Raw genomic sequence first — 72,089 nt, forward strand, 5'->3', positions numbered from 1 at the left:
CACAGCTTCCACCCTTTCCGACAGATACTTGATCTCCTTAAGGCACGTCTCAAACCCTTCCCTCATGGCATCAGCTATGTCCTTGAACATGGTTTTAATATCCTCTTTGGTCAACCCACCAACAGTCGTAGTCACCTCTTCACTAGCCTCTGCAGCTGCCTCTTCACTAGCTTCTGCAGCTGCCTCTTCACTAGCTACTGCAGCTGCCTCTTCACTAGCTTTCTTCTGAGGTCTTGGACTGTCTTCCTTCACTACCTTTTTCTTCGCTGGACTCACAACCATCGGCTTTGTATTGACCCAAGTACCGGTGACTTCCCAGCAATCCATGGTCCACTTCCACAGTTTCTTCACAAACATGAGTTTAATTATGTTCTCCGCGAGCGTGTCCTCAACATCAAACTCCCATTTTGGAAACATTTCACCAGTGTCCAACAAATTTGATCACCCTAGTCTGCAGTAAATAGAAGATATGAACTTAGATATTTGACGGATTAAGAAAGATGGAAAGAAAAGACTTCACAGACGACTTATAATTAAGTCATCTGGGAAGTCTTCCAGCTGGATGACTTAGTAGACGACTTATAATTAAGTCGTCTGGAAAGTCTTCCAGCTGGAAGACTTAGTAGAAGACTTATAATTAAGTAGTCTGGATAGTCTTCCCAGACGACTTAATTATAAGACTTCTACTAAGTCATCCAGCTGGAAGACTTTCCAGACGACTTAATTATAAGGCTTCTACGAAGTCTTCCAGCTGGAAGACTTATCAGACGACTTAATTATAAGTTTTCTGCGAAGTCGTCCAGATTGAAGTAAATACCTGACTGAGGATATCCTCTTTAAACTGTATGCGTCCTTTGCGACCCTTGTAAGCCAGTATCGGTGGAGACGGATTGTTTGGGAGAGGATTACCAAAAGTAGCACCCAATTCCGGAAGAGCTGTGTACACCCAGACCTGGAGAGCTTACGCAAACCCATTAATAGTGTAACAACCCGAAATATCTATGCCCTTCACAGAGTCCATCAGCACCTTAAACGCAACTCTCCCCCATGGATAATTCTCAAACCATTCTAGCTCCATCACTAGCCTTGCCAGACTAACCCGTGTAGGGGTTGAATACTTTCTCCCTTCAATGTATCCAGTGAAGATGGCAAGGTATGCGAGCCGCTTTCGATCATCCCGAGACCACCCTTCGCATCTCTCAAGTGCTGCTATTATCTCCTGAGTAGATGGCCCAGCTTCGACATGAATTCCCAGCATCTCCCAAAAAGAAGTCAACTCCTTTGTAACAACAGAGTGAGGTCTCTCAAGGTCCTCGATGTACTCGCAGTTTAGACCAGTGAGGTTTTCAAACTCTAACAGTGAAAAACTCACAGGTTCTGGACCAACGAGACTCCACAGCTCATACTTCTTCTTTATGTTCAGCTGGAAACCGAACATGTAGTGAACCAGCCTTGAAGCCCAATCAAATCCCAGCTCTTGGAACTTGATGAAATCTCCCAAATTCGACTCCTTCAGCTCTTCATATTCGTCATCATGAAGAGCTTTCTTTAAAGCAGCATGCAACGTCCAACAAGTATGATACGAAATGCTATGCACTGCGGGGGGCCATTCCCCTAATGTATATATCCTACGGGAGAGTTCTGGCATCTCCATTTTTTTTCCTGCAAAACAATCAAAGAAAACCATCTCAAACAATCAAAGACTTATAATTAAGTCGTCTGGCAAGTTTTCCAGCTGAAAGACTTATAATTAAGTCGTCTGGAAAGTCTTCCAGCTGGAAGACTTTCCAGACGACTTAAATATAAGTCTTCCAAGACTTCCAGTTTTATGTTCATCTTTTCCTCAATCAATGACTCGACAGTAAGAGATATAACTTACCGGCGGCGGAGTTCAACGAGATGCCTCTGAGATAATGCGCGCTAGGGTTTCCTCTCGGATCTTAAATAGTGGAAGCGGCTGTGAAAACGGTGGTGAGAACGGCGGTGATAACGGCGGAGAGATAACCGGCGGTGAGAACGATGAGAACGAAGAGAACGATGGATTAGAGAGAATCGACGGAAATCGCCTTCAAAATTGCCTTGGAAAGAAACGGCTTTAGGGTTTTCTGATTTTCGATAAACAGTGAAAAAAACACCTTATATATGGCCGGTAAATAATCCGGTTAGGTTTAAAAGTACATTGTAAAATTAAAGGTTTGGTCCGGTTTGGACGACTTACTAGTAAGTCGTCTGTTGAATACTGTACATCAGACGACTTACTAGTAAGTCGTCCCAGACCCTAAATTTAACCCCTAAACTAAATTGACTAAATTAACTAACTAACCACGTTATAAACCCGTAGTTATACTTAAATAGTGTTTACTATACGCAGAAATAAACACACTTAGGTAAATTTTAAAGTTTTCAAAAAAATATTTATGCATTCCAAAATATAACCCTAAGAACACATACAATACTACAACATATGTTGGCAAAACCTAAACCAAAGAATATCATGACTCACTACTTTCACTCATCTATGTTGAAAACAATTAACTTTTGTTACATCTTAATTTATATCTCTTAAAACATATGTTAATTACATGATTTCAATTTTTCACTTATCAAAATATTTTTTACAAAATGTTTAAATTATTTCTAAGTAGAACTAGTCCAGACGACTTACGGGGTTAGAAACGTAAAAAGTTTTCGGTTTTTTTGTTTGTTCACAAGGGGTTGGTTGTAATTTCAATAGCCTTTTAGGTTACTTTTGCATTTGATTCAAGTTTGGGTTTACTTTTGTGTTTGAAATCAAGTTGTAAGTCATATTTGGCAATTTTCCCAAATTAAAAAATAAAATTGCTGTTAATTATGAGCGACCAATATAAAATAAGACCATATTTCACTTTGAACATAACCCCAAACTTTCACTCCAAAGTCGCTAATTTTTAATATTCCCTCTCAAACTTAAACACAAAAAAATCGAAGGTTAATTTGGAAATGTAAAGAAACACTTCATTAAAAACTTTAGTATATAAAAACCACTTGGAGGAAAACTATACTGAGAAAAAAAAAGAATATAAACTCCACGGCCAAGATGATTATGACTGAGATCAAGTCAGCCTAAATTCCCTTAAATATGATTGTACACCTTTGCATTTACTGCCTAGGTGAATATGTCTGCTAGTTAATAAGAACTCTTAGTGTAAATTGGAAATATGATCCCACGTTCCATCTTCTCCAACTTCAATGTGCTTGTTCGTTCATGAAATACACAATTACCTGAATAGTTGTTTGGTTGTCACGATGCATAATTATTGGTTGAGAAGTCTGGATACCAAAATCCAGAAGAAGAGCCTTAAGCCATATGAGTCCATCAGTTTTGTTTTCCATGACCATGTATTCTGATTCAGCACTTGACCTTGAGACCACCTTTTGCTTTTTCCTCTTCCAAGTGACGATAAACGTGCAATAAACATAGGTAGATTTCCTGTCAATCCTATCTCCAGTCCAAGCATCATCATAATAAGCAACAATTTAGTGTGTCCATTCTTGCATCCAAATTCCTTTGCCTGGAGTTTCGTTTAGGTACATTAGGATTATTTCCACCATATTCAAGTGATGGATTGTTCGAGATTGGATGTGTCGACCGACCTGGTTCACACCAAAACACAAATCATGAAAAATAATTGTGAGATGGATGAGGTTATCCACAATTCTTTGGTATTGTCCAATGTTATCATATGGTTTTCATTCGGATTCTCCCTTTCCATTATCCTTGTAGATTTCTTCAAGAAGAGTCTTGGCTTGTTTGGATCTAATCTTTCTTGTTTCACTAAGGAGATCAAGTGTGTATTTCTTTTGTGATAAAAATAATTCATCCGGAGAACCACATAATCTGTACCGATGAAGTACTTTAGTTCACCTAAATCTTTAATATCAAAGCCAGTCTTAAAAAAAAGATTTTATATTTTGCATATCTTTCTTATCATTACTAGAAATAATAATATTATTAACATATATGAAAACAACAACAATATCTGATTCCCCCTTAATTGTGAAAAGTGAATGATCATCTTCCTTGTAAATGCACGACCCATAAGTGTCTTACTCAGCTTGTGATACCAAGCATGTGGAGATGCTTCAGATTATAGATAGCTTTCCTCAACTTGAGGATTTTTCCCTTCTCAATATCAATACCATAGGGTAGAAGCATATACACCTCGTCTTCTATCTCTCCTTGAAGGAACATATTTTTGACATCCATCTATCGTAAATTCCATGAAAGGTTAGTAGAAACAGAAAGTACACCATATACTGTATGGAGTTTTGCAACAGAAGAAAAGGTGTATTTATAGTCTTCTCCTGTTCTCCATATGTCTGAGTGTATCCATTAGCAACGAGACGAGTTTTGTGTCTTTCTATATCACTATCGATGTGGTATTTACTATTAAAGGCTTCACTTACAGAGACACCATATAAGAGAAGCTAGAAAAAATCACACGATAAATTTTAGGGATGGCTTTATGATTATGTAAGTGTGGGAAAATATTTTTTAATTTTTTTTTTTTACATTTATCTTTAACTATAACATGCTTGTTTTTCCATATGTAAAAGAAGGTGTAGCTAGATGTGAAATATTCGAAGATTGGTTACATAAGTTTGTGCGTAGACCAAATATGTGGTGAAATCATATCCGATATATCGTACTCGAGGATATAAATTCACAATTTAAAGGAAACACCGTTCAAGGACAACTTATGTGTCTGGTGTGTTGTCCTCATCTGGTGATGATGTGTAATACATGAACCTAGCTGAAATTTTGAAAATCCAGGACCCGAGAATGATTTGATTGAGGTGCACTGTATTATATTGTGAATGGCACAACAATACTATTGATCGTGGAGTGAGAACCAAAACATTTGATGCATTTTTGAAAGATAATGAAGTTTTACGACCCATTCATTCTTGTTTTGTAAGCTGATCAGGTATGAAAATTTATTCAGTAACAGTTCATCAATATTATTACTACACATATCAACATATTCACTAATATGAAAATAATTTCTCTGGTTTGTTACATTCGTTATCATCGTGTTAGGCAAAGAGACGATCTTTGGATCACTTTCAACTCAATTAATCCTAGAGGACGAGTACATTGAATTTCTTATCACGATCAACTGGACCCAAACTCTAGCATCACCATAAATCCGATTTAGGATTTAACAAATGTTCAAACTCATTCTCGATTTAACTGACTTCAGGCATGATGATGTTGTGCACTCAGAATCAGAGGCCAAAGTTGGAGAGTTTAACGAAGATTCAAATTCATGTTTTTCTGATTATTCATCAAAATCTCAGTATATTGACGTAATCCAAAAACTGCAATCCCAGCCTACCATGTTATGCATTTTAATGTTTTTAATAAATTAACGGATCTATATAAGCTTACGGATTTGTAAAAATTAATTAATCAAAGTTCAAAATGCTTTTCCAAAAAAAAAAGAATTTCAAAGAGTAAAATCCTCGGTAATTGGTCGGTAATTCTCGACGAAATCCTAAATAATTTAAAATTTTGGGATCTTTCTCTTAGATTCATCAATAATTTATGAAAAAAATCTAAGGAACTGAAATTGGTATTTACCTACAAATTCCCAACGAGATGTGGGGGTTCAATTTGACATTAATGTGTTCACACTTCGTTCGCCACGTGGCAGACTCACATCAACTCGAGAATGAGTACGCTGACATGTCACATATAGAGAGCTTCTCAGACCAACTTTACAAATTTATTGTAATGTTCTTTCCTAAATAAACCTCTACAAAACCGCTTTCCTGATATAATACTTTACGGGTTTTTTTGTCAATATAAAACTCACATACATGGTTCCACGGTTTATAAAAAGGTTCTATATAGAAATACAAATTGCAAGAAACTAATTGACATTTTTTCTCCTTCATAAACCTCTCAAACTTGATTACACAATATACTCCCGTGTTCTTTATCAATACTAAACTCACATACAATTTCGATTTGCTAATATATTACATGACACATTTTATAAAAACAGAACTCAAATAATCTCACTCTTTAAAAATGATTAGTTTAGAGTGTTCCATATCAAAACAACATAACTCATAAACAACTTTGAGTCAATCAGTAACAGACCATTGCATACTTCTTTTTACTCAATAATAGTTGAAATTGGAATATATTGTTTTTAATGCTTCCTTTCACCATCGACCAAATTGTAATGAAATGATTTGTCTTAATATTTTTTCCTTTTCTTCAACTATTATCTAGACTAGGGGCATTGCCCCCGCGCAAGCGCGGAGTTGTGGACAGAGTTCTTATTTCATCTCAATATTTGCTAAAGTTATTGTAGTTGTGAATTTTGCGTTTTGGGTTGATCATTGTTTTTCAAGGTTCTATTGTTATAGGGTTAGAGTTGTGATGATGAACTGTGTATACATTGTTCTCCACTTATGAGGGACAAAATTGTGTTTAATGTGATTGATATAGTTCGTGGTGTTGCTTGTTGTGTCACTCAAACTTATTGTTTGTTTGTCTTTTTAATTTGTTTCTTGTACTGTTGAGAGTACATAAATTATATTAAGGTTGTTGAGAATACATTTTGTTTCTGGATATTTTTTCTCCAGTTTAGTTATGTAAGTTGTGTGTATTAAGTAATAATTTTTATTGTCCTTATTATGTTTGTTATATGTTTTATTTTTATTTTTAAAATTGTTTTTTTACCGGACCTTTAAACAAATACCTGAATACTTGTAGAAATAACTATAAAATGAGTGACAATTCTGAGAATTTGAGCGTTAATGGGTTTTAAACGAATTTATGTATTTCTCATAAGAAGACAATAGTGTTGGCCTGTTGACATTGGTCATGTACGCTATTTTCATAAGACAAAGGGAGTGAGCAGGTGGAGATGTTGTTGCTGCATTTGTGTCTGTCGGGATTGTCTCTTGTATCTTCTAGTGTAGTTGTGTTTGCTTCTCTTTTATTTGATGGGTAATATGTATACAAAAATCATTGTTATTTGTATTTATCAGAGTTCGTAACTTACTCTGCTTTTTTTGTTAAGGTAATTTCACTGATCTTGGTTGTCGTCTTCGTTTTCTTCATAAGCATCTGCGAAAGTAAGTTTGTAACTTGTTAATTAGCTGGCCGTATAGTTTGTATTTGTTTAGCTGACTCGATGTATGTGTCGTTGAGTTTTAGTTGAGGTGATTGGTTTGGTATATTTGTTTTGAAGTTTATTTGTAAGATTAGACAAAAAAAGGAGGTGATCATTAATGATTCGCCTTTTTTTGGGATTCTAGTTTTTGGTGTTTTGATTGTATGGGTTGTTGTGGTTTCTTTTAAGCTGTAAAATAAAGTTTTGTGAGAAATTAGTATGATAAGTAAGGGAGATAAATAAACGACCACAGATCTTGGGTAGAAAATATTTTTTGATTATTGATGTTAGAACATTATAGACAGTAATATAAAGAGAATTGTGTGTTGATTGTTTCTTACGGATCAATGAGGAGACGGATAACGACTCGAGTTGTTTCTTTGGTGAGGTCAGAGCTCTGGACAGAACGTATTTGCCCAACCACATCTGCAAGTTTAAATATCAGTTATGATATCAAAACATAATATAAACCTAGATGCAATATGATAATATACCTGAAAGTTCTAGGTTTGTGTTCGCAATCACTTGGAGATTGTCGAACAGTCTAATCATAACTGGAGATTGATCTCAGGAGCACCCGTGATGACTTCATCAATAATGGTTGGTGAGATGAAACGAATGAGGAATGGATGATCAGTTATCTTGTACATGCTTGAGAACCTAGCAACCTCAAAACGATCGACTTTCACAATGGAACCGGCTTTCAAAGATGACATGTAATGATTAGCACGTCCGGCGGGAATAAACCCATGAATCACGGAATATGCAAATAATATTATTCAACAAAGAATCAGAAAATCAATTTAAAACAATTATGTTAAATAAGTGTGATAGATCGAAGATTAACTTACCTTTTCATCAAGGAAGAGAACCATGATTCCCATAAACTCACTGTTTTTTTTAAGTTCAGGGAATCCCAGAAGCGGAGGAGGCCATAGACTATGCTCTAACTACTATGACCAAGACGGAGAGACTCGAAGGTTGAGTGACGAACGCCGGGGACGCCGGTTTGAGGAACTGGAGAGGCAGAGAGATGGTTAAAGGTAAGAGGAATCAATGAGTTTTGTGGAGATGCAGATTGAGTTCATCAAAGATGAGAATCATATATATACGGTTTACAGAGGGGCTACAAATCAAGAACATTTACGATCAATCGATTTAAGATGGGGAGATGAAGAGTTCACCGGTGAAAAAATAGATTACAAACAGACACACGGCGCAACTCTGTAACTTAAACTTGTATAAGACAATGATGAAAAAACCATAACTCATGTTAAACGACGACAGTTTACACTATGGAAAAACTATAATTGTTGCAAACTTGAGCTTTTTTCATATAACGTGATGAATCCCATTTAAAAATGAAACTCATAATACACTTGTAGGCCTGGCCCTCAGAGGAAGCCGAGGAAGCAAGGGCTTCCTACCTTAATAAATATATATTAGTTTCGGCCATCAATGTACAAAGTATCATTTAGTTTAGTGGTATAAATGTTGGTGTTTATATCTCAATAACTTGGGTTCGAGCCATGGGTTGACACTTTTTCACATTTTTTAAAAATATGACCCACAAAATGCTGACGTGACGCTCTGAGGAGTGAGGAAAGTGCCTCATTATAATGTAGATTTGATTTGATTTTGTATGCGTTTATAAATGAATTTGAAATCATTAGTTCGACATCAGAACTGTCTGAAACTCATATTACATGAAACCAAACAATAATAATAATTTTTGGTTTATAACTAAAAAATCCAAAACCTCAAGCATTTTAACCGAACAAACCAAAATATATATGGATTTAGAATGGTAGTTATATTTTGATAGATTAAAACCGAAAAACAACCTAAAACCGAACTGATCTAGATTAAACATAACTAATGTCTTCTTATCTAAAAAATAATGATATTAATAATCTCATTCCGTGTGTAAGACGCAAGTTATTACCTAGTATTAGTTAAACCGGATACTTACAAGATCACCGGGTCGTGTAACAAATGCCAAATATCATATGGCTTAAGAGGCTTTCAACTTTTTCTTTTATAAATTGTCGGCATAGAATATCGATAAGCTCAATGAATTTCTCAATTTCACATATATACGTAAGCAAATACTTTACGTTGCTTCATCGTTACAATCTTGAATTTATGTTTTTCAAGTGCTTCCAAACATTTTTAAGATTATTAACCTCTTCAAGTATATTAAATTTCTTCAGAAAATTACATATAAAAATTATTTCTTACTTTTATATTTCACACAAGAGCACTTCTTATTTCTGGACTCCTTGCTCTTTCGACACTTCTTGTGATATAAAAATTGTTAAAAATTATTTTTATAATAATTTTAGACAGATAACATATGTTATAAGTTGTTGCAAAAGCATATTAATATTTTCATAAATTAATTAATTAGCTAAACCTTAATTTTTTATAATTATTGTACTTAATAAATTAAATAGTTTAATAAATAAAATCAAATAAATACAATATTTATTTTTTTTTGAGTTTATTTGTAAGATTATTTATTGTATCAAGTAAAATAATGATAAACAAATTAATGCTTAGCTAATTATTTAATTTATCAAAACTTGATGATTTCCTAGCTCCCTTGTGTGCTTTTTTATTAAATTTGATAAAATAATTGATTTATTAAATGCTATTTTGAGGATTTCCTTGATTGTGTGCTAATTTTTGAACAAAATTTTTATTTTGTGCTAACGAAGAGTATTTCCCTTTTCTTTTCATAAATGCCAATTTTCTGCTAATCAATTATAATTTGTCAATTTAAATTTTACTAAAAAAATAAATTACTTATTGGTATAAATCAAATATAATAATATACTAATATAGATATTTTTTATTAATATATGAGTATATATAACAGTTTAAATTCAGATGTTTGCATTAAAAATACCCAAATCTGAATTAAATTATATACGAAATCATATTTTCCCTAGATACAACTTAAATTTATAGGTAAATTATATATTAATGTATTCGAGTTTGAAAAATGATTCTTTGTTTGGTTAAGGCTTCACTTTTGTCATATACATAAAAAAAATTCTCAAATTCATTATCTAACCAAAACAACCACCTATCTCCTCATTTCTCTTCCTATCTCTCTCTAACCTCTCACTAAAAAACTAATTATTCTGTTTTCTGTTATTTCACAATAACCCCAACAATTATTTCTAGAATATAGAAAATAACTTCTCAGTAGTCGAAGAATCTGAGGATTGAACAATGTTTTAAACAAAGGAACACAACAAGCGTAAGAAAGGCGCAGAAGATCTCTCGAAGATAAGATCCCAAGATTTGGTATTTGTCCGATACTTTAACCATGTTCAAAGGAGGAAAAAGAAGACAGGAACACCTGAATATTCCCAAAAATGTGTTGCCTTTCCTATTTCTCATTTCGATTAAGTTTATGCATGCAAGAACAAAACACCAAGAAGAGCTAACGTAAGAAAAACTAGTTTAGAAGAGGCTGCACGAAGAAATAGTTAATTTTGGTTTCCTTGATGAGAAAATCATCATAAATGGACCTATCATTGTCAAAGAATGTTGTTCCGTGGGACCACGGTTTTAGAGGGTTAAAAATCTCTGATTATGCCAAAGTACAAAATCTTAGTACTGTGTGTCGTCTGAGATTTGTCTTATTGTCTAATTATTGGAATCATGTTCTGACGTACGCCTACACCGACTAGCTAAAGCATCGGATATAAATAGGGGTTTAGTACACACGAGAAGATGTTCCTTTTTTCTATAGAGATGCCCAATATAAACCAGTAAATATAAGATTACCTGAAGTTGCTCAAGAAGCTTGACACCAATAATGGCAAATATTCGCTTCTTGTCATCGTCCTTGCGATGGAAGGGAAACGTCGACAGAGTTAATCATCGAAAAGATATATCATTTGATCGCTAATCCAAGAGATGCAAAGAGGAACTCTAATACATAATTATATCGCAATCACACGAGATGAATATTAAACATAAGCTTAGCTTAGCCATCACATGCTTTTGAGTAGTATCTGATACGGTAGGGGTTTAATTCGACGCTAGTGCTCATAATGATGATAGGGTCAAAAATGCTGAAAGAGGTAGGGAGGTTCCAATATTATTTGTTGGTCTACTGTACGGACACTATCAAGAAAAGGAAGCATCCTAATTTTCTATAGCAGTGGTCAAAGAATATCGCAATTCCACTAACTATTAGCTAGACCTTCTAAAGAATTATACTCAAATGATCATCATCATAACCATCAAAGCAGCTTCTTTCCAAAAAAAAATTGTCCCGTCAGTAAATATATGTGGTTGCTAAAAGAATATTGGGTCACTCTAAAAATCTCTCTTTTCAAAAGATATATTCCACCAACTGGCTTATATTCTTTTCTCTTCCTACATATAAGGATCTCCACACTCTCTTCAGCTAAACCCCAATCAACCCTGATCTTCATCGTTAATACAAACCCAACTTCTCAAAACTCATATACACTTCCACATTTTCACACTAATGGCTTCCAACTCAATTAGCACTTCCCGGAGCTCAAACTCGTCATGGACAGCTAAACAAGACAAGCAGTTCGAAGTTGCATTGGCTACATACGACAAGGATACTCCTGACCGATGGCAAAACGTTGCAAGAGCAGTTGGTGGAAAATCAGCAGAAGAGGTGAAAAGACACTACGAGTTGCTCATTAGAGATGTGAATGACATTGAATCAGGACGCTATCCACAACCTAGGTACCGTAATACTAATTGAAGCCATTGAGATTCCTCTTAAGAAATAACTACATGCCTTCACATCCAGAAGAAGACATTAAGAGCATCTATATGTAAAAGAAAATTCGATGTTATTTCCTATATTATTGGCTTTTAATTATTTCTGTTCGGTTTCCAACTATGTAATAATCTCTCTATTCCATCCCAATCTTATCTATTTAAATTTGAGTTCATACAGTCTAGACAGAAGATCAAGTTTATCTTGGGCGTTTTATGGAACACAATCAAAGCAAGTTGCGTAGCATATCATGAGATCAATAAACAGAATAGTCCACACTAAAACCAAGTAAAACAAATCATTGATGTGAAAATAAAGAGTAGAAAATGAATGTTTTGGAATTTGAAATGAGTATTAACTATGAACCCTTCGGATTCACGTATATCCTTCGACCAAAAAAAGAGGATAAGTTCCTATAATTTTAACTTTCAACTAGATTTTGAATTATTTTTTTTGTTTACAAAAAATTATTTAACAAAAATTATAATTTTATACATATTCCATATGTTTTTAAGTTTTGTTCATAATTTATATTTAATTTGTGTATCTAATTTATTTTTTTGTTAGTAACTAAAATCTAATATAAGATAAAATTATAATATTTAATTTTTAATGAAGCACATTAATTTATAATCATTTATATTTTATAGAATAAAATACAATCATATACAAAGTTTAATTTTTCTTATTATTTTATAAAAAATATATCAATACAATTATATGAGAATGAAAATATAATTATCTGTTTATTGAAACGTATTGCACAAGTTTAAATTTATGTTTCTATGATTTAGCGCTAAAAATAAGTATATATATATATATATATATATATATTATATTAGTTAAAATTTGTTTAATATTCTTATAATAATTTAAGAGGTTATAGGTTTACCCAACCTATCACATACTTAATAACCTTTGTATGTTTGATAAAACAACCCGTAAAAATTACACAAAATATGAACAATAATCCAATATTTATATAAGCAGGTTTGGTGCTGGTTTTTAGAATTAAAGGTGTATATTTTTATAGCTTTTAATCGTATAAAATTCTGAAATTTAGAATATTTTTCGGATGCCAATATTATAAAAATTAAAATATTAAGATTAATATCATTTGATGCCAAAAATATACATTTTTGGCTAGGTCTAAATTTTCTGTGAATAGTATAGATAACTGAATAATCAACTGTATTTTAGGTATAGATTTATGATGGGATAGTCTATTTATAAAATTTGTGAAATCTATCTATTGCATTAATTAAATAAAATCATAAGAGATCTTTATAAATGAAATTTTCCATGATATTTGTAACTTTAACGGTTTTATGAATTGTATATATACAATCAAAAATATACTGTGGAGATTTTGATGCATAATATCTTAAATTAACTGCTTAAATTTTTTTGTAGTTCTGTGTTTCAATTCGATGTAACATATTTGTCTTTGTTTTGTTAAAAAAATATTATTAAAAATGTTTATACTTTTTTTGTTCGGTACTTATAACTAAAACTATTCATACATAAGAGATTTTTGGAAACCTAAATCTTTTATTAGTTTTTGAAAATAATAGATTATTGAACAGAATGCAATATATAGTTGAGATATGATAGGAGAAAATGCATATATAGTTGTGAATATTGTATTTAAAAATGAATATAACTTAACCGATCTTGTGATTCAAAAATCTTGCAAATCTTAACTATAATAAATATATTATATAAAAATTATTGAACACATATTTCTAGTCTATACCAGTTAAATTCTACAAATTATTAGTTTTTATCAGTTTAAATTTAACTAATTAGGTCTATTTTACATAAATACAATTGTTACATTATTAAAGAAGAATTACACATATTCTTTATAATGAGATGTATAATGTGGTATAGTTTATAATGGGAAGATTGTTATTTGAAACTAACAGCAACATCATGTTATTTATAATTAATATTTCTGTTTTTTTTTTTGCTAAAAAATCATTTAAATACTGATTTGAATTGTGTAGCTAACTTAAAAAGTATATTAATTTAATGGTAGTGTATAGCTGACTTCTCTTAAAGTAAAAAAAACAATGGTGTATTGAATATGAAGCATGTTACTGATTTACAACTGATCTGAAAAAATCTAACTCGTGGGGAACCTGAATAGTGCCTAAGTACACCTCCGCAGAAAGCATCCTGGAGGGCCGCCCTTTTCACCCCATTTTAATCGACGGTAGCAAGCGAGATTCGAACTCAGGTCCGTATTGGGGCCAAAGCTCCCTCAAAATCACTGGGCCGTCCTCGCTTGGTTAAAGTGGAACACATATTTGAAGTTATATATATGGACTTTTTGCAAATATGACTCAAAATTTAAAGTCAAACACAAAACTAATCCTTAATTTTTTTGAAACTTTCATTTGTCCAATTCATCCCAAAAGTTCGGATTATTCACGAAAATAGTATTACTTTTTTTCTTTCAAAAATGAGTATTTTACTCCATTATCCCCATCTTCGTCGAGTATTTAAAATATTGTCATTTCCATGAATACACAGCCACCATGAACAACCAATTTAAAACTTTTAATACACCTAAAATTTGATTTTCGCTCCTCCTATCTCATTTCTTATGCACTAAAACAACATCTCTTTCACTTTCTTTTTATATTTATCTAAAAATCCCAAGATTTTGATTCTAAACTTTATAAGGTTCATAGAGCCATTCAAGCTCATGATTCTTGGTCATTAACAAGTAATTTGCTTTGGTGGTGAAGTTTTGTGTGGTTGGAGAATCTAAGCAAGTTATCTTACTAGTTGAAGCTATGAAATCAATTTTTTTTCCAGATATATCCGTCAGATGTAAGTCTTCTGGTCAATGCATATGTTAGTTTTGCAATTGCCTTTTTGTAAGTTTTTTAGAGACGACTTCTCTGGAAGTCTTCCAACTTTTCTGTGTTAACAAAAAATCTCGAAAATACAAGAAAAGACTTCCCGGTAAGTCGTCTAGGATAAACATGTTAGTTTTGCAATAGACCAGATTGTATTAGAAACTTGACTTTTTTATAGACGGCTTACAGGGAAGTCTTCTACGTTAGTTTTTGTAAAACTTGTATTTTCAAATTTAACTTTAAGATATGTTTTTGAACTTTCAAAAGTGTTAAAAGATTTCAAGAATATCAAGTCATGTGGTTTAATGTGTCTTCTTAGATCATAAGATATACTTTTAGCTTTCATGAAATTTGAAATTTCAATTTTTACTTGAAATTTGAATTTCCCCCTTAAATTTTAATTTTCCGCTTATATTTAAATTTTCCGTTTGAAATTTAAGTCTTCCGAGAAGTCTTCCGGAAGACATCCCAGAAGTCTTCCGGAAGACTTCCTAGAAGACTTCTAGTGAAATTTTTATATGTTTTTGACTAATGTAATGTTTGATCTTTTGAGAATTTGACTAAGTTTTTTTGAGAAGTTTTTTCCCTTAGTTGTAGTAAATTTGACCAATTTTGTTTTATTTTGTTTTGCTATTGAAGTTGTATCAATAACTTCAATAATGTCAAGTACTTTTGGAAAGATAATTGTAGACATGAACATATTTTGCCAATTTTTTTCATTAATATCTCTTCATATTTACAAAAGAATTCACAAGAGTACACATACAAATCACAAAACATACCATAAACAAAACTATTATAGATCATTCATCCACAAATACAATATTGGACTCCACTTGACATAGGAGAAAACTCTGCCAGAAAACTTCAAAGAAGTCGTCTAGTGCATTAAATGTTAGAAGACTTTCAAAAAGACTTCCATGGAAGTCTTCCAAGTTTGTCTCAGATTTGAAAAATATGAATATCTAAAAGGATTCAAATGGCTTTAAAATATAGAAAATATTCAAAAATAAGGTAAGATATTAAAACAACCAAAAGAGTTTTCAAAATGTAAGAGCTTTAAATGTACAAAATCTTCAAAAATAAATTTTGGTACTTTAAAAAAATGATAAATTTTGAAAAAGATAAGAGCTTTAAGCAACCAGATGTTACCAAACGAAGAAAAATCAGACATAAAAACTTACCAAAACACTCAGATATGTAATGAAAGAGCAAACATGGGAAAAGTCTCTGCCAGAAGTCTTCGAGGAAGTCTTCTAGTGCATTAAATGTTAGGAGACTTCCCTGGAAGTCTTTCAAGTCTGTCTCAGATCTGAAAAACATGTTTATTCAAAAGCATTCAAATGGCTTCAAAACATAGAAAACATTAAAAATAAGGTAAGACTTAAAACAACCAAAAGAGTTTTCAAAAGATAAGAGATTTAAACAACAAGAAGTTACCAAATGAAAAAAAAATGATTTATAGATCTACCTTTAAAGTAGTAGAAGATGAAAACCATGTAATAAAAAAACCTGCAAAAACAAATAAATCAGTGAGAAGATAATAACAGTAAATTGATATAAAGTTTGATGTTTTTAAATTCAAATAGATTAGAGAGAGGTTGAAAAGTTTTAGAATGAGAAACGTTACATTTTTGTACCAGCCATTTGAGATGAAAAGATAAAATGTGTAAATTTTCTTTATGTAGAGAGACAAAAATTCTAATAATGTTAAATATTATCGATTCAGAAGACTTTCAAGTAAGTTTTCTATTAGAAGATTTCCTAGAAGACTTACTTGAAAGTCTTCAGAAATTTACTATTCGCCCAAAAGACTTCAATATTTTTAACAGAAAACTAAAAATATTTTTAGCGGGAATTAGAAGACTTTCAAGGAAGTCTTCTAACCGATAAAATACTATTCACCAAAAGACTTCATGGAAGTCGTCTAGACCCTAAATATAAACCCTAAACTCAAATAACTAACTAAATAGAAACAAACATTTCAGTTACTGAAGACACGTTTTACTAGCTCAGCGATCATTCATGTACCCCGGACGGAAAATCAAAAGGCGGATAGTCTAGCACGATGTGCCAGAAAACAATCATCTTTCGTCGTTCACATGGATGCGGGGTTACCGGTTTGGTTCGCATAGTCTATATGAGTCTATTTGTTGATGACAAAAAAAAAAAGAAACAAAGACTTCATTAAACTTAAAAAGTGTTTAACATATACACAAAACTAAAAACATATAAGTAAAAATTGATTTTTTCAGAAAAAAAATTAACTTCCAAAAATCTAACCCTCAGAATACATACAATACTACAGCATATGTTACCAAACCCTTAACTAAAGAATACCATGACACACTGCATTCACTCATCTATGTTGAAAACATTTCAATTTTACTAGATCTTAGCTTATATCATTTGCAAATGTTTATAACTACATGATCTCAATTTTTCCCATCAAAATACTTTTTATAAAATTTATAAATTACTTTTAAGATGTACTGTATGAGAATACTTCATATAAGTCTTCCATAACCTCAAAAGACTTAAAAACTTCAGAAGAATTTACAAAGTTATATTCGTAAAAATAAATTCTGTTTTTTTGTTTAGTCATAAGGGGTTCGTTATAATTTTACTAGCTTTTTTATATTAAAATCAAATTTTGAGTCATATTTGGTAAATTCTATTCACGTTACATTTCTGCACCAAGCCACCAAAACAATGGTTGTGCCATAATGAAAATATCACGTAGCTTAAGTTTCCTTTTGTTTTCTTTTCTTCTAAACTTAAGTTGCCTTTTGTTTAACAACCAAAAAATGAAATATATGTTATCGAAATTCAGGCTCAAAGCAATATACATTTAATTTAAAATTATTGTATTTATCTATTCTATTGAAACTGAGGTACAAAATAATATTTGCCTATTTTTAAGTGGGTTCTTACCGATTTTCACTTATTTTTTGACTAATTCTAAAAATTTCATTTATTGTTTACATTTAAGTATTTTATTACATCTTTTACATGTCTTTTTCACTCTTACAAACTAATTCATTAATTGTATTACCATGATAATTCAATGTCATTTATGTTACGTATTAACCATTATAATTTCACGTGTTTAAATCAAATTGCTCCATTAGTGACACGAATTCAACCGGTTAACAAAATTATTTTTATTTGCTTAATCAGTTAGATATGGGTATTCAAGTATACGTTCGGATAAAGATCAGTTTCTACGAGTATCGGATTTTTTGGATTTTAAAACTACAGGTGGGCTGTAACAAATGATCGGTGCACTCCATGACATTAGTCGGAAGGTATTCCAAACTCGGATCAAGCAGTGTGGTATGCTTTCGGGCTATTCCACTCTGCATCACTAAATCCTCGTAGGACAGACCGGATTAGTCGATAGGATTTATCAAAAAAGAAAATATGGGCCAGATACATAATATTTTTAGAGTTCAACTCTTTGACAAAATAGTGTCCAATTATTTTCACATTTTACCCTTGTTTTTGCGTATGATGGCGAGATACTCTTTTCGCTTGTTTTACCCTTGTTTTAACTCTTCTTTTGTTTGGTAATGATGATTTATGCTTGTTTGACTTGGAAGACGGGTCTTCTATAGTCCTCTTTGTGGCCCTAATATTTTTAAAACCGGACCGGAAGCTGAACCGGATAACTATTGGGTCACGTTTCAACATGGTTCGACCAGGTCAAACATAGTTTAATAATTTGGTTTAATATATTTTTAAAATATAAATTTAGAAGTAATGTTAGTAAATATGATACATAATTAAAATATAAATAAATTAAATAAATAAGCATTATAAATATAAACTAGTTTTATATTTATACGGATAGTTTTAAATAAATAAGCATTATAAATATAAAAAAAATTTAATCTATTTGACTAAGTTTATTCTGCATCAAATGATTTAACTTCATTTCTATAGATTGCTTAACCACCTTCGGATTTCTGATAAAATTTTATTATGAGTCATTTTTGTTTCCAACATTTTCTTGTCTTTTTCTTATCATGTATTTTAAAATGGATCACTATTCTAGGAACCAAATATACTACAATCCTGATAGTTTATCTCATCCACATGACGTCCAAAAACAAAATTCCTCTCACCCAAATTACCATGAACATGTTGGATATCACATTATTATGTCTCAATTCCACTCCAAGTAACAAAACACTACCACCAACATCCATATGACCACTTGATATATCATAGTTTTCAGTAGTTTTCTAGGCTATTTGGAATTTTCAATCTATGTTTTCAGGTATTATAGGTGCTTGGATGCTTTGGGAGACTTTGGCGAAACTTTGCAGGGATTACAAGGGATTTTCGTGATGATTTGGAGCGATAGGAATGCAGAGCAAAAACGAATTGATTGATCGGTGGACACTTTCCGCATATTGTAATCGATCGATGGAGATACTTTGTCGATCGATTGGACGAGCTGGAGGCGAAGTAGTCCGTCTTAGAAAAATGCATCGATCGATTATCTCAACTAATTGATCGATTGGGCGCACGCGAGCTGGACCCGAAATTTTCCTTTTTTTTTTTGGTTTGGCATTTTTCTCAAAAGTGCCCCTTGTCTATAAATACCTATTAGGACGAAAATTAGAAGGATGAGCTTTATTTTGCAACGGAATTTTAGGTTATTGAGTTGAGGGGAGGCAAGAGATTATTTTCTGAACCCAGTTTCTTCTATTTTAATCTAATGATGTTTTCTATGATGATTTGTGTTTCTGCTTCTATGTCTGAGTAGATCCACTGTTCGGTTGATGATTTTCAATGGAATTGAAGAGACTAAATGTATATAATTGATAGATTAGGGAATTTACATAGAATTCTTCAGTTGGATTGTTCTTTATGCATGAACTTCATTGATCACTTAGTTCATTGATCTTAGGTTGATTAAAGGTATTTGTAGTTGGTTTAATTGCCTGAAACAAATCCTTGTGAGCAAAATATCTTTAACCTGCGAAAGTTGATGTTATTGTGATTTGTGAACTTATCAGAACTTGTTCTTTATGTGTGTTCATCTTCCTGAGTCCAACGAAAGTTAGTTCATTAGGTTGCTTAAACATAGTAATTGGAGCCATGAAAGTGGAAAGATTATAAAACAGAGTTGTGAGTTCAAGAATGGTTCTTCATTGATTCCTTGGAAAATATATGCATTCGTGACCTGATTTCTTGCGAATTACCTGACGCCTAGCGCTTTTCTTTCATAGTTTATATCGTTTAAATATACTGCATTTATTTAGTTTGCCTACAACCAAAAATATTGTGTCTTCTAGCTTGATTTGAACTGAGAATTGAAGTCTGTATATAGTCATTGTGGATTCGATCCCCCATTACTACTGTGTACTTTATTGTGCACTTGCAGTTAGTTTATCGGGTCAAAATGATGCATCAAGATATTTAGAAATTATCTAAATTTTTTTATTCACTAGTTTACATAGATAATTACTTCTTATTGTATTTTCTATATTTTAGTAGTTTTCCTATTTTAATTAAGATTAGGGTTTTCATAGATTTAAGGATTTATTATAAATAGACATTTAAACCTAAAGTTGTATTCAGTTTTGATTTGATTAATAAAAGAACTTTGGCTTTTGGGAGAATAATATTATTTATCCCTTATATTGATTTGATTAGATTCATCAATCAAGAAGCAGGTCCCAAGCGAGGATTCCTTAAAATCCCTTGGTTGAGCTAGCAGGTCCCAAGCGTGGTTTCCATAACCCTTTGGTTGAGCTGTTTATCGTTGCTTCCGCTCCATCAGGTGGTATCAAAGATGTGTCTCTTTGGTTTCTTAATCAAAGAACTATTATGGATGTCATGTTGATTAGCAGTTGCAATCTCTATCCTTTCGTGGATGAAAGTCATTTTGTCGAGAGAGAATACTATGAGGTATATCCAGAGATCTATGGTGATCCGATCTATGACACTTATGAAGACGATGTTTATGTTATCGACTTTGTTTTCAAAGAAAATTCCTTTGAAAATCCGAGGCATGGAAAATTTGTATGAAAACGGATTATTGAAGATCTTGTGCAGAATCATGATAATTTGGTGCGTCAAAGAATAGGGTTGAAAATTTTGTGCAAAATCATGTTGATAATATGATACGTGCAAAAATAGGACGAAGTCGGTCTGATGCAGATTTCGTGCAGAAGAACAAGTACGAAGACTGGTTTCAAAATATCTATGTGGTGACAAGAACCCTACTGAAGATTCGAGGATGAATCTTTCTTAGCATGCGAGACCTGATGCAGCAAGATATTTGGAATTATCCAAATATTTTTTTATTATTCAATAGTTTACATAGATAATTAATTTTTATTGTATTTTCTATATTTTAGTAATTTTCCTATTTTAATTAAGATTAGGTTTTTCATAGATTTAAGGATCTAATTTTCATTTATACTGGACACCAACATTTTAAGATGCCAAAAGGCAAAAATAGAGTAAGAACAATCTCATAAAAAGTAGATCAAGAACAATCTCATAAAAAATCTACTGATCTAGTTTTATATCTGGCACAAACGCTTCAAGACATCAGAAAAACAAAATCAAATGAAACATGAAAGGAAAAGTAAGTTAAAATCACACGAAACTGCCATTCATTATAGCAGCCACCGTAACGAGCGACCAAGAACTACTGTTTCAGATAATAAAGGAAAAAGAAAAAAAAAGAATAGCATATATCATCTTAGAGTAAGAACGATTATAGATAAAACTAAAGCGTAAGTTCATATTACATTAGCCATGATCGTTTCTTAGCCGCAAGACGCAGAGGCAGCGACCAAAAATTAAACGGGAATAACGGAAAAACACAACACCGATGATGCAGCGGCAATTAACAACCAGTAGAAGGGACACTGAAATTTTTAGCGGCACCGGCGTCTTTTTTTGTGTCTCCAGAAATCCGTTGGCGGTTACTTTAGCTTCAGATTCTATTATTTTGATCATTGTCACCGTGCTTTTTCTTGCCACTCCTGCTGCATCTAGCGGTTAAGAAACGAACACGGCTATTATTGCCTTGAAACAGATTGTTTCAAATTAAAGAGCGTAAAATGTCCTGATTTTAAGATATAGCACACAATAATACTATATGGGTCAAGGTCTACCGTTTGGTCGGTTCGGTAATGTTTTAAAATACTGCATATAAGAACATAACATCATTATATTTTTTGTAGAAGCAAAACTAGTCTAAGATACAAACAACATTTGTTCTCTCCACTACATAATTGGTTTCTCCGGTTCTTCTCTACTTCTTAACTGGTAATTGGGTTAAAAAGATCTTAATAGATATACAATCAACCGTGAATAGGAGAGGGACATAAGATCTTGAGTGGGTATAGGAACCAACTCTGATCAAAAGCCATGGTCTCCTACCTTCCAATCACTTATCTTCAAACCCATTGTATTTCTTTATATTTTAAATATATTTTCTTGCCCCTTTTAACTATTAACATGTCATGTTATAAATTAATTTTTAAAATATTCAGTGGTTGGTGGTGTACTGCTAATTGTTGCCTTGCTGTAATATCTAATCAATTTTTATTTGCTTTATATATGGAAAACCCAAAATGGCAGATCTTTTTCAGAATCTTACTATCTTTAGTTAAGAAACCTTTTACTAATACTATTTTGTAAATAAAATAGAGCGTGTGGCTGTTAACCACAAGGTCAGAGGTTCGACCCCTCTCTCTAGCATTTTTTTCTTTCCAATCTTTTTTTTTTTTTGTGAAAGTCAGTTTCTATTTTCCTATTCACGTTTTCGTCTTTATGTTTTAGGAGTCAGATATCAAATCTGTAAACGCGTGCATTAACAAAAAAGAAACTCAAATTTCTATAGATTTGATGCGTTGAATCTGAATCTCATATATTTGGTCTGGGGTTTGACTTAAAATGCTTACGTTTAATAAATAATTAAACAGCCAAATTTTAAGGTTTATTTAAAGTTTTACTTAGGTTCACCTTTAACATTATAGCCAATAAAAAAAAATTTGTCAACTCATATTTTGTTTTTGTAATAAAAAATGTAAAAATATATTAAAAATAATAGTAATTACCAAAAAAAAAAAATTAATGTTGTTAACGCCGCATGAAAAACTTTAAATGTTAAGAGATTTAGAGTTTACCCAAAAAATTAATATTTACCTAAGGATTTAAGATTGAAGGTTTATAGTTTAGGTTTTATCCAAGAATTTAGACTAAACAAGGGTTTAAGATTTACCTAAGGGTTTAGGGTTCTGCTGGCGCGTAACAACGTTAAATGTTTATTTGGCAATTACTACTTTTTATATTTTTTTTTCTTTTTTATTTCAAAAATATAATATGAGTTGGTAAATTTTTATTAGATATTATGTTAGGGATAAACCTAAGAAAAACTCGTTTATTTATGTAGGAAGTATGGGTGAACCTGCGCTTCTTACATAATTTTTACTTATTAAATGTTTGAATTGATATTTTGTTTTTAGTTTCAAAATGTTGGTTATATATTTTTGGAAACCATTATTTACATGTCATTTTGTTTATATAATATTGAAAGCCGAACTCATTGCGGTTGAATGAATTGCATAATAACATAGCTACAGTTTTTTAACTGAAACAATATTTTATTTTTATATAAATGGTGTATTAATTTTTTTTGTTTGATTTATCTTTTCGCTCTTATAGTTTCTCTATTTACCCTTAAAATTTTGTAGTTTTATCAATTCTATTAATTTTACCAAATTATTATCTGCTGATCAAACTTTTCACAAGTTCAATTTATATTATGTATTTTTACCAAATATATATATTTTTAGTTTTATATCTTGTTGGTTTTTGTTTTCAAAATGATTTTCTTAAAATATTTATTTTGGTTATGTATAAATTATTGATTGTGGTTTTATATCATTTTCTTAGTCTAAGTTTAAATTTGAGGGTCAAAAAAGATTCTGAGATTCATTATCTTTAAAAAAAATATGTTGGTCTAAGTTTGATAAACGTGAAAGAAATAATGTAAAAGATTGTGCTCATTTTGTATTTTATGAATTTGTCTATTTATTTTTGATATTTTTCTATTATATTATATATTTTCCAAATTATTATTTGTTAACCTAAAAATTGATGTAAAATTTAGGTTGAAAAATTTAGCACCATACAATGAAAAATTGATATATTTTCCAAATTTTATGTTAATAGATTTATTTTAAATAATAAAAGATGAAAACCTTAGCACCATACAATAATATTTTTAAGATTTTCGTTTATGTGTTAGAATTGTAGAATATTTATTTAAGGTGGCAATATAAGAAGAGAGTAAATTCTACTATATATAGATATATGTTGACAAAATCTACACTACAAGAAAACACAAGCTTAACGAGGAATATTTTTCCTCGTTAATTTACGTCGACTTTACGAGGAAATTACGCGGAAAAATAAAATCAGCGTTATTTACTCGTAAAGTAACGACGAAACAGTTTCGTCGTAAAGTCGATGTAAATTGACGTGGCTTTTACGAGGAAAGCGTATTTCCTCGTACATTCTATGTAAACTTAGCGTGTTCTTTACGAGGAAATAATTTACGTCTACTTAGCGAGGAAACTTTGAATCCACCAACTTTGTTTGTCGCACGTTTTTTTCTGCCACCTAACTAATTTTCATCGTAAATTAGTAGGAAAATTACAACTACCAGATTCGAAAATTTTCTATAAATAGGGACGTTTGAACATCATTTTAAACACACCAACAAAAAAAACGTGAAAGAAAAAAAAATGGCTGGCTCCGGGAATATTTTCGAGTTGCGGAAGTGGATGTATATACATAGAGATACTAACGGGAGAGTGACTAAAGAATACCTTGGTAAGATGTTAAACGCGGCAAATCAACCACTTTACAGTGGTCTGGAGATATTTATGCATCAAGCAGATTCAACACCGCTCGCCCAAGAAAGTGGTAAGATGTTCTGTCCTTGTCGAAAATGCAACAATTCGAAATTGGCAAACCGTGAAAATGTTTGGAAGCATTTAATAAATAGAGGTTTCACGTCAAATTACTATATCTGGTTTCAACATGGAGAAGGTTATAATTATAATCAGAATGAAGCTAGTAGTAGTAATAGCAATTTTCAGGAAGAACCAGTTGATCATCATTTGCATAATGAACATAGTTACCATCAGGAGGAGATGGTAGATTATGATAGGGTTCAGGATATGGTAGCTGATGCATTCGTAGCTCATGATGAAGATGAAGATGAAGATGAAGAACCTAATATAGATGCAAAAAAGTTTTACGAAATGTTAAACGCGGCAAATCAACCACTTTACAGTGGTTGTAGAGAAGGTCTCTCTAATTTGTCGTTGACTGTTAGAATGATGAATATTAAAACTGATCACAATCTATCTGAAAGTTGCATGAACGAATGAGCAGACTTGTTTAAAGAGTATTTGCCGGAAGACAATGTGTCTGCTGATTCTTATTATGAGATTCAGAAACTGGTTTATAGCCTTGGATTGCCTTCGGAGATGATAGATGTTTGCATCGACAACTGCATGATCTACTGGGGAAATGATGAGAAGTTAAAAGAATGTTGATTCTGCAAGAAGCCACGATTCAAGCCGCAAGGACGGGGACGTAATAGGGTACCGTACCAAAGGATGTGGTGCATACCAATTACAGACAGATTGAAAAGATTGTACCAATTAGAGCAGATTGCTGGAAAGATGAGATGGCATGCCGAGCATACTCAGACGGATGGTGAGATGACTCATCCATCAGATGCAAGAGCCTGGAAACATTTTAACAAAGTACATCCGGATTTCGCTAGCAATAGCCGAAATGTGTATCTCGGATTATGCACATATGGATTTAGTCCGTTCGGAATGTCAGGGAGAAAATATTCATTGTGGCCAGTCTTTCTTACGCCATACAACCTGCCACCGGAGATGTGCATGCAACGGGAGTTGCTATTCTTGACCATATTAATACCTGGTCCGAACCATCCAAAAAGGTCCCTGGATGTTTTCCTACAACCACTGATAAAAGAGCTGAAGAATTTTTGGTCAACAGGGGTGAGGACGTATGACTGTTCAACGAAGACGAATTTTACGATGCGAGCGATGCTTTTGTGGACCATAAGTGACTTTCCTCCCTATGGGATGTTGTCTGGATGGACTACACATGGGAGATTAGCTTGTCCATATTGTAATGGAACGACAGATGCGTTTCAACTGAAGAATGGTAGGAAGACAAGTCGGTTTGATTTTCACCGTCGATTTCTTCCCATTGGCCATCCGTACCGAAGAAACAAGAATTTGTTTAGGCACAAAAGGGTTGTGAGAGACACTCCTCCATATCTAACTGGAGAACAAATTGAAGCGCAAATTGACTACTACGGAGCTAACGAAACAGTTTGTTGGGGTGGTAATTGGCATGTTCCTCGTAATATGCCTGATTCTTACGGTGTTCATCACAACTGGCACAAGAAGAGTATATTTTGGGAGTTTCCATATTGGAAGGATCTTCTTTTGAGCCACAACCTCGATGTGATGCATATAGAGAAGAATTTCTTTGAGAACATCATGAATACAATATTGAATGTCCCAGGGAAGACACAAGACAACATAAAATCAAGGTTGGACTTGCCAGATATTTGCTCAAGAAGCAAGTTACATATAAAAAGCAATGGACAAGTTCCAGTTCCGATATTCAGATTATCTTCGGAAAAAAGTCGGTGTTGTTCAACTGGGTGGCATCAGAAGTGAAGTTCCCTGATGGGTATGTTTCAAATCTCTCTAGATGTGTTGAAAAGGGTCAAAAGTTCTCTGGGATGAAGAGTCATGATTGTCATGTCTTTATGCAACGACTACTGCCCTTTGCGTTTGCGGAGCTACTTCCAACAAACGTATATGAAGCACTTGCAGGTAGTGTTTTAAAGCGCAATAATTTTATAACGGTTTAGTTTGTAAAATAATATATGACTAACAATGTGTTTAATTGTTTTTGGAATATAAAAGGCACTGGAGCATTTTTCAGGGATCTGAGCACACGCATTCTTAAAGAAGAAGTTGTGGAACAGCTTCAGGAGAACATTTCCATCTTATTGTGCAACTTGGAGATGATATTTTCTCCCGGATTTTTTGACGTCATGGAGCATCTAGCTGTCCACCTCCCATAAGAGGCATTGCTTCGTGGACCTGTACATTACGGATGGATGTATCAGTATGAGCGAGCCATGAAATATTTGAAGGGAAAAGCAAAAAACCTCGCCAAAGTTGAAGGTTCTACAATTGCTGAAAGTTTGATGGAAGAAGTTTCTCACTTTACATCGTACTACTTTGCGTCAAAAGTACGTACCCGAAGAAGAGCTCCAAGAAGATATGATGATGGTGGTGTTGCGCCAACATATGCAGTTGCTGGTGTTCCAGACATCTTTAGCCAGATTGGGCGACTCGGTGGGAAGTCAAAAGAGGTTTGGTGGTCGAGTGAACAACACACTCATAGTGCACACACCTATATTCTACTCAATTGTGAGGATCCATTGATGCGTTATTTTGAAAGGTAACATATATGGACACTTCTAAACACATATAAGTATAAATTATATAATTGCGAGAGATTCATTCATATAAAATGTGATTTTACAGCCTATTTGTTTCTCAAGTCGAAGAAACATACTTCTCACAGATAAATGAAGTCGAGGAACCTGAACAAAAAATTGATGACATCCTTCTCATTGATCCGCATAATCACGAGTACGAAGATCTTACCGACGATGCCACAGAAGAAGCTGTTGAAGACGAGTTTAATGAAAATAATGATGTTTCTAGTGATGACGAGAATGTCGATGTATCGGATTGATGTATTTGATTTTGTGTAAGGTAATGTGGGAGTTTGTTTTATAAATAAGATATTGAGATAATAAGTTAAGGAATGGGGTTTGGAATAGAAAGAATAGATTGAGGTGAAAGAATATATTAAGGTTAAAGGGTAGATGGGTTTGGGGTTTGGAATATATGAAGTAGAAGATAAGGAAGATGGGGTTTGGGGTTTCGGATTTTAAGGATTTAAACATAATACTCGTTAATTCCTCGTAAAGAAACGTGGAAATTACGATGAAATATAAAAATAAAGAACGCGGGGCTCGTTAATTCCACGTAAGCAGAAATCGTCGTAAAGAACTCGTAAGCCAACGAGGAAATAACGACGAAATAAAAAAAAAGAAAGCGGGGTTCGTTAATTTCACGTAAGCGCAAATCGTCGTAAATACCTCGTAACAAAAAAAAGAAGAAGCTGGCCTTGCTAATTCCTCGTAGAATAAAAACTAGAAAAAAAAAGAGAAGAAAGATACATGAATCACATGTGGTGAGACTTACGTAAGTCTAGCCCACATGTGTTCTAATATCTTCTCCTCCTCTTTTTTTTTTTCAAATATTTCTAATTTGAAAAGCATTTTAATGAGTTGTGTGATTTGAGATAGGGTGTGATTTGTGAGTTTGTGTGTGGTTTGAGAAGGAAAGTTGCGGGTATTTATAGAAAAGCAGGGCTCGCTAATTCCTCGTAAAAGGTTGACTCGTAAATTCCACGTAAGCTTAATCGTCGTAAAAAACTCGTAAACCTAAATGCGGGCCTTTGTAATTCATCGCTACTTCCTCGTACAATAAAACACGGACCTTTGTAATTCCTCGTAAAGCTAAACGCGGGCCTTTGTAATTCCTCGCTACTTCCTCATACAATAAAAAACGGGCCTTTGTAATTCCTCGTAACTTTACGAGGAAATAACGAGGATAAGTAATCTTATATATACTTCCGATCGCTCACTCTTTCTTTCCTCTCCACTTCCTCTCTATTTCGTAGCAATGGTAAGTCTCTCTAATTCATCTCTAATTTGATTAGTTTAGGATATATTAGGTGGTTAGTATAGGGAATTTAGATAGGTTTACGGGTTTTATGTTAATTAGTGTTGATTAGGTGGATAATGTAGGGAATTATACTGATACTGTTGATGTTAATTTTAAAAATTAAATTTTTTTTCCAGGTTCGAAAGGGCAGACTTACTGCCCATTACAGAGAGATGTTCGGTGAGCCGGGTAGTCATTTAGACCCGTCTTCTTCAGCTCCCAGTTCTTCGGGTCAGGAGACTGTCCCCGAGACTCAGTCTTCTCAGAGAGTCACTCGGTATCCTTCTTCTAGTGCACCATCGGTTCCTCATGTGCCTCCTCCGATGGCTTCTCCGACGATGCCTCCTCCGATGGCTCCTCCGACGATGCCTCCTCCTGTGCCTCCTCCGATAGCTCCTCCGATGCCCGCCGATATTCATCCTGATTTGATGGTGCCTCCGAGTGCTCCTTACTCGCAGTACACTGTCGAGGACATTCTCCGTCTGCCAGGCAGAGAAGGTTTACCAGTCATCGAACCCGACCGACCGGACGGAACTTTGTGGTATGTTACATTAATTTTTTTTTAATTCGTTTAAAATTCTTTTATAACATTAAAAAATAATTTATATTTTAAATTTGTTTTTTTTTCTGGTTTGGGGTTGACGGATGTCTTGCATCAGACGTAACCGACACGATCAAAGGTTACTTCTCCATGCCACATCCGAACTTGAGTAAGACGTCTCACTACGTCAGAAAGACGTGGTGAAAAATTTACGCTGTAAGTTTCTATTAATTAATTATATATACTTTAATTTTTCATGATTTATATATATTTCTTTTAAAAAAACTAATTATTAATTTAATTTTTTTCCACAGCAAAAATATCATTGGGCCTTGGGGGTCACTGAGAGGGTGAGAAAAGCATTTTACGCGAAAGTGAAAGTTCGCTTGTTGGACACGGTCTCCAACTGGAAGGGTGACTCGATCGGGGATATGAGCGTGGCAAACCCGCTGAGCTCACCACGGATGTGTGGGATGGCCTCATCCGTTATTGGCGTCTTCCTGATTCCATTAGAATCGCCCAGTCTTGCTATAACTCCCGTAACACGGTCGATGAGCACGGGAATGGGCCGATGCTTCATACTACGGGCCAAAAACCCCACGCCAGTGTCCGTATGGAAATGATAATTAAATATTTTATTAAATAAATTTTTTAATATATATATTTTTATTCTAACTTTCTTAAATGTTTTTTAGGCCAAAGAGACGGGACATCTCCCGTCTCTTATGGAACTTTACGAGAGGACCCACAAGAACAAGGCGGGCGTATTTGTAGATGGCAAGTCCGAGCAAATCTACAACGACGTGGTTGCTCGGGTTGAAGACCGCCAGAACCAGCTGACCCAGCAGTCTACCGACGGATTACCCGTCACTTTATCCACACTTGAAGTGGATAAGATTTACGAGGAGGCAAATTTTCTAAAATTTTAATTTTTTTATTATTCATTTAATTTAACTTTAAATTTTTACTAACAATATTTATTTTTTGTTTTTAAGGTTGTCCATAAAAAAAAGGGATGGACGTTGGGGATTGGTTCCGTCAACGATGTTCCGAGAGCGACATCGTCTTATGGTCACCGACGGGATGATGAAGTCACTCAGCTGCGTAACTAGTTGGCCTCGACGCAATCTGCGTTCACAGCTCGTGTGGGTGGACTCGAGGGATTCTTGGACTTTATAGCGGCCACAAATCTGGAATGGGAGACCATGTTGAGGAACATGCGACAACAAAATCCCATTCCAGGCGAGGGACCATACGACGACACACATGCCGAGGAGGATGTAGACAGGAGGAGTGATGAATTCCTCCGGGCGATGCACGACTCTTAGTTCTTTTTTTTTCTGTGGTTGTATTATAAATTCAAAACTTATTTATATATAAAATATTTGCGTATTTATTTATTTTTAAAAATTTAATTTTATTAATAAATTAAATATTTTTTAATATTTTTTAATTATATTTTTAAATTTGTTAAATAATAAAACGAAGTAGATTCGTAGCTAATCTACGACTTATTTACGTTGAACATTTACGAGGAAATCACGAGAAATGTTAAACGAGTATTTTACGAGGAAATACTTTCAAGGTATTTACGTGAAAATTACGAGGAAAAAATTTCAAGGTAATTACGTAAATTTTACAAGGAAATACCTTCGAGATATATACGTGTCGTTTACGAGGAAATGTTTTCGTAGTATTTACGAGGAACAGTAGCGACATTCTTACGTGGACTGTCTACGTGGTCTTTACGACGATTTGTTTCCTTCGTTTTTACGACGAAATGGTTTCCTCGCTATTTTACGACGAATTAGCGAGGAAATATGCGTTACGACGAACGTATAACGACGAAACCCATTTCCTCGCTAATTCTTCGTAAACCCTCTTTTACGACGAACTCACGAGGAAAACCGCCGTCGTTAAACTTTTGTTTTCTTGTAGTGCTAATACGAAGAATGTTGATAGTGCATGTGTTTTATAAGAAATTAACATTTTTATGTTAAAAATGGTCTCAGTTGTAAATTAATAAATGAAATATACCACAAAAACATGTTGATAAAAAAAACATCATATTTTAGACATTTTGAAAGAGTATTCACAAAGTAACTAATCATAAACCTTTACTGCTTAGGTTAATAATGTTGAAGTTTTTCGTTAAATACATTCAAATGTACTATGTGAGGTAACAATCACACCTCAAAGTGTAGCAAAAATTTGTGCGTGATTTGTAAAAAAATAACAAGATGTTTTTTTTTTTTTTTGACAACGAACGGTCATTCTATAACTCAAATAACTTGAGATGGTCTGCGTAACCAGACCGGAATAGAACAACCAATGTAACAAAGCTTCGTATAAAAGGATCTAGCAGATTTAGGTAACGAATCAGATATTCCATTTTGTGCTCGTGGGATGTGAGAGATCTTGAATTCTGGAAAACATAGCTGGAGCGTCTTTATTGCTTCCAATTCAGTCGCGAAACTTGGCCAAGCTTGAGGTTCTCGTATCATTGCTATTAGGTCTTTGCAATCTGTTCCAAAGCTCTGACACGAAGAATGTAGAAGCATGCTCTCCATTGCCCACCTTAGTGCCTCCACTTCCGAATGCAAAGAAGTCTCTCTCCTACTTAAGTTGCGCATTCCCATAAGCTGTGTCTGTCCCAGACTATCCTTCCAGACCCATCCGCCACCACTAAACTGTGCCATGGAAGTCCATTATCCATCCACCATACATATATTATCCAAGCTTATGGCTTGGAGTTCCTCATTGTGCAGCTCACGTGGGTTATCCGGTATCCTCTCATTGGCATTAAACCAAGCCTGGCATTCACTTTCAGCATATCTAACTAATTCCATAGGGTCTCTGTCTATTCCTCTAAACAGTTTATCATTTCGGGCCTTCCAGATATACCAGATTATCCAAGGATAAGGGTCTCTGTCAAGCTCTGGTGCATCAATGTTGTTCTTCCTCCAGAAGAGATAATCCATGTTGGCGTAAATACTTGTTAGAGGAAAGATGTCAGGAGCAGATGGTGTTGATGCTAGGGACCACACTTGCAGAGCTGGAGGGCATTCAAATATGGCATGAGTTACTGTTTCTTCTGATTCTCCACACCTTGGACAGTAGTTATCACATCTCATGTTTCGTCGTACTAGATTCTTTGTAACAACAACTTGTCCAGTTATCAATTGCTACATAAGGTGACACATCTTCTGGGGTGCTTTTACCTTCCAAACAAAGGCTTGGAGTTTGGTGATGCTCGGTTCCAGGATCTCCTTATCTTCATCATTCCTCATTAGGTTCCGTGCTACCCAATATCCCGATTTAACTGTGTATTGGCCATTTTTGGTATAATTCCAGCAGAAGGAGTCTCTGTGGTGAGTTGAGCTTATGGCCAAACTCTTAATGAGGTGTATATCATCTGGATTGACATACTTTTCTAGTAATCCATCATCCCACTCCCTTGTTTCCCCATTAATGAGATCACTAACTCTCAAGTTTGGATGGAGGACTGGAGCAATAGGTCTTGCCGGCCTAGCTGGTGTAGTAGGGATCCAAGGATCCTCCCAAGCCCTAACCTCATATCCAGAATGAATTTTTTGTCTGATCCCCAAAAGTAGTAATTTTCGTGCCGCTGATATACTGGACCAGACGTAGGATGGGACACTCACAGAATGCAATCGTAACGGCGAGCTCATTCTATAATATCTTCCTCTCAATACTCGAGCTACCAACGAGTCGGGGAATTGGAATAGTCTCCATAGTTGTTTGGCTAGTAAAACCAGGTTGAACTCATGGATCATACGGAAACCAATCTCGCCCTCTTCTCTTGGTAAACACATCTTCTCCCATTTAGCCCTATGAATCCCTCTCTTTGGTGGATTTGAGCTCCACCAGAATTGTGCAATGGCACTTGCGAGGTTCTCACATATCTCCAGCGGGAGCAAAAAGGTAGACATAACATATGTCGGGAGTGCTAACACTATAGATTTTATCAAAACTTCCTTTCCTCCTTTTGATAGCCACCTCCCCGTCCATCCATTCACACTATACATGTTAATAGTGCAAATCACAAGCTATTTCATTTTTTGTCTCCTGATATTATATTAAACACATGTGAAATGCAGTCATACATTCGTAAGCCGCCAAAAAACACATTCTTTTCAAAGCCAAAAACCAACAAAGATCAAAATCTTTCCAAAGCCATTTTTTTTTATCTATTTATTATATTTTGAAAAGAACAGCACATAATCTAATCATATCATTTTATCTTAAATAACATTGTTATGGGAAATGCAAGAAAGGTATTTTATTCAACCGTAACCGATGAATTTTTTTTGAAAAAACCTAGAGGTATCTCGTCTCTATATAATGATACAAACTAATATTTCAAGAGAATGTGCAGATGTGTTTCAAAAAAAAAAAAAAAAAAAAAAAAAAAAAAAAAAAGAGAATGTGCAGTTAATGGATGGACCATCTTTCTAGATGTTCAAATGAGGTCCAAATCATGGTCTCACAAACGCGTGGTCACACAGTTGTAGTGTTGAGTTGTTTTGAATCTGAATATCTCCAAAATTCGCCTAGACCACTTCTATGTACTTAATGTTCAATGTTTGGTGATTTTATTTTGTTACAATGTTAATTTTATAGATAAGAATATTTATATATGTGTGTGTACAGAGAAAATGTTGAGCAAAAAGCCTCGCAAAATACTTGATATAAGAACAGAGCATTAGCTAAACCAAGAGAAAATCAGCTAGCTATGAATTATGATGATCATGTACGAGAAAATGGTGATCCATGAGTTGAAAGCCAATGCTTCAACATGTAGCATAGTTTCTATTCAACTGAACATAAAAGTGAGGTGATACAAATTCTAATGGAGTTTTTGATGGTTCAGAAAAATTGAAGAAGAGAGCGATGACCCCTTGGTTATATACCTAAATAGATGAAATTCTCTACTAATTTATCCATTAACAGACTAAGCAAAAGTTTTGGATTTGTTTTTTACAGAAACCCCTTTTCTCTCTCCTCTATCCTCTCAAGTCGCAAGCAAACGTAAGGTCTTCATCTTTTCCGGCGTAGTTCGGCGCGTTTGCCCGCGTCCGGCCGCCGGAGGTTTCCCTCTCCTCTCCTCTGGTTTCGTCTTTGCTCTCCGGTCATTTCCCCTCTTCTATTTCTTTGTTCCGGTCTCTGGCTTGTCGCGTCTCCGTCGTTAGAGAATCACGCGCAAGGTTTCGTCGACAACAATTAAGACTAGGCTCGATCTGGAGCTGGGACGCGGTGGCGTGCAGGGGTTTCTGATAGGGGAGTCGGCTTTTTACGGCTGAGAGAGAGGATCGTGTTTCACTTTTAGATCCTCTCTTGCTACCTCTCTGCTCGTGGTTGTGTGTTGGTGCGCTGTACGGCTAGGCTGTGGAGTCTCTGCTGCTTCTGTCTGGTGAGGCGTGTGGCTTCGTCGAGTGGAATCAGGAGCCCTTACGGGTCGTCGGGGTTCGTCTCCTTTTCGGCGGAGTCAAAGTCAGCTTCGGTGGTGGTTCCATCTCGGAGGCGAGTCGAGGTCGGGTATGCAGGCGGAGTTTAAGGCGGCAAGAGGCGTCCAGGCCTTGTCATGCTGTGGCGGTGTCTCTCTTGTGCTCAGCTACCATCCCAGTGCCGATGATTGGTCTTTGATTCATCATTGATAGTGTAGCTGGCTGATTGTGTGCAGGTCGTTAGAGTCTTCTCGCATTGGTGTGTGGCATAGAGGTCAGGTCCTTTTATGTAAAGATTCGGTGGCGGTAGTAGCAAGCAATTGCTTGGTTGGGAGGAGGTTTCAAACGCTGTGTGGTGTTGTGTACAAGCCGGGCTTTGGTGGCGATTGCAATGCTCATGGTAAGTATCCGGAACTCTCCCCTATTTGTCGTGTGGAGCTTCAGAGATAGTGATGGTTACAAGTTCGGTGGAGTTTGTTGGGAGCTAGCTACTCCAGAGACGACACGAGAGGTCCCGGCATCCGAGGCAACAAGGAGAACTTCACCTTCTAGTGATTCTCGTCGATGGTTGAGAACGGTAACCGATTCTGAAGAATTTCGAGGACGAGCTAGCGGAATGTGCCGGGTTTAGTGGGCGGGCGAAGCTAGTTTTTGTGTTAGATTGACTTTGGAAATTTTGTTCAAAACCTGCTTGTAACCGGATCTAAATTCCCATCTTTACGGGCTGATTTTAATTAAAAATAAAAAACAAAAAAACAAAAAAAAAATCTATTAACAAGTAATATAAACTTATTGCATCGATACATAGAGTTTGTAATCATTAGCTTTGTGATTTTAATGTTTTCTAAAACCAATCCATCTTTAAAAAAAAATTGGTCTAGTATAAATTTGATTAGTTTGACTATCGTTTGTGGGCTTTGTTTTTAGAAATAACACTGGACCATGATCCGCGCGCGCGGGGTATTCATTTTTGGTTTGAAATGTTTTTTTTTTTTGACGTCAAAAGCTCATTCTATTACTCAAAAGGTGGTCTGGATAACCAGACCGGGATAGAACAACCAATAAAAAGTAACTCCTTATGGAAGGATCTAGCAGTCTTAGCTAAAAAATCTAAAGTCTGATTGCACGCTCGTGGAACATAAATGATGTTGAAATCCGGAAAGCAAATCTGAAGCGTCTCAATCCTTTCCAACTCCGTCGCAAAGTTTGGCCAAGCATGAGGTTCTTTTATCATTGTAATCAACTCCTTGCAATTTGTCCCAAAGCTCTGGCATGTTGAATGTTGAAGCATGTTCTCCATTGTCCACTGCAGTGCTTCTACTTACGAATGCAAAGCTGATTCGCGCCGAGTGAAGTTCTTTGCCCCCATAAGTTGAATGTTCCCACCACTGTCCATCCAAGCCTATCCACATCCACTAAAATGAGCAGAAGCTGTCCAAGATCCATCTAACAAACAAATATTACTCAAGCTTATGACTTGAGATTCCTCAGCATTGATGTCTTGTACCACTGGTTGTACCACCTTGTTCGCCTCAAACCATGTTTGACATTCGCTTTCTGCATATCGTACTAGCTCCAAATGATCTCAGTCTATCCCCTGAAAAGTTTTTCATCCGCTTTCTGCATATCGGTTTGAAATGTTATAATATTTATCATATGTTATTTAATTGTTATATTAAATATCTTATATTATATGGTTATATAAAAAATTTAAATGATGAATTACATTAGTGTAATACATAATAATGTCCGGTTTAGAAATGCTTCTCACACACTCATACCAAAAAAATTACGTACATAGGAAGGAAATGCACCATTAAAGAACATGAGTTGGATAAATTATTAAAATGTAATACATACTCCCTCCGTTCCATATTATAAGTAGTTTTAGTTAAAAGCACTAATATTAAGAAATTGTTGCTTTTGTAAAAAATATTATTTAATTAATAAACTCAACCTATTATAAAAAAACTAACATTATTTGATTGGTTACACAATATCCAATAAAGAGAAAATGTGCATTGAAATATAAAAACTACTTATATTGTGAACCAAACATTTTTTGCTAAAACTACTTACATTTAGAAACGGAGGGAATAGTATACATAATGTCCGTTTTATTAATGGACATGACCCATTAAAATGTTGTTAGAAAACTTAATGGGCTTTGCTAATGAACCTTGCGCAAAATGAATTGGATAAATTAGCAAAATCTATTTAACCAATGGCAGGGAAACGTAAATAATAAGAAAAAATCAGGGTTATTTCTCATTTGTACTTCACTTTTAATAGGATAGATATATGTTTCTATCGGCTTTAGTCATGTATCGATCTGATTAATCCAACATTATATATCCAACATTATATATCCATTTATTGGTGCCATGTTGAAGGAAAAAAATTGTGGTAAATTTTTTCTTCCTCAAAATTTATATCAGTTATGTTGATATTTTAGTCAAATTATTGAAAGGTGGATTCCATTTTTTCTCTAAATTCTTCATGGATAAATGAATTTATAAAAAAAATGCCCTCTGCAATTTTGATAACGAATAAAATGAACCAAAATTCATATTTTTTTTTATTTTTTCAATTCCTCAAATAAATTTTTCTTTTTCATTTTGTTCATTTTTTCAATTTTTTTAGTAGTCACCAATTGAAGCCTTATTGTTTTTGTTGAAAAATATTTTCTCTGTCTTATAAACAGTATTTTTAATACTTTTCCTTATTACATGAAAGTATCATTTTAGAATTTTAATATGATTTATACCTAATTGAGTTTAATAATAATTGCAAAATGCATTTATCTTATAAATGATTTTACTTCTCAAACACTATTAATTAAATAGATGTAATTATTAAAGACATTAATACATTTGATTTATTTTATTAATTTCTATGAAAATTGTTAAAATGATATTTTTTTTATGAAATGGAGGGAGTATTAATCTAATCTATTAGTGTTAAGAAAAGAAGATCTTATAGTCAAGCATCCAACCCAAATACCATAAGTGTTAAGGTCTTTTTCATCGTTTATTTTCCTAATAAGCTCCTCTCATCAACTTGAAAGGGCAAAAAGAAAAGAAAAAAATCAAAATAAAAAAAAACATAGACACACAAGAAGGGATAAAGAACCTCTAAATGTAGTGTTCATAAGGACAAGCCCACATGGTGTGGGTTATGTCACTTAGACCCCACAGCTTCACCTCTCACCTTCTTTGCTCCCAACCTTTACTTTTATCAACTTATGTCCCAATCTTCCTTAGATACCGAATCTTTACTACTATTTTATGCAAATAGTTCTTGAGCCTTTTTAATTTTATTTTCCTCTTAGTCATAGTCGAGTGTCTCTAAACGCTGGACCCGATTTATCAACTAACTCTAAAATTTGTTAACTCTCAACGTTCATGAAAGATAATGACAGTATTTTTTTATACTCTTTTCCATTTCATAATCGTTTTAAAATGTATGGTGACATGTTATATTGGTAAGGGGGTATTTATGTATAGCAATAAGATGTAACAAAGAAGTAAGTAAAAATAAACATTTTAAAAGGAAAAATAGAAAACATAAACCAGTAGGGGACCTATGTGTGTGGGTCAATGTTGCTTTCTATTTAAAGCTAAGCAGAATGATATCAATGGATTAGTTTCTCCAACCTCTTTCATCTCTTCTAAGCAACCTACCCAAACAACATTACATAAACCTAAATCTCTCCTCATACATTTATAGCAAATCATCTCTTGCTTTAAGCACACACTCACACACACAAAATCAGAGCGTTTCTCCCCGTCCTCTATTATGTTTGTACTTTTGGTCTCACTTTAAAGATCAAATCCGTAAATTCAAGTTGAGAGATTTTTTGCAGAGAACGATATGTTGGAAAGTCTTGTCTCTCTAGAAAGCATGTCCTTGAGCTCCATGGATGTGTCTGTACTTGAAAGGCTTAAATGGCTGCAACAACAACAACAACAAGTTCTGAGCACTACTAATGCTTCACCTGAACTTCTTCAGTTCCATGGAACCAACAATGATGAGTTGTTGCAGAATACCTTCAGCCATTTTCAAATGCTTGGATCTGGTTTTGGACCAAACTATAGCATGGGTTTTGGTCCTTCACATGAAGCTATGGATGGCTGCATTTCAAGAACAAATAGCTGCCAGATGGATCAAGCCGATACAGTGGGGGTAATGTTGAAGAACAGTGAAGAAAACATAACTATTTCCTTGAAAAACAAGAGAAAATCAGAGGTTTGTTAGATCAAATTTTGGTTTAAAAGTATGTTTTGAAACATGGGTTTGATGTTTCTAATATAATTATGTCTCAGGTTAAGACAAGGGAAGAGGAAAAGACAGAGAAGAAGATCAAAGTAGAGGCTGAGACAGAGTCAAACATGAAAGTAAAATCAAACTTGAGTAACACGGAAGCATCTTCAGAAACTTCAAAGCAGAAATCAAAGGCAGCTTCAGAGACCCAGAAATTGGATTATATCCACGTGAGAGCTCGTCGAGGCCAAGCAACAGACAGACACAGTTTAGCAGAAAGGGTAAAAAAAATGTTTCGACCAATTTTCTTGTGCTACAAGTCAAAAGATAATTCTAGGGTTTTAATTGGATATTTCCTTTGGCAGGCAAGAAGAGAAAAGATCAGCAAGAAGATGAAGTATCTGCAAGATCTTGTCCCTGGATGCAACAAAGTCACTGGAAGAGCTGGTATGCTTGATGAGATCATTAATTATGTTCAATCTCTCCAGAGGCAAGTTGAGGTAAGTAATGAAACCATAATTCTCTGTTTCACCATTAACCAAATTTAGAAGTCTAAATCTTCTAAGTGACAAACTTTTGCAGTTCTTGTCGATGAAACTGGCTGTCCTAAACCCAGAACTCGAGCTTGCTATGGAGGACTTATCTGTAAAACAGGTGAAGCCAGTCTCTAGACCCTCAAGATCAAACTGTTAGTATTCAAGAACTTATGATAATAAGCTTTTTCATTTGTTATGAAATTTCAGTTTCAGGCGTACTTTACAAATCTTCCTGTAGTAGTTGCTTCAAAGCCATCACTAATGGTTGATGCGCCATTGTTTCCGCTGGATCAGCAAGGATCTCTAGATTTATCAGTGATAAACCCGAACCAAGCAACAACTATTGAAGCTGTAAGAACATTTATCAATCTGAAAACTTCTCTGAGTTCTTGTTACTTGTCTGAGAAGTAACCTGTCTCTTTTATCTCTTTGTTTCAGCCATCTGCAAGCTGGGAAACTCAGTCACAGAGTCTCTACAACACATCTAGCCTCGGATTTCAGTACTAAGAAAATATTCATTGAAGCAATGAAGTTGACATCATCAGGATAAAAGTGACAACTACGTGTTCATGGAATATTTTTCAGCTTTTGCATTATCTTTTGATCCTTGTTTTCTGATATTTAAACCAAAAGAACTGGAGACAGCAATTTAATGGTCTTGTCACCATCAATCTTTGTATAAATCTTGGTTTATAAGATAATATATAGAGAGAGAGAGGAAGAGAGTAAATAAACACTATGTTTTACAGGACTTATAGATAGATATGTGTAGTAGAAGAAAGAGACAACTCTTGTGGCGACTACAATTCCTTGTTGGATATATAATAATATTGAAGCATATTATTGATCTTTTTCTTATTTCTTTTTCTGCAACTTGTAAAATCCCTATCTTTCTAAGATAGCATTGTCAACTAAATGTAGTCATTTGTCAATTAGGCGGCCTTCTAGTCCATTGCTATCAGAATTCATTATAAGGTCACCGTGAGTTATTGAGATCGTCAAAAATAATTGGATCCTCGAATATACAGTGTCTAAGCGGCCAGTTTTTTTTTTTTTTTTTTGCATTACCATTTTATTGATATTCAAACAAGTTCACAAAATCATTACAGAATTGTCAAAGACAAACTATTACATAAGCATAAATGTGAATCATCTCTTAGGGACTAGCAAAACTGTAACCACTTGTAACAATGACAAAACGAGCAAAATCGGAGATTAACTGATAACTAGCATTAAACACCAGTAAATCAATTGTCATTTGTAAGCCCGTTAAAAGGCATCTTTCTACTCAAAATTGCTTAGTGCCTGAGCTTTGATTATCACAGCATATTATCATGACATGTAATTTAATGTTTTAACCATCTGAATTAAACCCCCCATATTGTATGTTAGTGATCAAAAGCAATATCAATGGATATACGAATGATATAATATTGATTTTTAAAATTTCTAAAAAGTGACATAGTCGGTCTCCTTGCTTATCAGACTTGCGGGTTCGGTTTATTCGGGTAGTTTGGGTTGTTCAGCTCAAAATTTGGCTAGTTATGGTCTGCCAAAATTTGATTAGTTTGGTTAAATTTTCAGTTTAAAATTGAATAAAATTCAAAAAGTTGGTTATTTCGGTTATTTTGGTTCAAAATTTAGTTAGTTTGGTTTGGTTTTTCGGTTATTTCGATTCGGATTGTGGTTAGTTCCTTTAGTTTGGTTCGAAATTTTGGTTAAAATTGGTATTGTTTGGAAATTATTATTATTTTTTAGAAAACCGAACTAACCGATTACCAAACCGAAAACCATTTTTTTTTGTTTACCAAACTGAACCGAACTTCCGAACCAAACTAACTGAAAACATTTTTCGGTTTGGTTCACCAATTAAAAATTCCAGCCCTAAATGATATACTTGTTATAAGATAAACTTTGAAATGATCCTCCACCCCTTTACCAACTTAAGCACTATGATCATCTACTCATCAAGCACTATGATCACCCACTCATTTACCAAATCAAGCACCATCTTTGATATTTTATGCATTGTTGTTCATTATAAATACCATCACTCATCTCACTCTTTTGTACACCATAAACAAGAACAAGAGTTTATAATCAAAGAACCATTACATCTTCTTCTTCTTACTTATAATAAACTCTCTCACTCATAGTAGTGTTATTTGCTTCCTACGGGTATTAAATTCTACTCTTATTTAAATTTCTCGATACTATAAATTATAAGTTATTTCATAACACGTTATCAGCACGATCACTCTGCGATTCGGTAAAATTTATTTGTATCATTTATACCCTGTTATAATGGTCGGTATACCGCCTTTACTATTATTTATATCATGTTATAATGGCCGGAATACCGCCTATATTATTTACTAGTAATTTAATTTATTTATTGGTCGGCCGAGCCGCCTTATATCATGTTTATTATTTATTGGTCGGCCGAGCCGCCTTATATCTTGTTTATTATTTATTGGTCGGCTGAGCCGCCTTATATTATGTTTATTATTAATTAGTCGGCCGAGCCGCCGTATAATTTATTTATTATTCTGCATTGATCGGCTGAGCCGTCGCATAATTTGTTGTCATATAACATAAATATTTCATTGTCATAATTTTTCACTTTTATGAAATTTTATAGATTTGATTGACCGTTTAATACGATATTTTCAGACTAATTTTTGGTGCACTCGATTTAACCCAACGGTCACAAAGAAAATTTTTCAAAAATTTCCCCTTTCTCCAACGGTCATGAACAGTAATTTTCATCTATAAATACAACTCATTTTCACTTCATTTCATCATCCAAAACATTTCATCTTCTCTCAAAAAAAAAAAAAAAAAAAAAAAAAATTTCAAATCGCTCTCCTCCGATTTTTCAAGAAAGATGATTCGCGCACTTTTGTTTTTATGTGCCATTTTTATTTGTGTTTCTATTTATGGTTTATTCATGGAGAATTTACTCCAAGTGAATTTAAGATGATTATCGGTTTAATTTTATTTACATCGCTTCTCCTTGTAATTGCTTGTATGGTTAATGTAAACGGTTTTTAAATTATGAAGTTCTAATAAAATTACTATTTTGTGTTTTAGAAATACAAATGGCAAACATCGAGAAACTCCAGTTCCCGGCTCTAAAAGTAACCGGCGAAAACTATGTCAGATGGGTCACAAATGTGAAACCTTATCTTGTAATAAAAAAGATATCCGAAGCTATAGAAGTCGGTAACAAATCGCCACCCGAGCATATAGCCGAGGCGATAATCTTCCTGAAGAAGCACTTAGATGAGAATCTAACTCACGACTATGGAGACGTTGAGGACCCAGCTGTACTATGGCAAGCCTTGAAAGACAGATTCGATAACCAAAAGGAAATCAATCTCCCTCACGCTCTTGAAGAGTGGAAAACCTTGAGGTTTCAGGATTTCCAAAGGGTTAGAGATTACAATTCCACTATCTTAAGGATAGTTGCACAATTAAAATATTGTGGTAACCCTGTCACCGAAGCAGAAATGCTTGACAAGACATACAATACCTTCCACAAAGAACACAACGTCTTATCCCGAATTTACAGAAAATGTGGGTACACCAAATTTTCTGAATTGATGGTAACACTCATGTTGGCTGAAAAGAACGATGAGTTACTAATCAAAAACCATAATTCCCGACCTACGGGAGCCAAGGCATTTCCCGAAGTGAATGCTACGGCGGTAGAATATTCGGGAAGGAGAAACCATACCAACCGAGGTCGTGGTCGGCGTTTCAACAACAAACGTGGAAAGCCTTACTATCCTAAAAGTATTAGATCTAACAAATGGGTTAGATCTGAACAACCTCATAAAGGCAAAGAAACCGAAGAGGATACCACAAAGAAAAGTGAGACTGTATGTTACAGATGTGGATGTAAAGGACATTGGTCCCGTACCTGTCGTACTCCCCCACATTTGTGCAAGTTATATCAAGAATCCATAAAAGGAAAGGCTAAAGAGGTGAACCTCACGGAAAACGTTGAAGGGACCTCATACCTTGAATCCTCTGATTTCGCAAATGAGCTGGACTAGAATACTCTTGAAGAGTACGGAAATGTTTCTAATAAGACTGCTGAATAGTCCTCATTTGTAATGTATAATAATTATGTTTTCAAAGAATAATGTTGTTTTAACAACAATATATGTATAATTATTGTGTGTTTTCTTTATATAATCAATGAATAAATTTCACGTTTCACTTTTATTTAATGTTTATAATAATTTCAGAAATGGATCAAAATACTAATGGAGCAAAATCCAAGAAACGGATTCGTGAAATATGCATACCAGATAGTGGAACAACGCACACTATTCTGAGACAAAAGAGATATTTCTCTGATATAAAACCGACAAGAATTGTCGTCAATACAATATCAGGTCCTGCAGACGTGATTGAAGGAACTGGTAAAGCAAACTTTACTTTGCCGAATGGAACAAAATTTTCCATAAATAATGCTTTATATTCTCCGAGTTCTAAAAGGAATTTGTTGAGTTTTAAAGACATATATCTTCACGGATATGATACTCAGTCTGCAACTGAGGATGGAAAGAAATACATGTATGTAATTTCTGAAAAATGTGGCAGAAAACACATATTGGAAAAGTTTCCAGAACTTCCTTCGGGATTACATCATACTTATATCGATGAGATCGAATCAAATCTTGTAGTAAAACGGAACCCAGAAGAGTTCACGTTATGGCATGATCGCCTTGGCCATCCAGGCAGTACAATGATGCGTAGAATCATAGAGAGCTCACATGGTCATTCACTGAAAATCCAGGAGATTTCTCAAGGGAATAAAATGACATGTGTTGCATGTTCTCTAGGAAAATTGATCGTAAGGCCATCGCCAACCAAAATCGATAAAGAATCACCAAAGTTCCTTGAAAGAATTCAAGGTGATATATGTGGACCGATACATCCACCATGTGGACCATTCCACTATTTTATGGTATTAATTGACGCATCCAGTAGATGGTCACACGTTTGTCTATTATCATCTCGAAATGTGGCATTTGCGAGATTTCTAACTCAGATAATCAAACTGCGAGCACAGTTTCCTGATTATACTATTAAAAGAGTTAGACTAGACAACGCTGGTGAATTCACATCCCAAGCATTCAATGACTATTGTATGGTAATGGGAATTGAAGTTGAACATTCGGTTGCTCATGTTCATACGCAAAATGGTTTGGCTGAATCTTTAATTAAGCGTCTGCAATTGATTGCAAGACCATTGATCATGAGATCAAAACTTCCAACCTCTGTATGGGGACATGCCATTTTGCATGCAGAAGCACTCATTCGGATCAGACCGAGTGCATACCATAAGTATTCCCCACTTCAGTTAGCGTTTGGTCGAGAACCAAACATTTCCCACTTTAGAATCTTTGGTTGTGCGGTATATGTGCCTGTAGCACCACCACAACGAACAAAGATGGGACCACAAAGAAGGTTGGGAATATATGTTGGTTGTGATTCTCCATCAATTATAAGATACCTAGAACCACAGACTGGTGACGTCTTTACAGCACGTTTTGCTGATTGTCATTTTGACGAAAATGTATTCCCAGTTCTAGGGGGAGAAAACAAAAATGTTGGAAGTGATATAAAATGGAGTGTACCATCATTGTTATATCTTGATCCTCCTACTAAAGAGTCAGAACTAGAAGTTCGACGAATTATGCATTTACAGAGTATAGCTAACCAGCTACCTGATGCATTTGCAGATACCAAGACGGTAACTAAATCTCATATACCAGCTGCAAATGCTCCTGCTCGTATCAAAATGCCAAATGAACAAGAAAAGGAGGATGACACACGAGAGCCAAAAACACGCCTGAAGCGTGGTAGACCTGCTGGTTCTAAGGATAAGAATCCTAGGAAACAGAAGAAAGCTGAAATATATGATGCACCCAAAATAGCAGAAAATATTTTGGGAGAAATAAATGATAAGGACTCTGATGAATCAGAGCATCATGAATCGAAAGATAATCATGAGATTTCTATTAATTACATCCATAATAAAAGGATATGGAATAGAAATGAACAAAATGATCTTGATGATGCTTTCTCATATATCGTGTCAGGTGAGGTAAATGAAGATACCGATGATCCAGAACCGAAATCCATATATGAATGTCAAAAGAGACATGATTGGAATAAATGGAAAGAAGCAATACAAATCGAACTTGATTCGCTTAACAAACGAAAAGTGTTTGGATCTATTGTACTCACACCTGAAGATGTGAGACCAGTTGGGTACAGATGGATTTTCGTTCGAAAACGAAATGAGAAAAATGAGATTACAAGGTATAAAGCTCGCCTTGTAGCCCAAGGATTTTCTCAAAGACCTGGTATTGATTATGAGGAAACATATTCTCCTGTAATGGATGCGATCACATTTAGATTCCTGATGAGTCTAGCCGCTGATAAAAATCTTGAGATGCGTCTCATGGATGTTGTTACAGCTTATCTATACGGATCATTAGATACTGATATCTACATGAAAATCCCTGATGGATTTAAAATGCCAGAAGCATTAAGTTCCAAACCTAAAGAGTTATGTGCAATAAAATTGCAAAGATCATTATATGGGTTAAAACAATCTGGACGTATGTGGTACAATCGTCTCAGTGAACATTTAACAAAAGAAGGATATGTGAATGATCCTATATGCCCATGTGTTTTCATCAAGAAAACAACATCCGGATTTGTGATAATCGCGGTATATGTTGATGATCTAAATATTATTGGAACTCAAAAAGAAATACAAAAGGCATCAGACTATCTCAAAGGAGAATTTGAGATGAAAGATCTTGGACAGACACAGTATTGTCTTGGCCTACAAATAGAACATTCACAAAATGGTATATTTGTGCATCAATCCACATACACTAAAAGAGTGTTGAAACGATTTAACATGGATAAATCAACTCCTCTTAGCACCCCGATGGTCGTTAGATCACTTAACATTGAAAGTGATCCATTTCGACCACCTGAGGAAAAAGAAGAGATACTTGGTCCGGAAGTACCATATCTAAGTGCAATTGGAGCGTTGATGTACCTTGCAAATTGTACACGGCCTGATATATCATTCGCTGTTAATCTTCTAGCAAGATTTAGCTCATCTCCAACACGAAGACATTGGAATGGAATTAAACATGTCTTTCGTTACCTACAAGGGACTATTGATTTAGGCTTATTTTACCCTAAGGATTCAAATGGTCAAATGGTTGGTTTTGCAGATGCAGGATATCTTTCAGATCCACACAAAGCCCGATCGCAAACAGGATATGTTTTTACTATCGGAGGCACTGCTATATCTTGGCGTTCTCAGAAACAAACGCTTGTGGCTACCTCTTCAAATCATGCTGAGATCATCGCACTCCATGAAGCAAGTAAAGAATGTGTATGGCTAAGATCTATAAGCCAACACATTTGTTCAAGTAGTGGGATTGACAAAAGTACGGGGCCAACTATTCTATATGAAGATAACGCGGCATGTGTTGCTCAAACGAAGGAAGGATATATCAAAAGCGATAGAACCAAACATATACATCCGAAGTTCTTCTCATATACTCAAGAGCTCGAGAAGAAGAAAGAGATTGAAGTAAGATATGTTCGATCATGCGACAATGCAGCCGACCTCTTCACAAAATCACTCTCTACTTCGGTATTCAGAAAACATGTCCATAACATTGGAATGCGTCATCAGAAGGATCTATGATTGCTCAATCGAGGGGGAGCTTACGTAGTTGTACTCTTTTTACCTAACTATGGTTTTTCCCATTGGGTTTTCCTAGAAAGGTTTTTAACGAGGCAACAAAGACGTTGAGCGAGAGCGGAGAGTGACACCGGTTCCCAAGGGGAGTATTACGAAACTTAATTTAATACAAGATGGATGATCAAGGGGGAGTGTTATAAGATAAACTTTGAAATGATCCTCCACCCCTTTACCAACTTAAGCACTATGATCATCTACTCATCAAGCACTATGATCACCCACTCATTTACCAAATCAAGCACCATCTTTGATATTTTATGCATTGTTGTTCACTATAAATACCATCACTCATCTCACTCTTTTGTACACCATAAACAAGAACAAGAGTTTATAATCAAAGAACCATTACATCTTCTTCTTCTTACTTATAATAAACTCTCTCACTCATAGTAGTGTTATTTGCTTCCTACGGGTATTAAATTCTACTCTTATTTAAATTTCTCGATACTATAAATTATAAGTTATTTCATAACAATACTTACATATTTAGCTTACCACCAATTAATTTTCTAGCTACCTTTTCTTAATTCTTCATGCATTTAAATACATAAACAGATCACAACTACTTTTTCTTGCATGTCGGCGTTAGATTTGTTGGCTTGATAACTTTCAGCTTACTAATTTGTTTTCCAACTTTATCAATGTACTATAAATCTATTATTAGTATACTACTATAAACTATAGTGATATGTATAATTTTACTGATGCTGCCCATAAATATTATCAAAATATGTTTTTCTAAAAGTAGCTTTCAAGCTAACAAGTGGGTCAATGTTCTTTTCTCATATTATTTTTCCAACCAATGATCTAATCTATGAACTGTCTGATTTTGACAGGATCTGTTAGATATTATCCATAACCAAATATGAAATTTGACGAATGAGAGTAGTTAAGAGATTTTGAGAGGATCGAAGGATGATGAATGAGAACCACAAAGAGTGGGCATCATTGTGGTTACAGTCTTACAGAGATTTCTAACCAAAGTGGACCTTCTTTTGTCTTTCGGTTCCTATGAGATTTTTTTTTATCTTTCTACTTTGTCAATTATTGGAAATTATTTATATATTATTTGAAACTCCAGAAATGATTAAGATGAGGTCGTATTATCACAAGAATTAAAAGTATTTTTTCTTTGCGTTTTGGAATACATGAAATTTCATTTATTCATTTCTAGTAAAGTATTTATAACTGTATACAATCTTTTTTTGTAAAAATTTACAACATATATCTATTTATTATTTATATTATATTAGTATTGACAGAGAATTTTTTTTGTTTTTTTGGTAAAACCGGGAATTTTTGTGATTACAAAAGACCAAATTTCAGATATATTTAACTAAAACTACATGTATAATATAACTTTGATTTAATAGAGGGAGATGAATATGAATAAACAAACCAATAACACACATTTATCATTGATTAACCACAAACATATAAAATTAAGTTAGAATTGTTATACAAATTCCATTGATCTTAAAATGTTAATTATCTCGCTGAACACAAATATTAGTTAGAAGCTTTTTCCTTCGTTAAGTTTTGAGTGTTTTTTTCTCTCAGTTCTTAACCTGCAACATGTCTTTGTCTTATAACATTCAGTATTCCAATTGCAAACAAATTTTTTTTGACTAATCTAATTAAACAGTAAAAACAACATGCAACAGGGAGACACCTTTTACGAAAGCAAATCAAGAGAAAATATCATTACATAACTATGGAAAATAATTAGTTTGAGAATATGGGGTATTTACTATTTACTACTTTAATGTATGCTACTACTATACCTTTAAAACTAGGTAATAATCCCCGCCTTGCGCGCAATGTAATTATTAGTTTCGTTATTTTTAATAAAAAGACATTAAATCTGTTTAATCTGGATATTGGTTCAGTTTTAAGTTTTTTTTTGTTTTTAATCTTCTAAAATATAACTATTATTTTAAATTGATATTCATTTTAGTTTATTCGGTTAAAATGTTTGATTTTTTGGTTTTTTCCAGTAAAAACTAAAAAATAATATTATTTGTTTATTTTTATGTTATGAATATAGATAGTCGTCATGTCGAACCAATAGTTTCATATTATAGTTTCTAAACAGATAATAGTTTAAGAAAAATAAAAGAAAATTATTAAAACAAATCATTTCACTACAATTTGGTCGGTAGTGAAAGAAGCATTAAGAAAAAATATTTCAACTTTCAAAAAAATTAGATACTTCAGTTGTGGTGAATACTTAGTTACAAAGTGCTCACATCAAAGAGCACATATATGTGTATGTAAAAAGTATATAAAAATAATTGACAAATATATTGTTAATTAATATTAAATGACATTTTTGTTCAAAATAATACATAAAAGATAAAATTAAAATTAATTTAAAATAAAAAAGGCCTTGACATTAGTCATTTTTTCATATAAAGAAAATAAAATTGTATCCGTAAATAGGAGTGGGCACAGATCGAATATCTGGATATTTGGAAGCATCCGTGTCGATTCGATCTTTTGCCACCTAGATATTCAGTGACTCGGATATCCAAAATGTTTTAGAATTTAAAGAATATCCGATTTGATCCGTAAATAAAATAAAATTTTAAAATAATTGAAAAAATTTAATAATAACATTTTATTACAAAATTAAAACATTATTTAACTTTTTAAATTCTAGTACCTAATATAATAAATTTAATTCATAAAAATATTGTAAAACTGATATAAAGTATAATATATATAACGTATATATATAATTATTTACATATATGTATATATATGCATATAACTGATCGAATTAGATATATGTTCCTAAAAATATTGGTATTTGTGATTTGCTTATTTATTGGATATTGTATTTTAGTATTTGATTTGTTTCGTAGAGTTACGGATATCTAGATTTTTTTGGTTCCAATCAAAATGGATAACGAATCGAATCAAAATTTATGAATATTTTGCTCAACTTTATCCGTAAACAAGAAAAATAATATATATATATATATAGTTTGGCTTCTGATTCGTTATTTATTTTTATTCGAACCAAAAAATGAGAGTTTTATTGGAACAATGTATGTGAGTTTTATATTAAAAAAGCACAAAGTACATAGTGTGAACACATTTATGAATATAGTGTGAACGCGTAAACATACTTATTATCAAATCATTGTGAAGCTGCCACGTGTCTATTATAGTGTGAATGCATTTATTACAATGCTTCTCTTTTAATATACAAGGGATATATGTGATTTACGCGTAAACATACTTATTATTAAATCATTGTGAAGCTGACACGTGTCTATTATAGTGTGAATGCATTTATTATAATACTTCTCTTTTAATATACAATGGATATATGTGATATAAATGACAAAATCACATACTACATTACTAAAACATCAAAATTACTTCCATTTAATTTTGTCTTAAAATTTGATCCACTTTTCCTATTCTATTCTCAAACAATTGATAGTTTTGTTGTCATATGTAGTTTGTGTCAAAATTTAAAGATATAGTAATAGGAGAAATCCCCCTGCATGCGGAGTTATCCTTCTTTTTATAGGCAATGGAGTATTATCTGCATCTGGAAATCATGTAAATGAATTTTGAATCGGATTGTCTCTAGTTGGTAAATTTGATCAATGATGATGAAGAATGACCATCTCTGATCTCGAAATGGAATGAATTTGTTCATTGACGCTCCTCTGTTACTGTTTTTTCTTTCTATCTTATATTGCTCGCAACTCAAATGTAAGGAACAACCTCCTTGTAAAAGGTGCTCGTGAATTTAAAATTTTCCACGTAAACCCTCTGATTCCGGTATGGTTGGCTCCCAAGGCTGACTTGTTTGAATCAGTATAATAAAACATGGAGTTTGCTGTAAAAAAGTAATAGGAGAAATAAAAGATTATGAAAAATGAAGGATCATGGGTATTTTACCTGTTTTAAGAAACGTCAATAATTTTTTTTAATCAATATCATGTTTTAATTGTTTAAAAAACAATTATTAACGTATGATGTGACAGAATTTGGTCTTGTACTTTAGAATACAAGGGATTAACAATGAGATCCAAGACACGCCAATATTACATTTTAGAAACAGCAGAGGAGAGGTGGTGTTACATAGTAGAAGAGCTTTCAGTTGGATTAGCTCATCTGTGGAGGCGAAATTTATTGGAATTGCGGGGGCAGTAGAGAGTATTGGGTCTCATCAGATGGAGAAGGTGATCTTTGCATCGGAGATGGTAGGTGCAGTGAAAAGACCGAGAGCCTGGCCATCCTTTAGAGCTTATGGGTCCGAGATTCGAGAAGCTCTGCGTAGATGCAAGGATTGGGAGATGTCGGCTGTATCCAGAGTGGCAAATAAATGCGCTTTTCTGATTGCAAAAAGCGTAACATCAGAGCAAAGAGTCCAGTCTTATGTGGCATCGGGTGCCCCAAACTGGTTAAGGGACATGATTGAAGAAGAAAGGTGTGCTCCATGATTTAGTGGCTCAGCGTTTTAAGAGTACATCAAGACGTAATGTTTTTTTCTGTGTCCAGAAGGCACAAGTAAGCCATGTGCTGTTTTGGGTTCTGGTTTGTCTTAAGTTCTTGTTTTTGGTTCCGTACGTTCAGAAACCTAAGTTTTAATATATAGCATGAAATTTCCAGTGAAAGAAAAAACAATGAGATCCAAAATTGAATAAGTTTATCAATTCTACAATTTGACACTGTTAGAGTTTTTTTTTTTTTACGTCGAACAGCCATTCTATTACTCAAACTTGGGGTGGTCTGGGTAACCAGATCGGAATAGAACAACCAATGAAAAGTAACTCCCTACGAAAGGTCCTGGCAGTCTTAGCTAAAAAATCCGAAAGCTGATTGCGCACTTGTGCCACATGGGTGATTTTGAAGTCCGGGAAACAAATCTGCAGCGTTCTCCAATTCTGTCGCGAAGCTTGGCCACTTCTGGGGTTCCTTTACCATTGCAATCAGCTCTTTGCAGTCTGTTCCAAAGCTCTGGCATGGCGAGTGTTGAAGCATATTCTCCATCGCCCAACGTAGTGCTTCCACCTCCGAATGTAATGCTGATTCACATCGAGTGAAATTCTGTGTTCCCATAAGTTGTATGTTCTCCCCACTATCCATCCAGACCCATCCACATCCACTAAAGCGATCAGAAGCTGTCCAAGATCCATCCAGTAGGCAAATATTACCCAAGCTTAAGACTTGGTTTTCTTCACTATTGTTGGCATGTACTACTGGTGGTATCATCTCATTTGCACTAAACCAGGCTTGACATTCACTTTCTGCATATCGAACTAGTTCTAAAGGGTCTCTGTCTATTTCCCTGAAAAGTTTATCATTGCGAGCCTTCCAAATATACCATATTATCCAGGGATAAGGATCCCTGTCTTGGTCTGGTTCTATGATATTATTCTTCCTCCAGAATAGATAGTCCATGTTTGTGTAGACGCTTGACACCGGAAATGAACCTGGGCTTGTAGGAGTTGCCGGTAAGGACCATACTTGCAGGGCTGGAGGGCATTCGAATATAGCATGAGTTACAGATTCCTCTGTTTCCCCACACCTTGGACAATAATTGTCGCACCTCATATTCCTCCTTACTAGATTCCTCGTTACTGCCACCTGACTCGTTATCAATTGCCAAATAAGATGGCACATCTTCTTTGGTGCTTTCAACTTCCAAGCAAAGGCTTGAAGTTTAGTTATACTTGATTCCAGTATTTCCTTTTCCTCTTCTGGCTTCAACAGATTTTGAGCAACCCAGTATCCAGATTTAACTGTGTATTGACCATTCCTCGTGTAGTTCCAGCAGAAAGTATCACGGTGATAAGTAGAGCTTATGGCCATACTGCGAATGAGTGGTATGTCATCAGGATGGGCATAGTCCTCTAATATTCCTACGTCCCATTCCTTCAATTCCTGATTAATGAGGTCACTAACTCTCATATTCGGGTGCATCACAGGTGCTACAGGTGTAGCTGGTCTAGCAGGTGTCGTTGGAATCCACAGATCCTCCCATACCTTGAATTCATAGCCAGAATGAATCTTCTGTCTGATCCCCAGAAGTAGAAGCTTCCTTGCGGCGAAGATGCTTGTCCACACATATGATGGACTACTTGCAGAGAACACTCTTAATGGCGAGGTCATCCTATAATATCTGCCCTTCAAGACTCGGGCAACAAGTGAATCAGGGTACTGGACCAATCTCCATAATTTCTTTGCCAGTAATGCTAAATTGAACTCATGAATTAAACGGAAGCCAATTCCACCCTCATCTTTTGGTAGGCAAACCTTCTCTCATTTCGCCCAGTGTATTCCTCTTTTTGGTGGATTCGAACTCCACCAAAATTGTGCAATGGCACTAGCGAGGTTTTCATAAATCTCCAATGGGAGCAGAAACATCGACATAACGTATGTCGGAAGAGCGAGTAAAATGGATTTGATCATTACCTCCTTTCCCCCTTTTGAGAGCCATCTACCAGTCCACCCATTCACTCTATGCATTAGGTTATCCTTTTGAAATGCAAAGAGTTTGCATTTGGATCCACTAATATCCTCTGGGATTCCCAAGTACTTCCCCATCCCACCATCATTATGTATTCCAAGTACATCTTTAATCTCTTGCCTAGTAGCTGCATTAATCCTCTTACCAAAGAGTAAGGAAGATTTGTCGAAGTTAATACATTGGCCAGATGCTTTACCATATGTCCTGACTACTTTGATTACTTCTTCACATTCACGGGGCTCCGCCTTACAGAAGAAAAGACTATCATCAGCAAAGAGAAGGTGGGATACCGAAGGACATGCGCGTGTGATGCGCATCCCCGTTATCTTTCCTTGGTTCTCTGCATGATTGAGAAGGCTAACGAGCGCTTCCGTGCACATAATAAAAATGAAAGGAGACAAAGGATCTCCTTGGTGTAGGCCTCTACCTGGAACAATATTTCCTCTTGGCTGCCCATTCATAAGAACTTTATATTTTACCGACGTAATGCACCTCATTATCCAGGTGATCCATGTTTCGGAGAATCCCATCTTTCGCATCACAGCTTCAATAAACGACCATTCCATCCTATCATATGCTTTACTCATATCTGTCTTGATGGCGATCCTTTTATTACGTCCACTCGGTTTAGTTCGCAGGGCATGAAACATTTCTTGAGCAATCATGATATTATCTGATATCTGTCTTCCAGCAACAAAAGCTGACTGGGTTTCTGATATCAACCCTGGCAAGACTTTCTTTAGTCTCTGGCATAAGACCTTAGAGACGATCTTGTAGCTGACATTGCATAAGCTTATGGGTCTGAATTGAGCCATATCATTAGGCTTAGTTGTCTTTGGGATAAGACAGATATTTGTATATTCAGACCATTGGCTATATTCCCTTCAAAGAGGAATTTATTAACCATAAGAGTTAAATCCTCCTTGATTGTATCCCATAACTTCTGGTAAAAAAGTGCAGTCATCCCGTCTGGTCCCGGCTTCTTATCTGGATACATGGCAAAGAGAGCTAATTTGACTTCCCATTCAGAAACAGGAGCCGTGAGGCTGTCATTCATAGATCACGTAATCGTCGTAGGAACTTCAGATAGCGCCTCTTCAATGTCTTTTGGAATAGAAGACTCAAAGATTTGCCAAAAATAGCTAGTAGCAATGGCTACCAGGCCTTCCTCATCCTCAATTATGTTACCATTTGCATCCAGTAGCTGCGTGATTTTGTTCCTTGCTCTCCTTTGCTTTGTTAGGGCATGGAAGAATTTTGTATTTTTATCTCCCTCTCTCAGTCAAAAACACTCTACTCTTCTGTTTCCAGAACATTTCTTCTGCTTTAAGAGCATCAGAGAGTTATTTCAACGCTTCTGCAATTTCCATAGTCGTCGCATTATCGTCTGCATATAAACCCTCAACTTTCTCCTTGAGCTCCTCCACTAGCTTTGCCGAATTAATATTGTGTTGTTTCCTCCATTCACTCAAGGCTTTTCGGCAGCTGGAGATATGTTCCATTATATTCGCATTGGGGGGAAGATCAGGAGATTTCCATCCCTCCAGAATGACTTGCCTTAGTTCCTCATTGTTTAACCATCTTTTGTCAAATTTGATTTTTTTTTATCTTCTCGTCGGCTTTATGAGTATGTCTGCAAGAATCGGACGATGGTCTGATCCCCATAACCTCAAATACTTCACAGTCGAGTGAGGAAACTTCTCGTGCCAATTTGCATTTCCAACCGCTCTGTCTAAACGACATCAAACGGTTGTTCCTCCTACTCTCTTCCCTACCGAAGAGAGCATGTCCCCCGTGAAAGGAAACTCTAGCATCCCACAGTCATTAAGCATCTGCTTAAAAGGGAGGAATGAACTATCATGACGTTGTCTCCCTCCTGCTTTCTCATTATGACATGTGATTTCATTAAAATCTCCTATCATGAACCAAGGTCCATTTCTTGTTGTTGAGAAACGCGTAAGACGTTCCAAAACTTTATCTCGTCTCTCTAATACATGGTTCCCATAAACAAATGTCATATAGACTTTTATTCCATCAATGACTGCCTTAATGTCAATCATACGGTTATGTGAAAATAATACATTAACTTGAAATTCATCCATAAAAAATAAAGCTAAATCTCCGCTGAGTCCAAGTGGCTCAACAGTAAACAAATGATCAAATCCTAAGTCGGCCTGAATGTTTTGCAACAGCAGCCTTCTGTTCTTTGTCTCAGAAAGGAACACAAGTCCTGGGCGATGCTTCTGACACATCTCCGTAAGGCGTTGAACTGTGAGGTCGTTCCTAATTCCTCGACAGTTCCAACTGAGTGTCTTCATGGATGATGTTGGGAGGATTTTTTGGATCCCTCCAAACCACTATCCCTGTGTGTACTGCCTTTCGAATAATTCCCCAGACCAGAGCGGTGCCTCTGTGAATGTGATGTGTCCCTAGATGATGATCTGCGAAGCTTTGGAGAACCTAGATGGAGGAACTCTGCCTTCTTGCTTAGTAAGCCCAAAGGGGCTCTACACTTTCCTCCACGTCTGGACGAGGATGAGGGTTTCGACCTCTCAAGCACACCTTTATCATTACCCACATCCCTCTCCGTAAGCTTAACGATGTCAGCCTTCATATCCATTAGGTCCTCTCCCAGCAAATCATCCTCATTCCCGCCCTCACTCTTATATGTGTCATTTATCTGCACTGTTACTTGTAATTTCCATGTCATTTAAGGCACCAATAACCTGAGCATTGACCGGTAATACTTCCTCCGTAGGAGAGAAAGTTAACAAGCGAGGAGAGACTGTAGGTCGTTTCGTCACATCATCATCAAGAGCATGACGAGATGGAGTGACGATCAAACTTGCTATCCTTTTCCCACTACTCTGCTGGGTGTCTTGCATCATTACACCATCAGACTGTTGTGTAGATGAACCTCCAATATCCCCTGTCCTTGGTATAGAAACATAAGGTGCAATGCTTTTCATATTAACATCCTCACGTGTCTTCGAGTGATCCTTAATCCTCCAAGAATGTTGTTTCTTCTTCTCGTAGGGAGCATAACGCGAGCTCTGCCGAGTGAAAGCCGAGCGTATCTTCCTGTCATGACAACCATGTTTCCCCCGAAACCTTTCGTTGTGCTCATCATAACGATGATGAGCAGCCCTGGCATCTCTCATAAAGCCACCATCATAGCGTCGTTCCCTCGTCGGCGATCTGCTACGGCGCATGTTCCTCGCGTGGCCATGATTATTAAACCTGTCGTGAGGTTGTTGTTGTCGCAGCGATGGCTGTCGAGATACATCAGCCATGGGGAGTTGAACTCTAGCAAAGACTCCAGACCGCTCAACCTGGCTTCTCATGTTAGACTCTTTTGTTGGACAATAAGCCATCTCATGAGTAATCAACCCACATGTTTTGCAAAATTTGAACAGCTTCTCATAGTGAATCTGAATGGAGACTTCATCTCCTTCTGGTGATGCTATCTTCCTGGTGAAAGTGAGAGGCTTCCTCGAGTCAACATCTATAAGCATGCGTCCTGCCTCGAGCTCAAGCGTATCAACGTAACTGAGTCTGTTCCCAATGTTTCGAAGGTTTTTTACTGTCCACAGATATAGCGGAATACCGGTGATCTTGACCCAAAACAGGATTACCCAGGGGTAATCATCGTGAACCACAGGCTCCCATCGAACAAGCACAAACATGCAGAAGTTATAGTGAAACGGCCCTTGACGTAGCACGGATAAGAGATCCTCTTCAGTCGCAAAGTTTAAAAGAAACTTTCCATTTCCAAGATCGTTAGCCATGATCTTGTCCTGCATCTCCCACTGTACCGGCATTGTCTGGATCAGCTTCTCAACCGATTGCTTCTTAGGGTTAAGAATCTTCCCGATTAGGGAAAGCCGGTAGTCACGAATGGTAGGGGAGTCATCCTGATCTGTGAGTTGAATGGGTTCATCATCCTTCTCATAACAGATCCCTTTCCCTTTCACGTCAGTCATATGAACTGAATGTAAATGCGTCGCATGATGAACACGATTCATCATCAAAAGGTAATGAGAGAGGCGGTGCCTTAAGAGTCACGCCAGGAACGCAGCCGTGATATCTTAAAGGTTTCGCAGTCGTGAGATCAAGGTTTCGCAGCCGTGATATCTTGAAATGCTCCGATCTATGGTTGAAAGGATGAAAGACCTCCTCTGTAGATCAGCAGTGAACGGATCTATGTTTGAAAGGGTGACCTTCTAAGGATGTACAGCAAACCGTGATGTCAAAGAACGCTCCGCTCGAATGATCAAGCCAAACTTCCTCGTGATAACCTCACGCCAAAGAGCGAGAGATTAGATGGAGATCACAATCTCAAAGGAGATCACGATCTGAAATCGCCATTGGAGTCGCCTAGGGTTTCCGCCGCTCTCGTCCTTTTGCACCAAAAAATATTTCACATACGAAATTTTTGAAACAATAAAAGAGGGAGATGCAAATCAGACTAAATCCATATTTGAGGATGCTATTAAAACATCTTCGACAACCCCTTATTCTCTTATTTTAAGGGTTTTTAAATTGGAAAAATAGGCCATAATGAGAATGTATTTGTTCATTTACTTTTGTATAAATTGGTCAGTTTTAAACATAATTACTCTTATAATAATGAAAATAATTATCTCCTATATATTAATCATGTAACATTACAATATGTTTTCGTAGCCACATGTCATCACTAGAATTATTCTTAGAATCTTCAGAAAAATAAGCTTGTCCATATAAATATATATATTACGTTTTATTAACATAACTATCAAAATTGATTAGTAGTGTACAAAAAATTATGGGCTTCTTTCAAAAATGACTCAAAATTTCAAGTCAAACACAAAAATAACCTATGTTTTTTTGTCCTATTCACCCTAGAAGTTCTAGTTATTCACGAAAATGCAATTACTTTCTTTTTCGAAAATAATACTTTTACCTTACCATCTTCATCTTCACAAAATATTTACAACTTTACCATTGACATCAACACCTCAACCACCTTGAACTACCAAATTGAGAGTGTTAATGCCCTAAAGTTTCGATTTTTTTATCATCCTTTCTCATTTCCTATCCACACAAACCACATATCTTACACTTTCTCTCAATATTCATAAAAAAAAACTGAAGATTTTGATTACAAATTATGTAAGGTTCATAAGCTCATGATTCTTGGTGATTAACGAGTAGGTAGCTGTTCTGGTGAAGTTCTGGGTGATTGGAGAAACCACGCAAGTCATCTCATGAGTTCAAGGTATGGAAGCGCGAACCACATTTTATTTTTCAGATCTGTTCGATGAAGTCTTCTTTAGAAGTCTTCTGGTCAATGCATATGTTTGTTTTGCAATTGGCTTTTTGTGTGTTTTTAATAGAAGACTTCCTTAGAAGTCTTCTAACTTTCCTTTGTAAACAAAAAATTTCGAAATTCTCAGAGAAGACTTCTCGGATAAACTGGTTACTTTTAAATTTGACCGAAATTGGTCAGAAATTTGACTTTTTGTAAAGACTTCCTTAGAAGTCTTCCTGGAGAAAACTTCTACAGAAGTCTTCTGAAAGTCTTCTCTAAATCTTCTCAATGCCGGAAGATGCCTGTGTGGGTTACTTTTGCAATTGAAAAATAATAGTAAAACATTTAATATCAATGAGAAGACTTCTAAAGAACTCAATTCTGGGTTTTTATCAAACCTTTGCCCGCGAGAGAAGACTTCTAGAGAAGTCATCCGACAGAAGACTTCTAAAGCGGTCTTCTCTCGAAAAGTCAAATATAGTCAATTGCAAAAGTAACCCAGCAGACTTCTCGCGGCATTGAGAAGACTTCCGGAAGACTTAGAGAAGACTTCTTTTGAAGTATTCTTCAGGTAGACTTCCCTAGAAGTCTTCTACAAAAAGTCAAAATTTTGACCAACTTCGGTCAAATTCAAAAGTAACCTGTTTATCTGAGAATTCTGAAAAAAATTCAATTTCAAAAGTAAGCCAATATTTACAAAGGAAGAGTTCCGGAGATGTCCTCTGTAGAGTAGACTTCTTAAGAAGTCTTCCTTCGTAAATTTGCAATTGCAAAAATGACCTAAACAGAAGACTTCTTTTGAAGTCTACACAGAGTAGACTCTTTTAAAGTCTTCCGTGGATGACCTCCAAAGAAGTCTTCTACGTAAATCTTTATTAAACTTCAAATTTATCCAAAATTAAAATGAATTTTTAATATTTTCTTGCTAATTCATGTTTATTAGTCAATATTGGGACTACTGAGTCGAATTTATAACTTAATTGGTGATAATTATGAAGTTACAAATATTGATGTTTAATAATGTTTCTATCCACTACAAGAAAACATGTATTTTGCGACTGATTTTACCGAGTGATGTTGCAGTCGCTATATTTAGCGACTGATTATCGACTAATTAGCGACTAATTTACGACCCATAAATTTTAGTAGCGAAACAGTCGCTAAATAACGACTAAGAAAAACCGTCGCCCTTTAGTCGTAAATTAGCGACTAAAGTGCGACTAATATGTAGTCGGTAAGCAGCAGTCGGTAATCAGTCGCTAATTTAACTACTGATTACCAACTATATTATTTTAGGGCTTAACAGTCACCTTTCGGTCGCTAAATTAGCGACTGCTTTCCTACTGAATATATCCTTCGAAAATCAGTCAGAAATCAGTAGGAAAACAGTCAGTAAATATTATCCTAAACCTAAATCTGATACCCTAAACCCTAAACTTTCAATATAAACCTTAAAATTTTTCACAAAATTTTAACACTAAATCTTGACTTTAAACTTAAAACTAATCTTATTTAATAATTAATCTCAAATCTTAAAACAATAACTCAAATACTATACACCAATTCCTATACTCCAAATCACAAATCTAAGTAACAAATCTAAAATTTCAAATTTCAATACAAATCTAATCTTTTAATATTGTTATTTCTACACTTAGCCTTAATTTCAAACCTTATATCATAAATACTAAAATTTAAATGTAAGTTTCAAACAAAATGTTTTCAAGTTTTAGCTAAGAACTAAACTATAACTCTTATAAAGATTCTAGCCTTGAAATTTACCTTTCCAAACTTTAAATCTAAGTTTTAAACCTAGACACATACCATTAATCTAAACTTCAATCCTAAAACCAATATAGATTTATAATATATACATATGAACTTTAAGTTTATAAAACTACTTATTTCAAATCTTAATCGTAAAATTTAAACTTTATAACAAATTATATCCCCTAGGCTTCTAAACTCCATATACACCAAATCCTTCCCTTTATATTTCTCCTTGCAAAAGTCAAATAAAAATATTAAACTAATTTGCTCTAAAATGTAAATTTAGTGAATTAATTAAAGTAATACTATACCGTACAATAATAAAAGTGAAGTCTTTCTTTGGCCAGTTCTGAGACACACGGATTTGACATATCTACCGTTGAAATGTTATATTCAATGGTTCAGATTTCTTTTATTTCTGTTTCTACTCCGCCTCTTTATCTCTTAAGTCATGACATATCACAGAGAGTTTCTCTTCCTCCATTCTACCTTTACCTTCAACTTCGACGTCTCTCTGTTACTTTTTTGCCATCTCTATTTTTTATTCTCTCCACCTTCCTAACAGAGCTAGAACGTGTTGTGTTTCTTCCTCTCATCTCTCTTTCTTAACATCACAGATCTATAATCTATAAAAAAAAAAAAATACAGATCTCATCTTCTTCCTCGTCGTCACCAAAGATCTTCTTCATTCCTTGACTTCAATGGAAGCGGTGAAGCGGAAGCTCGGCGGAGGCGGCGCTGAAGCCGGAGGCGCGGGAGAGACGATGACGTCTCCGGTCATCAAGTTATTCTCAGCCTCTCCTTGCCATGAACCTCGCCGATCAAGCTCTCTCTCTCAGACTTTGTATTGCTCGTAGACAGAGGAGTTACGACGTCGTGGTGCGGTGGTGGTGCAAGCCGCCTCTGCTCAGTTGAGATGAAGACGAATCTTCATTGTCGTTTCCGTCGGAGTTATCAGCCAGGACCGGGGAGAGCTGAGAAAGAGCGAAGACAATGGCTGGATCTAAGGGTCACCGGAGAGCTGGCGGCGGTTTGAGGACCATCACATCGTCCGTTATCTAGGGCTTCTTTTTTCGGTTTAATTATCTGGTTTCTTATTTTATCTGATTGTACCTGATTAACCATTAACCATTTTCGGTTTGGGACAAAATTAATAATAATAATTTTTTAAAGAAAATTAGAATAATAAATTTTAAAGAAAATTATAATAATAATTCATTTATTTTTAACTATTTTTGTATTTGGTACGAAAAATAGTCGTAAAATTTGTCACGAATTAGTAGCAATTCACTAGCAAAAGTTTGCGACTATTTAGTGACTGCAGTTACGACTGTCGCGAAACAGTAGCAAAATAGCGACTGAATTACGACTGTATTATTTAGCGACGAGCACTTTTCCGACCTTCGAAATCAGTCGCTATTTCTGGTTTAGCGACTGTTTTCCTACTGATTTTGCAGTCGGAAAATCCATGTTTTCTTGTAGTATCTAAACGGAGAAGTCTTGTGTAAGTCTTCCTCATAAGTGTTAACTTTTAAAAGTGTTAAGTAACTTCAAGAATATTAAGTCATGTGGTTTAATGTGTTTTTTTAGACTATAAGATATAATTTTTAACTTACCTGAAATTTAAAAAAAAATAACTTTCACTTGAAACTCAAGTTTGCTCTTTTGTGAATTTGACTAAGTTTTTTTTAAGTCTTCTCTTTTAGTTTTAGTAAATTTGACTAAGTTTTTCTGTTGTTGTGTTTTGTTATGAGTGGGTAGAATGGTTTAAAAAAAATATATCAATAACTTCAATAATGTCAAGTATTTTTTGCAAAATATGAACATATTTAGCAAATTCTTTTGATTAACATTTCTTTAAGTTTACAAAAGAATTCACAACTAAATAGTGCACATACATATCATAAAAGAGACCATAAACAAAACTATTACACATGGAACTAGATATCATTCCTCAACATAGATAAGCTTGGACTCCACTTGACATCATTTCTTTGTACCACTTTGGACAGAAGACTTTCCGGAGACTTCGTGGGAAGTCTTCTAGCATAAAATACATTAGAAGACTTCTCAAGAAGTCTGCCAAGAGTCTTCCGAGAGTTTCTGAGTCTGCCAAGAGTCTTTCGGAAATTTCTGAGTGTCTTTCAAGAGTCTTCTGAGAAATCTTCCAAAGTCTAATTCATATCTGAAAAATCTGCATATTCAAACTTTGAAAGACTTTCTGAAGACTTCGTGGGACGTCTTCTAGCATAAAATGCATTAGAAGACTTCTTAGAAGTCTTCCAAAGTCTGATTTAGATCTGAAAATTTTATATATTCAAAAGCATTCAAATAGCTTTAAAACAGAGAAAACTTCAAAAACACTTTTTTATACTTAATAATAAACAAAAAATTGTCAGATTAGGTTGAATTTATAACTTTTTAGAATCCGATATATTAAACACAAAAAATACATATCCAAAATTTGTACCACTTTGGGCAGAACACTTCCTGAAGACTTCGTAGAAAGTTTTCTAGCATAAAATGCATTAGAAGACTTGTCTACAAGTCTTCCGGGAGTCTTCTGAGAAGTCTTTCAAAGTCAGTCTCAGATCTGGAAAACCTTCAAATTCAAAAACATTCAAATGACTTCAAAACAGATAAAATAGGTTGAATTTATAGCTATTTAGAATATAATATATAAAACACAAAATAATACATATCCAACATTTATAGATCTACCTTTGAATGAGTGAAAGATGAGAACCATGTAATGAAAATCTTGCAAAAAGAAAATAAATTTGTGAGAAGACATAAGAAAAAAATGAGAAATGAATTTAAATTTGTGTTTTGATGTTCAAAGAGATTAGAGAGAGGTCGGAGAGTTTTAGAGTGAGAAACATTACATTTTTGTTGCAGCCATTTGAGAGGAAGAAAAAAATGTGTAAATTTTTTTTATATATGGAGACAAAAATTTCAATTAGGTTAAATATTTTCGATATAAAAGACTTCTTGGGAAGTCTTCTAAGTTCCTAAATTCAAATACATGAGAAGACTTATGGAAGACTTCTGTATGACTTCGCTTTAGGCAGTCTAAACCTATATTCTACTAAAATTTAGGCGGGAAACCTAAATTCTACTAAATTTAGGCGGGAATATGTCAGAAGCCTTCTGGAAGTCTTCCAAACCATAACCTAATCAAATAACTAACTAAATAGCAAATAATAATTCGTTAAACTTATAATCAACTTATAGAGGTCAAGACAAGTTTTTTAAAGTTAAGATTCCAAAATCTAATCCTAAAAATACCAACAATACTATAAAAAATGTTACCAAATCCTAAACTAAATGCTATCATGACTAATTCTACATTCAATCATCTATGTTAAAAATAATTCAAATTTAGTAAAATTAAATTTCTATCGTTTTGAAATGTTTATTAGTACATGATTTCTATTTTTTCCCTTTCAAAATATTTTTTACTAAACTTATTAATTATTTTTAAGATCTAATACATGAGAAGACTTTTCCAAGAAGACTTTCCCAAGAAGACTTCGGGAAGACTTCTGGAAGAGTTCTATTTAGGCAGAAAACCTAAATTTTTGTAAATTTAGGCGGGAACCCTAAATTCTATTGAAATGTAGGCGGAATATGTCAGAAGACTTCTTGGAAAGTCTTATGTGAGTCTTCTAGACCCTATAATCAAATAATTAAGCAAAAAACACTTTCTTAAACTTTTAAGATATTTAGAAAGTGTTTAAATCAAGTTATTAAATAGTCACTAATCACATATAGGTCAAATATTTTTTTTTTAAAAATAAGATGAGATTTCAAAATCTAACCCTAAAAATACTAACAATATTACAACATATGTTACCATACCCTAAACCAAAGAATATCATGACTCAATCTACATTCACTAATCTATGTTAAAAATAATTCAATTTCAGTAAAACTAAATTTCCATCTTTTAGAAATGTTTATTAATACATGATTTTGACTTTTTCCATTTGAAAATATTTTTTATAAAATTTATTAATTATTTTTAAGATCTAATCCATAAGAAGACTTTCTCTGGAAGACTCTTAGATGAATTATGGAAGATTTTGATTTAGGCGGGAAACCTAAAATTTTCCAAAATTTAGGTGGGAACCCTAAATTCTACTAAAATTTAGGTGGGATGTGTCGGAAGACTTCTTTTTAAGTCTTCTGTGAGTTTTCTAGACCTTAAAATCAATTAACTATTCAAAAAAAAAAACACTTTCTTAAACTTAAAAGAAACTTAGAAAATGTTTAAATCAAGTTATTAGATATTTACTAAACATGTATGTGTCAATTTGAAAAGAAAAAAAAATGAAGGTAAGATTTCAGAATCTAACCCTAAATATACATACAATACTATAACATATTTTACCAAACCCTAAGCCAATGACTCATGAGCCAATTTCTGATGAACTAAATTTACACTCATCTATATTGAAAATAATTCAATTTCCGAAGAACTAAATTTACATCATTGAGAAATGTTTATTACTACATGATTTCAATTTTTTACCCATCAAAATATTTTTTATAAAATTATAAAATTATTTTTAAGATCTACCGAACGAGAAGACTTACAAAGAAGTCATCATAGAGAAGTCTTCTCTAACGGAGGGTTATAATGGTAAAACTGAATACATGTTTTTTGTTTGTTCATAAGGGGGCTTTTGTAATTTCATTACGCTTTTGAGTTATTTTTGCATTTGATTGAATTTGGGGTTCACTTTTGTATTAAAAATCAACTTTTGAGTCATTTTTGGCAAATCCCCCCAAAATTATTCTCAATTATTTATTAAGCTAAAAACTACGGAATTACCTAATATGATTAATATATATATAAATGACAATTAATAATTATGAATAATACAAATTTGATAATAATTTTTGTATCCTCTATCTTTTTGTTTAATTTTATATTATTAAAATAAATTAAACAATCACATTAAGCATATAATAAAAAATCTAGATTTTTTATTAAATGTTATATTTTGAATTTTTTTAAATGATTATAAATTACTAAAAATGGTAAAAGTCTCACATTGAAAATTTTGTGATCAATGGTTTAACTTTTTTTTGTTTAAGCAAAATACAAATGATCATAAATCGTATGAATATGAAATCTCATTAATTGATATTCACATTATATATATATATTAATATAATTTAAATTAAATTATATACTATATAAAATATATAAATATGTTAATTTTAAAATTTGCATTGAAAAATTATTGAGATCTTAATATTTTAATTTTGAAATTTGTATTGATAAATCTCACATTAAAAGTTTTGTGATTAACGGTTTAAACTTTTGTTACAACAAATATACAAATGTTAATAAAATCATATGAGTAAAAAGTGTCAATAATATATATTTTTATTAAAATATACTATATATTTCTATGTCAATATCACTAAAGTTTAATTATATACCATATAAATTAAATTAAATTAAATGATTGTTTTGATTTATTTACAAAAAACATGATGGTAAATAAAAAAAGTATTGATTTTGATTTATGTGCTTACTCTAATGTATATACTTTTATGTATCCAAATTATTTTTTAAATATGTTATTAATATTTAGGGTTTTTTTCAAATATGACCTAAAATTTCAAGTCAAACACAAAAATAATCCATGTTTTTTTTGAAACTTTATTTTTCCTTATTCACCCTAGAAGTTCAAGTTATTCACGAAAATGCCATTATTTTTTCTTTTTCTTTTTTTTAAAAAATGAGTCTTTTACCTTATCATCTTCATCTTCACCAATTTTTTACAATATTTCCATTGCCATCAATACACTAACCACTATGAACAACCAATTTGAAACTCTTAATGCACCAAAGTTTCGGATTTTACTCTTCATATCTCATTATTTATGCACACAAATCACATATCTTTCACTCTCTCTTCAAAAACATCCAAAAACCCCAAGATTTTGATTTCAAACTTTGTAAGGTTCATAGAGACATTGAAGCTCATGATTTGTGGTCATTAACGACTTGGTAGCTTTTGTAGTGAAGTTAGTGGGTGCTTGGAGAAGTCAAGCAAGTCATCTCACAGGTTCAAGGTATGAAATCGTTTTTTTTTCTTAGAACTGTTCGCGAAGACTTTCAGAAGACTTCGGAAAGACTTTCATAAGACTTCGCTAGATGTGTTCTCCATCAAGAAGACTTCCCTAGAAGTCTTCTAACTTTTATTTATTAAGAAAAAAAAACCTGAAAAATCTCATAGAAGACTAGAAGTCTTCTCGAATAAACAAGTTAGTTTTGTAATTGACCGAAGTTTGTCAGAAATTTGACTTCTATAAAAGACTTCTCAGGAAGTATTCTCGGGAAAAACTTCTATAAAAGTCTTCTTAAATTTTATTCCGTGTTTTGGTCAAACCTTTGGTTACGAGAGAATATTTCTATAGAAAATTTCTCTGGAAAAGTCAAATATAGTCAATTGCAAAAGTATCTCAGGTAGACTTATTGCGACATTGAGAAGACTTTCGGAAGACTTCTACAGAAGTCTTCCCCGAGAAGTCTTCTATAAAAAATCAAATTTCTGACAAACTTCGGTAAATTGCAAAACGTCAACTTTCAGAAGAATTCTACTAAAATTTAGGCGGGATATGTCTGAAGACTTCTTGAGAAGTCGTTTGTGAGTCTTCCAGACCCTATAATCAAATAACTAAGAAAAAACATTTCCTTAAACTTTTAAGATACTTAGAAAGTGTTTAAATCAAGTTATTAGATAATCACTACGTATAAATCAAATTTTCTTTTTTTTTTAAAAAAGATAAGATTTTAAAATCTAACCCTAAAAATACCAATAATACTATAACATATGTTACCAAACCCTAAACCACAGACTATCATGAGTTCTCTACATCTACTCATCTATGTTGAAAATAATTCAATTTTAGTAAAACTAAATTTACATCATTTATAAATGTTTATTATTACATGATTATAATTTTTTTCCCATCAAATATTTTTTATAAACTTTTTAAATTATTTTAAAGATCTACTGAGAAGACTTCTTTGCAAGTCTTCTCATAAGGATGTTGTAAATTTACAAGCCTTTTGAGTTAGTTTTGCATTTGATTGAATTTGTGGTACACTTTTGTATTCAAAATCAAGTTTTGAGTCATTTTTGGTAATTCCCCATAATATTAATTTATAAACAATAAGTGGTTTCTAATATGTTATTTGATCCTGACAATCTCATAAATAGACTTCTTCAAATTGAAGGAATTTTTAATATTGGAAGCACTATATATATTATTTCATTCAGATTATATATTTTATTCTTGAATTTATTTCTAAAAAGCTTTCAATGAAATATCATGACAAGATTCCAATCACTTCCTTTTTAGTTTGTTCGAAGAATGAGAGATTTGATCATTTGTCTAATTTTTTTCTCTTCATGATACTCTATCTAGCCATTATAATTGTAATAATGAGAGATTTGAACTATTTACTATAAGTTCTTACTTTATACAGAGTTTACATATACTAGAATGATTAAGTATTATATATTTTTACCTATATGCTCTTTAGTAACTAAACCTCAAAAGCGTACGTTAATAAATAAGTAATTTGCTTTGTTGTTCTAGAATTAAATGATTTTTAGACCGAACTAGTGAATATATAATAGACAAACATTTTTATTTCGAGTCTGTACTTATATTCTATAACAGCTTGATATATTATATTTGAACACTAACCTGTGAATAAAGTTTTCCGGTGATTTTCTTCAAATTTTTTATTCTTAAATATGTATCTGGAGTGAAACTAATTTTTACAGATGTCCATCTTTTTTAGTTGACACATATAATTCACGAAATTCACAGAAGAAGTTAAAAAAAACATAACTCATATCAGTAGAACATAAATGAGAACAAAAGCACAAATTTATAGAGTTAGAAAATGAAATCACCTATGGAGAGTCAACAGTAAACAAATCGAAAGCAGAAAACCTAATATCCTTTTGTCATTTTACAGTTGATGTTGCCTATCTGGTTTTTATAATTTTTGTCAGCCGCAAAACTTAATTTCTTTTTGTGCATATGAAGTTTTAAAAATAATTAAAATGAGTTGTTATACGTTAACTGTTCAACAGCGATGATATATTTAAGAGACTAACATTTGTATTCGTCATTTTACAATCGATAAAAATTATAGTGTTACAAAATATTAAAACTATTTAATGAACAAATATTAATATAAAATCTCACCCTGCACATGCGCGCGGATTATCCGCTACTAAAAGATTATATATAAATCAGAAAACATGAAAAACAATACCATAATGAGAATAGTTTACATCTTTTGATAGAGAAAACAGTCAAATAAATACCAAACTTACATGCTTTTGCCAAAAAAAAATCATGAACTCTTCATTAATCCAAAAATATATATGAACTTATGTTAACCGAGCCAAATTAGGTATAACTTTAGTCAACATTACTTTTCACTTAACCAACATTTATTTTTATCAGAAATATTTTTTTTGCTAAAATAAAAATTAATAAAATTCACCATAAAATTCTAAAATTATCCATTTTTGCTAAAAAAGCATGAACCTTTCATTGATCCAAAATTATAAACTTGTTTTGGTTAAGACAAATTATATATAAATCAAGAATCCAAATCCAAACCTAAAATAAGTTTATATTTTTTTATCTGTGAATAATTAATGCTTTTAGTAAAAATGTGTAAGTTCAATATTTTTACGGTGAATTTTGTTAGTCCTTTTATTTTAATAAAACGAAATTGTTTTGATTTCCGTTAGAAAAATAAATGCCGGTAAAGTGAAAATCTGTGTTGATAAAAGTTATACCTAATTTGGCTTGGTCAACACAAGTTCATATATTGTTTGGATTAACGAAGAGTTCATGCTTTTTTTGGCAAAAGGGTGTAAGTTTAGTATTTATTTGACCGTTTTCTCTCTTTTGATATACAAAAATTGAATTCCAAAAACATTTTGGATATGTTGATCTAAATTTGTTAGAATATATATTATAACATTTTTACGAGGATATAATAGACATTTCTAACTTAATTTATATGTTTTATAAAAGTTATAATTTGTATTGTTAAGTATTATATATGATCTATCCAAATATAGAATACGTCTGACACAATTTTAAATAAAGACCTTTGTTATTCATACATATATATATATATTGTAGAATTTTTACTCATTTTCCAAAAAAATTAGAATATGTTAAATTGGACCATATATTTTTTTCCATATCTCTTTTTCATCAAATCAAATGGTTCATATCTATCTAACATGTGGTGCATGGAGATGGAAAGTGAATAAATACTGGAGATTCATTGTTGATAAAGAAAAATGAGGCAGATTACTCGCCTTGGAATCGGGTAAACAAGGGACGAAGATTCTTAGTTTTTTAGGTCTTTTTAACGAGAAATTTTAAGAAAAATAAGTATTATTAATATTTAAGGTTTATAAATTATGTTGTTTGTTAAGTTTAGGGTTAATTTTGTATTTACAAAATCAAAGTTATATTGGGACAAAAGCAATGCACTCAAAGGTATAAAGAGACAATTCATTTTTCAACATGGTCCAATTTGAGGGTGTACTATTCACTTCCTTGTCACACAATTTAGTTTCATTTTAGTTTCTACAATTATATGTTTCACAATCCCATGAAAAAACTTTTTATATATTATATTTTAATAGCAATTGTTATATTTTATTAAAAAATATTTTGATTAAAAATATTTTGTTAACACTTTTATACTATTTATTATATATGACTCCATATTATTATATTTCACAAAAGCATTTATTTTAGTATCTTATAAATATTATGTTTTATTGTTTTTTGAAAGTTTAGTGATTATAATTAATTTTTAGTAATACTGAGAAGTAAAATGTAATAGGTAAAGTTTTAAAAAAACTTTAAGTACCATCATTGTCTTATCTTCTTATTTAAGGCTATTCTGATTGGTTAATAAGGGTGATTGTTGGAAACTCTTATGCTATTTTTTTTCTGTCAAATAGACGCATCTTATAAAAATGAAGGCGCTTTTGAACAAAAAAAGAGACAAATGAAAGCGCTATACTTAGCAGTAGTATAGTAGTGGAGGTAGATATAGATACATGTTGTTTTGATGCAAAAACTAAATGAGAAATTTTCATATTTACCATTATTCATGTTTACCACTACTAAAGAGAGATTTTGAAAAATATTTTCTTCATTAAGTGACAAAAGACTCTTATACTCTTATTCTCTATATATATAATAAATAATTATTTAAATAAAATAAAAATAAAAAATATGTTTTTCGAATTATACTTTTACAAATCCAGACTTTTTTATAAATTTTGTTTTGATTTTTTTTATTTTTTGATTTTTTTTCAAAATTTCTTTTTGAAAATCGAAATTATTTTGGAAACTGTTTTATTATTTTATGTATTTATTTATATATTTATTATAATCCTTTTTTTTCCTAAATTGTAAATATCATTTCAGAAATGAACTGTTGAGGTTTACAAGATGTGATGAACAAACTGTAAATCCTCTAAAACATACTTCCAAGGCAAACAAAGGTAATAAACATGGAAGCAGAAATCAATCGAACTTGAAACCGTTATGCTTTGCAACGAACATGACTTCAAATATCGATACAAACTTGCAGTAGCCGGATGGAAGGTTGAGCCGAGACGGGTTTGAAAGGAGAGACCCGAGAAACTAGAACACAACACTAGTAGGAGGTGAATTCAACGGCTGCCTGCACAACTTGTTTACTCCGAGAGACAAATTAGTTAACCCTAGGGTTATAAACGCCTTTTACCCTTCATTAAAAGTGAGGGTAAAAGTGGTTAGTGTAAACATAAAAAGTGGTACTATGAATGTGATATCTTTGAAACTTTCCAAAACTAAATATCAAGTAACTTATTCTGCAGAGTTTAATTCGTTGATGAAAGAAATGAAATTAGTAAAAGAGATGGGTCTTACCTCATGGATTTTGAACCAGATTGTTTACGACTTGTTAAGTTGATTGTTAAATTAACTTCATATATTAAAAAAATATTTCACTTAAGATTTTTCCAAAAAAAAAATCACTTTTAAAATTAGATATTTTAAATATATGTACTAGTAACTTTTCATAAGAGACCAAAATACGTAACAAT

At 33.7% G+C, this 72,089-nt stretch overlaps 2 protein-coding genes across 2 annotated transcripts; both read left to right on the forward strand.

Moving 5' to 3' along the window:
- Nucleotides 1-11,590: 11,590 nt before the first annotated feature.
- LOC106432744 (protein RADIALIS-like 4) lies at nucleotides 11,591-12,127 on the forward strand. Its single transcript, XM_013873584.3, has one exon. The coding sequence runs from the start codon at nucleotides 11,686-11,688 to the stop codon at nucleotides 11,932-11,934; it is 249 nt and encodes an 82-aa protein (XP_013729038.1). The 5' UTR covers nucleotides 11,591-11,685; the 3' UTR covers nucleotides 11,935-12,127.
- A 26,150-nt stretch (nucleotides 12,128-38,277) lies between these two features.
- On the forward strand, nucleotides 38,278-40,386 carry LOC106432748 (transcription factor HBI1-like). The gene is made up of 6 exons (XM_013873587.3): nucleotides 38,278-38,986; nucleotides 39,064-39,282; nucleotides 39,367-39,501; nucleotides 39,584-39,655; nucleotides 39,745-39,888; nucleotides 39,976-40,386. Exons 1-6 carry the CDS (start codon nucleotides 38,612-38,614, stop codon nucleotides 40,042-40,044), a joined length of 1,014 nt encoding a protein of 337 aa, XP_013729041.1. The 5' UTR covers nucleotides 38,278-38,611; the 3' UTR covers nucleotides 40,045-40,386.
- Nucleotides 40,387-72,089: the final 31,703 nt, after the last annotated feature.

The sequence above is a fragment of the Brassica napus genome, chromosome C7 (genome assembly GCF_020379485.1).
Source record: "Brassica napus cultivar Da-Ae chromosome C7, Da-Ae, whole genome shotgun sequence".
Classification (NCBI taxonomy): Eukaryota; Viridiplantae; Streptophyta; class Magnoliopsida; order Brassicales; family Brassicaceae; genus Brassica; species Brassica napus.

Coding starts and splice junctions, on each gene's coding strand:
- LOC106432744 (XM_013873584.3), top strand. CDS start 11,686: ATGGCTTCCAACTCAATTAGCACTTCCCGGAGCTCAAACTCGTCATGG.
- LOC106432748 (XM_013873587.3), top strand. CDS start 38,612: ATGTTGGAAAGTCTTGTCTCTCTAGAAAGCATGTCCTTGAGCTCCATG. Junction 38,987..39,063: donor AAAACAAGAGAAAATCAGAG/GTTTGTTAGATC, acceptor ATTATGTCTCAG/GTTAAGACAAGGGAAGAGGA. Junction 39,502..39,583: donor CTCTCCAGAGGCAAGTTGAG/GTAAGTAATGAA, acceptor AAACTTTTGCAG/TTCTTGTCGATGAAACTGGC.